This window comes from Dendropsophus ebraccatus, chromosome 8 (genome assembly GCF_027789765.1).
Source record: "Dendropsophus ebraccatus isolate aDenEbr1 chromosome 8, aDenEbr1.pat, whole genome shotgun sequence".
Classification (NCBI taxonomy): Eukaryota; Metazoa; Chordata; class Amphibia; order Anura; family Hylidae; genus Dendropsophus; species Dendropsophus ebraccatus.
Window position 1 is genome coordinate 15156656 of NC_091461.1, and position 72089 is coordinate 15228744.

General features: G+C 44.0%; 4 protein-coding genes across 9 annotated transcripts in view; 2 read left to right on the forward strand and 2 right to left on the reverse strand.

The window, feature by feature from the left end:
• The window catches only part of FOXJ2 (forkhead box J2), a 17869-nt gene extending 1072 nt beyond the window's left edge, over positions 1-16797 (forward strand). The window contains exons 2-12 of one of the 5 annotated variants that reach the window (XM_069979861.1): positions 8262-8580; positions 8690-8764; positions 8944-9024; positions 9267-9410; positions 9547-9685; positions 11157-11369; positions 11458-11559; positions 11892-12116; positions 13930-14043; positions 14411-14521; positions 14832-16797. In XM_069979861.1, the coding sequence (XP_069835962.1) occupies positions 8269-8580; positions 8690-8764; positions 8944-9024; positions 9267-9410; positions 9547-9685; positions 11157-11369; positions 11458-11559; positions 11892-12116; positions 13930-14043; positions 14411-14521; positions 14832-14938 (1623 nt within the window). In that variant the 5' untranslated portion in view covers positions 8262-8268 and the 3' untranslated portion in view covers positions 14939-16797. Of the gene's footprint in view, positions 1-8261; positions 8581-8689; positions 8765-8943; positions 9025-9266; positions 9411-9546; positions 9686-11156; positions 11370-11457; positions 11560-11891; positions 12117-13929; positions 14044-14410; positions 14522-14831 lie in introns of those variants that run through there. The other 4 variants (XM_069979862.1, XM_069979863.1, XM_069979865.1 and 1 more) reach the window with 4 other exon arrangements.
• Positions 16798-20417: 3620 nt separating this feature from the next.
• Positions 20418-40732, reverse strand: LOC138799093 (centrosome-associated protein CEP250-like). Its single transcript, XM_069979867.1, has 19 exons — positions 40648-40732; positions 39248-39323; positions 38698-38844; positions 37086-37142; positions 36564-36622; positions 36317-36482; positions 36093-36199; positions 34044-35459; positions 33669-33813; positions 33351-33497; positions 32693-32923; positions 30840-30982; positions 30611-30738; positions 30421-30524; positions 24747-29738; positions 23247-23396; positions 23079-23165; positions 21056-21109; positions 20418-20855 (listed from the first exon to the last, which is right to left on the reverse strand). The coding sequence occupies exons 3-19, from the start codon at positions 38809-38811 to the stop codon at positions 20637-20639; spliced, it is 8319 nt and encodes a 2772-aa protein (XP_069835968.1). The 5' UTR covers positions 38812-38844; positions 39248-39323; positions 40648-40732; the 3' UTR covers positions 20418-20636.
• A 1333-nt stretch (positions 40733-42065) lies between these two features.
• On the reverse strand, positions 42066-47442 carry C3AR1 (complement C3a receptor 1). The gene is made up of 2 exons (XM_069978842.1): positions 47402-47442; positions 42066-44234 (listed from the first exon to the last, which is right to left on the reverse strand). The coding sequence occupies exon 2, from the start codon at positions 44226-44228 to the stop codon at positions 43143-43145; it is 1086 nt and encodes a 361-aa protein (XP_069834943.1). The 5' UTR covers positions 44229-44234; positions 47402-47442; the 3' UTR covers positions 42066-43142.
• A 16648-nt stretch (positions 47443-64090) lies between these two features.
• The window catches only part of NECAP1 (NECAP endocytosis associated 1), an 11058-nt gene continuing 3059 nt past the window's right edge, over positions 64091-72089 (forward strand). Inside the window, exons 1-6 of one of the 2 annotated variants that reach the window (XM_069978845.1) lie at positions 64091-64242; positions 64329-64429; positions 66106-66210; positions 67738-67819; positions 70488-70596; positions 72078-72089. The exon at positions 72078-72089 is cut by the window's right edge and continues 157 nt beyond it. In XM_069978845.1, the coding sequence (XP_069834946.1) occupies positions 64148-64242; positions 64329-64429; positions 66106-66210; positions 67738-67819; positions 70488-70596; positions 72078-72089 (504 nt within the window). In that variant the 5' untranslated portion in view covers positions 64091-64147. The remainder of the gene's footprint in view (positions 64243-64328; positions 64430-66105; positions 66211-67737; positions 67820-70487; positions 70597-72077) is intronic. The other variant, XM_069978844.1, reaches the window with a different exon arrangement.

Below are 72089 nucleotides of genomic sequence, written 5' to 3' on the forward strand. Positions count from 1 at the left end.
ACACACACACACCCGCCTCTGTCAACATGTGGGCACTGACAGCCGCACTCAGTGACAGCACTCATGTCTCCTACAGCCACAAACAGGTAGAAGGACGAGTGACAGAGGGGGTGGGGGGCATCTGATGTGTCTGCCACTGACGGGTATACGGGCAGACGGTAGAAAGGCGGCCAGACAAGTGTACGCAGACGTATAGAGTCTGTCACCGGCAGACACTGGCAGACTGAGATGGCGGGCACAGACAGGGTGGCACTGCCAGACAATGAGAAGGCAGGTGCGTAAGGACTGCTGACAGGCATATGGGCATTGATGGCATAGACTGGCATTGTGATGGATTTGATGCTTGTGGCATGGGCAGTGTGGTGTAGGGCAGGCAAGCGGTTGCAGGGGAGTTGCTGCATGTAGAGCGGGGCAGCTAGGCAGGTCCTGGTGAGGCGGAAAGTGCTGGTATTGTGGGGTAGGCATGGGAGCAGGTGCATGGCAGGCAGGCGACCATGTAACGCAGGCAGGCAGGGGAGTAACTGTATGTGTAGAGGGACATGTAGGCAAGCAGGTGCTGGGAGGCAGGATGACGGGCTACTGGGTCTGGGTTAATGAGGAAAGCAAGTCTTAGTATTGTGGAATAAGCAAACAGTTGTTAATATGGTGGCAACATTTGGCCTTGGTTTAATTGGACAGACAGACAAGTGACTGACGGTAATGCGGGGGAGGCAGTGGAGCAGGAGCTGGTATAGAAAGGCAGGTAAGCAAGCACTGGCTATGGTGCTGGTAAGGAAGGGCAGGAAAGCAGGCGGTTGCTGTGACAAGCAAGAGACTTATTGTGTGCGGTAGGCAAAAAGATAATAGAAAGACGGGAGGCCAGGTGGTCTGGGTGTACTGGGGCAGGTGGGCAAGTGTGTGCTGGTAATGTGGGAGCAGGAGAGGAGAATGGGATCAGTGTGATCATGTGCAGGGAGGCAGGCAACTACGGCTGTAACACAGAAGCCAGAAAGCAGGCACACAGACAGACAGACAGACAGACAGACAGACAGAAGACTAGATACAACAGGACAACAGAGAGAGAGAGAGAAGACTAGATACACCAGGACAACACACAGACAGAGAGAAGACTAGACACACCAGGACAACACAGAGAGAGAAGACTAGACACAACAGGACAACACACAGACAGAGAGAAGACTAGACACACCAGGACAACACAGAGAGAGAGAGACTAGATACAACAGGACAACACACAGACAGAGAGAAGACTAGACACACCAGGACAACACAGAGAGAGAAGACTAGATACAAAAGGACAACACACAGACAGAGAGAAGACTAGACACACCAGGACAACACAGAGAGAGAGAGACTAGATACAACAGGACAACACACAGACAGAGAGAAGACTAGACACACCAGGACAACACAGAGAGAGAAGACTAGACACACCAGGACAACACAGAGAGAGAAGACTAGATACAAAAGGACAACACACAGACAGAAAGACGACTAGATACAACAGGACAACACACAGACAGACAGAAGACTAGATACAACAGGACAACACACAGACAGAGAGAAGACTAAACACACCAGGACAACACACAGACAGGGAGAGAGGACTAGATACAAAAGGACAACACACTGACAGAAAGAAGACTAGATACAACAGGACAACACACAGACAGAGAGAAGACTAAACACACCAGGACAACACACAGACAGGGAGAGAGGACTAGATACAAAAGGACAACACACAGACAGAAAGAAGACTAGACACAACAGGACAACACACAGACAGACAGAAGACTAGATACAACAGGACAACACACAGACAGACAGAAGACTAGATACAACATGACAACACACAGACAGAGAGAAGACTAGACACACCAGGACAACTCGCAGACAGAGAGAGAAGACTAGATACAAAAGGACAACACACTGACAGAAAGAAGACTAGACACAACAGGACAACACACTGACAGAAAGAAGACTAGACACAACAGGACAACACACAGACAGGGAGAAGACTAGACACAACAGGAAAACACACAGAGAGACTAGATAAAACAGGACAACACACAGATAGAAGACTAAATACAACAGAACAACACACGGAGAGAAGACTAGATACAACAGGACAACACACAGACAGACAGAAGACTAGAAACAACAAGACAGCACACAAATAGATGCATAGATACATTGTGACAAGATACCTGTAGATACAATGTGACAATACACCTAGATGCAATGGGACTACACACAGATGGACAGATACTTAAATACTATATGACTATACAGAGACTCCGGGACACAGTGTGACAACACACAGACATACAAATGCTTAGATACAATAAGACAACACATTGACTGCTAAATACAGTGCAGTGTGACAACATACAGACTGGTAGATGTAATTATACAATGTGACAACACACAGGCGGGCAGACAACAAGATACAACAGGACAACACACAGACAGACACATCTATACACTGTGATAGCACACAGACAGACACATCTATACACTGTGATAGCACACAGACAGACACATCTATACACTGTGATAGCACACAGGCAGGCACATCTATACACTGTGATATCACACAGACACACATCTATACACTGTGATAGCACACAGGCAGGCACATCTATACACTGTGATATCACACAGACAGACACATCTATACACTGTGATAGCACACAGGCAGGCACATCTATACACTGTGATTTCACACAGACAGACACATCTATACATTGTGATAGCACACAGCCAGGCACATCTATACACTGTGATAGCACACAGGCAGGCACATCTATACACTGTGATAGCACACAGACAGACACATCTATACACTGTGATATCACACAGACACATCTATACACTGTGATAGCACACAGGCAGGCATATCTATACACTGTGATATCACACAGACACATCTATACACTGTGATAGCACACAGGCAGGCACATCTATACACTGTGATATCACACAGACAGACACATCTATACACTGTGATATCACACAGACACATCTATACACTGTGATATCACACAGACAGACACATCTATACACTGTGATATCACACAGACACATCTATACACTGTGATAGCACACAGGCAGGCACATCTATACACTGTGATATCACACAGACAGACACATCTATACACTGTGATATCACACAGACAGACACATCTATACACTGTGATATCACACAGAAAGACACATCTATACACTGTGATATCACACAGACAGACACATCTATACACTATGATATCACACAGACAGACACATCTATACACTGTGATAGCACACAGGCAGGCAAACACCTAGATACAGTATAACAAAAGACAGACCTAGAGACTTTCCGATACAAAGTCACAACACACAAATGGGCAGACTGACATACAGTGTCGCAGTAATGACTGGCAGTGACTGACAGGAATCGGCCATGTTCACACACTGGCTTTTGAACAGTTTTTTCGAACTGTAAACAACTTTAAAATTGAAAATTGTGACCAAAAGCAAAAAAAATGCAGAGAAAGACGCTATTTTCTGCTTCAGGTACTTCAGCGAAAAATGACCAAAAATACAATGTGTGAACATAGTCATAGACTGAACGTGACATTGTATTTATTGTGCTGTTTTATTATTACTAATATACACTGTTATGCGGTGTATTTGTATTTTTTTTACTTCTGTTTTTTTCATTGTTATTGTAGCTTTATGGGAATCTCCACCGTCTACCATTAGGCTGTTGTCAGGGCCGATATTCTGGTCTTTATTATCTTTATAATGCTCCATTTGATACAGATCTGCAGGACATAGACGTTACATGATAAAGTTATGGCTACAGAAAGCCGCCTATAGAGGGAGCTATGGGGCTTACTGCATACTGTTTAAAGGCCCTATTCCACGGAACGATTATCGTCCGTATTCGGCCGATATCGGCCGCTACGAACGATAATCGTCCCGTGGAATAAAGTGCAACGATCAGCCGACATCGTTCATGTCGGCTGATCGTTGCAGTCGCTTGTTTTTCAACATGTTGAAAAACAAGCGACTGATATAGCAGCGATCTGCTGCCGTCGCTCCGTTGAATAGGAGCATCGGCAGCAGACGCTGCTGTATCCTATGGGCTGCCCGGACGATCAGCGATCCCCCGGGCAGCCCCCCCGCAGCTCCTCGCCGCCCCTCCCGCACTCACCCGCTCGCTGCAGCCGCGTTGAATAGCGGCGGCAGTGAGCAGGGAACGAGGAGCAAACGAGCGCTGAGAGCGCCCGTTTGCTCCTCTGACGACCCGTGGAATAGGGCTTTAAGATGGTATGCTGTAATGTAATGCTATGTCTAAACAGATGATAGGAAGCTGTATACCAGGAATAGTGAGTGTTAACCTTTATAACAATATAGAACAAATCTAAATGGCTTCATACTGTTGATTTTCTAATTATTAATCATAGGTCGCCTGTTATCAGAGATGTCTGCTGTTTGCTGCCCAAATATCTATAATATAATTCAAATAATTGCCATTGTACCTAAAAGGCAGTATTATAGTAGTTATATTCTTGTATATAGAACAGTATTATAGCAGTTATATTCTTGTATATAGGAGCAGTATTATAGTAGTTATATTCTTGTATATAGAAGGCAGTATTATAGTAGTTATATTCTTGTATATAGCAGTATTATAGTAGTTATATCCTTGTATATAGCAGTATTAAAGTAGTTATATCCTTGTATATAGGAGCAGCACTATAGTAGTTATATTCTTGTATATAAGAGCAGTATTATAGTAGCTATATTCTTGTGTATAGGAGCAGTATTATAGTAGTTATATTCCTGTATATAGGAGGCAGTATTATAGTAGTTATAATCTTGTATATAGGAGCAGTATTATAGTAGTTATATTCCTGTATATAGGGGCAGTATTATAGTAGTTGTATTCTTGTATATAGGAGCAGTATTATAGTAGTTATATTCTTGTATATAGGGGCAGTATTATAGTAGTTATATTCCTGTATATAGGAGCAGTATTATAGTAGTTATATTCTTGTATATACAGTAGGAGCAGTATTATAGTAGTTATATTCCTGTATATAGGAGCAGTATTATAGTAGTTATATTCTTGAATATAGCAGTATTATAGTAGTTATATTCTTGTATATAAGAGCAGTATTATAGTAGTTATCCACTCCGGTAGTGTGAGTGGAGGAGTACTCCAGACGTATCTCTTGCACCTGGGCTCTAGGGTGAGTGGATCGTGGTACATGCAATAAAACTTGACATATGCTGGTGCTAAAGGTGGTGCTCCATTAAGAGAAATAGATGCAACAAAGTAGATAAAAAGAACGGGCACTCACCATTCAGTAGCTCTGTCGCTTTAATCAAAATGCATATTCATAAGTTGCAGGGAGGGGAGGTAAGAGAGCAGGCACGCTCTCACTGATCGACTACGCACGTGGTAGGAGTAATAACATGACCTCATCATCTATGGTTTCCAGTTCAGCCCAGGTATCTGTGCAGGGTTCTCAGCCATAGGTGATTGTAGTATAAGCTTAACCTTACATACAGCAACTGTCAGTTCGCATAGACAGGGTTTTTATGCTGCTTTTCCAGATTTCTAAGCTACAAATCAGTATATTGGAGAAGGCATCAGAAGCTGTTACTGAAATCATGTTGGTTGTAACTATTTTTGGTTATATGTTTAACCTGAACCATGTGACCTGCCCTAATATTGTATGACAGTGTTACTTGTGCATAGCATCGTATAGCGGTATTTACTTTTGTGGAGACACTATGGCACTCCGGTGCGCCGTTTTTGCAAATATGCTATTTAGCGTTTTCAGCGCACTGGGGATCATTATAGAGGTTTAAGTCCTAAGTTGGGTTTCTTAGAACCATAGAGGGTCCGGGCCTTGTTTTTGATAAAGCTATCAGAATTCATGCATTATACTTCATCTGATGTGATCACACATAGTCAATATATACTGATATATACTCTATATCAGTGCTGCTCAATTCCAGTCCTCAGACCTCACCAACAGGTCATGTTTTGAGGATATCCCATACAAAGGACACCTGTGATAATACCTGATGCATTGAGTATAATTATATCACCTGTGATATACTAAGGAAATCCTCAAAACATCACCTGTTGGTGAGGCCTGAGGACTGGAACTGAGAAGCACTGCTCTATATAGAGAAGAATATGCCCCCTGTCTAATCATTGGGCTCCAGCAACACCACTGATTGCAGGTGACGGTAAACCAACAGCAGTATGAATGGTAATAAACAAAGAGACTGACTATCAATGCTCTCTCTCATATATCACCCTCTAATGGTCCTTTTACACGGAACGATTATCGTTCGAAATTTGCATGATAACGATCAAAATCGAATGATAATCGTTTTGTGTAAACGCAGCGAACGATCAAACTACGAGCGAGAAATCGTTCATTTTGATCTTTCAACATGTTCTCAAATCGCCGTTGATCGTTCGCAAAAAATTCGCAGATCGTTCCGTGTAAACAGTCTTTCAACGATTTCCCCTATGTGTGAGATAGGTTTAAGGGATCGCAAAACGATTTTTCCGTACGATGTATCGTTCCGTCTAAACGCTGATCGTTATAAAAAACACATAGTTCATTCAAAATCGGTAATCGTGCGATCGGCCGAATTATCGTTCCGTCTAAAAAGACCATAAGGCTATGCCCATCGTCACAGGCATTTTTTTTTATATACTGAGGCATCTTTGTATATAATCTACATAATGTTGTATTTTTTTTTCTTTCTCTGCAGACCTGTGTTTCCATGGTAACAGACTACAAACAAACCTAGTGTAGTCTGATGCTGTAATACATACATGTCAATAAGAGGTAGAAAACAGATGGCATTATGGCTGTAGGGTTTGTCTGTAGCCTGTTCCATGAAAACATTGAACTCTGCATATAATCTTTGAGATTTTTTTTTTTTTTTTTTATTAGTTGCACTGACGAAAAAGCTCGTGTTGGTGGACATAGCCATTGATGGCTGTTATTGTATGGCAGAATCATCTGAGAACAATAGCAAAAAGTCGTGACCACACAAACTCGAATTACTAGACTGCCGAGTCCTGAAGTGGTCAGCATGTGAAATCATGCTTGTAGGTTGTAAAACGTCCTAACACTAAACCTGTTCATCAGGAGATTCACAGACTGGAGATCCATAGACTAAACACAAGCCTGAGATCTGTATGCACAATGCCAAGAGTCTGCTGGATCTGGGTAAAGCCACCATCATTGGATGGAGAGGCAGAAAGGACGTCCTCAGATGGTGGGATTGTAGTTTGGGAGAGGTCTGGAGAACAATTCTCACTTGACTACAGTATAGAGTACCCCCTGTAGCTGCTGGAGGACATGTGATGATGGTTGGGGCTAATTTCCATAGTTGGGATCAGTGGATATAAGTTGCTTTGCCAAGACTGGGGAGGAAGGACTTGACTGTAGAGAGTCCTGATCTTAGCTCCATCAAACATGAACCTACTGTAAGTGCCATGTGTGAGCGAACCTCCAAACCCAACATCAGTCTGTCCTCACCTGTATATGTATGTGAATACTGTGTGACATTGTTCTAAGACCTACTAATGTCTTACAAGAGAGAGTAGACCATTACAGAGGCAGAAAGCAAGTATATAGTAGGTGCATATACTTCTGCTGTTTGGGGGTTGGGAACCTCGGCTCTCCAGCGGTTGAAAAACTACAACTTCCATCATGCCCAGATAGCCAAAGCTTTAGCTTTGGCTGTCTGGGCACGATGGGAGTTGTAGTTTTGCAACGCCCAAGGTTCCCTACTCCTGATATACATGATCAGACAATACATAAAACCATTCACAGGTGAAGAGAACAGTATTATTTTCTGGTGACAATGGCGCTTCTCAATGGATGGAATGTAATGAGCATCAAGTGAATGGTCAGTTCTTGAAGTTGGTCTTATGAGAAGGGCCAAATAGTCATGTGTTGGGTCAGAGCAGCCGGATTTAACAGGTGTTTCCGGTATGTATTGGTTAGTAGCTACCAAAAGTGCTCGAAGAAAGGATAACCGGAAGGTTCATGGGCGACCAAGGATTACTGATATGTATGGAGAGCCAAGAATTGTCTGGCTGGTCCTGTGGCACAGAGGAGCTACTGTAGCATAAAAACTTTACAAAGTTAGAGGGGTTAACCAGCAGAAAGACTGAGTACCCCTTTAACGTTTGAGTCTCCGAATCACTTACCTGCTCTTCTCTTCCTCAGCCTCAAGATGGCGTCAGACCTGGGCAGCAGCCTGACCTCTATAGACTGGCTCCCGCAGCTGACCATCCAGGCTGCTATGAAGGGGTCTCAGCAAGGCAGTGGAGGAAGAAAAGGCCCCGGATCTCCCACCGACCCTAACGCCATGTTAACTAAGGAGGAGGCGGCTGCACATCGTGATGGGAAACCGCCATATAGTTATGCCAATCTCATCCAGTATGCAATAAACTCTGCCCCTGCCAGACGCATGACCCTGAGCGAGATCTACCGCTGGATCTGTGACAACTTCCCATATTACCGCAATGCCGGTGTGGGGTGGAAGGTAACCACATGTATAGGGCTCTCTAACACTATATGAGTGTATTCATGTCTGAGCTACAAGTCATGGATATACTTTATCTCCTTACATTATTACTTTTGTTTTTCTGCAGAATTCAATCCGCCATAACCTGTCACTAAATAAGTGTTTCAGGAAAGTGCCGCGTCCTAGAGATGACCCAGGAAAGGTGAGCTATGATGACTATATATATATATATATATATATATATATATATATATATATATATATATATACATATATATATATATATATATATATATATATATATATATATATATATATATATATATATATATAAAACCTTGGGTGGAATAGTGGATTTAAATTTCAGAATCTATTTTAAAGGGATCGTACTGGATGATTGACAGCTGTCCCAAAGAAGATGTATCCCTACCCCGCCGAAAACGCCCACACCCTGACGATGAGGTATCTGGACACTTGTCATACATAATATAATCATTTCATAATATAATGCAATGTCCGCCTGATGGGAAGAGTCATCCCTGGCTCTACCCTACACATGTCCTTGGCATTTATGGCAGCCTGTACAGCCTAAGCAGAGATAGAAGAGTGTTCCATTGTTAATGATTTACATTGTGTCTATGGTCAGTGATACGCAGAATATCTCAGCCACTCACTTATATTATGTAATGATTTCTATTCTGCAGCTGTCCCAGGACTCCCCCGAACTGGAGGTCAATAAAAGTCCCCTGAGTACAACCAGTGATGTGTCCTTACCTACGGAAAGTACACAGGGTCATCACATGGAGAACAATGCAGCTCTCCCCAGCTACAGCCAGGTAACAGGACATGTAAGAGACATTGTATTCAGCAGGGAGCACACAATTAACCAATAGAACATAACTACTATAATACTGCTCTTATATATGATATAAATATCCCCACCTGGTGTCACAGTAATAACTGCCCCCCTTGTGTGTCTTGCAGGCTGCCTCAGCTCATATGCCAACAGACTCAAGGACTTCATCTTACAACAACAGCGACTGCTACAAATTTTCATTCTCGGAGATCCCGGACCTCAGCTGTTCCTTCCGCAGCCTATACCGTACTTTGCAGGGTAAACAGGGTGAGAATGGAGGTGGGGTACTGTAGGAACATGGAAGGTAATAGGAGAATAGGATATGGAGGGGGTTAATATACTATGTTTGGTAGCACACCGCTGTATTTGCTGTAGGCATTAGGGACCCTAGTGGGCGAATTGCTAAGGGAAGGACTAGGTGACAGGGGCAATAAATGATCAGCCCTCCTCCTGCCCCCCCAACACCATACTTGGTAGCAAAACTGACATTTCTTTGAGGTGTAAAGGTCCTTTTACACAGGCCGATTATTGGTAACGATAATCAGGCCGTGTAAAAGTCACAGTGATCAGCCAAGGAGCGGGAAAACATTGCATCGTATGTGAAGCACTATAAATCATTGTTTGCCAGCCGCACATCTCCCTGTGTAAATCGGGGAGTGCGGCCAGTAGCAATGTTTGTTTGCAGTCACGGACAGCTGAAGATCGGGTCATGTAAAAGGACCCTAAGTTGTTTCCGATAGTCAGCACAGGCAGAGAAAAGAAAGGAAAGGAGGCAGAAGATGTCTGTGCTAGGTCTAATACACAAGTAATTTATAGCTCCTTGGTGGTCGGAGATAAATAAGAGGTCACACTTATCTATTATGCAAAGTAAGTGATGACTCTTCCTGTGCTCCGCCCTCTGGACTATTCATTCTTTATGTATAGGAATATCCCACATACAAACTCTCAGGGGGAAAAATACCATCATCCGAGCATTACCCCCCAATAACACAAGTCACACGACAGACAAAAGCTATACAGTTATGGGCTCAGGTGCTCTGCTAACACAATGACTGTGAGCGCTCATCACTGTCATTTATAAAAACATACGTTTTGATCGGTAGCCACAGACCGTCACCGATCTCTGGAACGGCGTGCGCTTCACTACATACATTACTGGAGATGAGTTGGGGCTTCAGAACCAGAGACCTCAAGAAATCTAAATTTCTGAAATGTCTGCATAACGTCAAAAGTTTTTTTTTAACAATATCAGTAACTTTTTCCTCAAAAAAATTTTGAAAAAGTTTTTTTTTCCCATCCCACCTAACTAAAAAACAGAACAAATGTGATGAAGTGATACGGATTCCAAAATAATACCGATAAAAATTATAGCTTTTTCGGCAAAAAAAACAAGCCTTCACTCAGCTCCATGGAAAAAAAAAAAAAAAAGTTATGGCTTTCAGATACTACTTTTCTATATATATAAAAAAAAAAAAGTAAAAAAAATTGTGTGTAGTTGGTCTCTAATGAGCTTTTTGCCAAGAGCTGAAGTGTATGGACAACTTTAACTTGACTCACCAGTAGGGGGCACAGCATGAATTCAGAATAAGGCCCTGCTTTTGCTGTATGCTAGGAGTGCCACAACTAGGGGAGGTAAGAAAAAAAGGTTGCACACCTCTGGTTTACACAATCCCCAGCTAGATTGGGTCTGTGGAACAATGTATGCATTTTTCTAATGATTCTCCATTTCTCTGTCCAGGGCTCTCGCCTCTCCCCACTGATGTACAGCCACCGCCATCATCAAGCTGCTGCATGTACCAACAGAGTTCAGGGGAGTCTTCCTCGCTGCACCCCCACAACGTCCCCAACATGAACACTCCCTCCTCTTCTCACCATCAAAGCCAGCACCAGCAGCCGTCCTATCTACCCTCCCAGCCAATGCCTCGACCCCCTGCCCCCGGGATGTCTATGGGTACGTTCTATCTGTGAGATCTGCTTCTATTAGATCCACTGTCTTGGTAGAAGAGCTTACAATCACTTGTCTTTACTCACTCTCCCAGGCCTCCCTAGTGACTGGTGCTCCAACATAGACTCCTTAAAGGAGAGCTTCAAGATGGTCAGCAATCTGGACTGGTCAACCGTGGATCTGTCCCAGTTTTCAGGTAAATCTGCATGTACCAAGCAGGCGAGTTGGGGGAATATTTAGGAATGGGGTTGTAAGGATGCCAGTGGCTCCACCTACTGGAGAAAGCACGCAAGACCTATTTTGCTTTCTAAACCTGCGTATCATGTCGATACATTTTGCCTTATACTCCAGTAACACTTCCAGCAGAATTTTAAATGCAGCTCTGGATGTGACTGGAGTATAAAATATGATGTAACTAAAGATTATGGAAAATCCACATTATATATAAAGGTAAAATGCAAAACAATTTCCAAAAGTGGATATATGCTTTAAAGGGGCACTCTGTAGTTTGACGTCTCTTCTCGCCAGACCTCATGGAGAGTCTACGTCAGGCCGAACTGAAGAACTGGAGCCTGGATCAACATCACATCGCCAGCTTGTGTGATTCCTTAAGTCATCTGCTAAGTCACACCGGACTCGTGCCTCCCGGGTCCTCACACGGACAAGCAGCGTCCTGCCAGGCCCAGTGTATGCCCCCCACCACCAGCAGTGCCTGTGCACTCCAGGGAGCAAAGCCAGGTCATACCATGGCAGGTAGGAACGGGGGGAGAGTAATAAGCCACTGTATGAAGAGGATACCAACAAGGAACCTTAAAGGGGTATTAATGTGCCCCCCCTATTCTCATGATGGGGGTCCAACCACTGGGACACCAAGAAAGCAGTAAAATTGTAACCCATAAATGAACAAAGGGGGATGCGTGTGTACGGCTGGTGTACCATTGTCTATGAGGCCTGCGCGGACTCTGATTCAACCGATTCGCTTTGTTGCCCGTGGCAACCAATCACAGCTCAGCTTTCATGTCTCACACTGCTCTGGTAAAATGAAAGCTGAGCTGTGATTGGTTGCTAAGGGAGCTGTGATTGGTTGCTATGGGCAACAAAGTTAATCTTACTATAAAAGACAGTGCCATCAATCTCTTCTGTGATGTGTCAGCATCCTCCTGTAACTATATCAGGTGGTTGTCAGCATAACACTGTAGAGGCCCTAACAGCGGCTAAGTAAACAGACAGCCCCGGGGTCCTTTCTAGGCCCCCCCCAAAGCTAAATGAGCATAACTCCCCCAGTCCCTGAGGTGCCGCTGGGTAACTCCATAAACAAACTCCATATCAGTGTCGATACAAAGGGTTAGTTTAGGGGGTGTCAAACCGGCAGCCCTCCTGCTGCTGACGAACTACAACTCCCATCATGCAAAGCTTTGGCCGCGTGTTTGACACCTGTGGGTTAGGTTATCATTAGGTATCGTTGAACCCACTATAGGACACCCATAGTAACATAAGACTGGAGAATAAGGCTCCTTAACAGCAGATTGGTGGCCGTTTAAGGGTATCTACCACTGTGCGCCTTTCCATAGTTCAGCGAGGAGACACAGCTGATGCTGGAAGAGGCAACGTCCCCTGCCCAGCGAGGTCCGAGCATGAGCCCCACTCTATGCAACAATAAACAGTAAATTATGGGAGCGCAGTATACTGCAGATAATGACAGGTATATAGAGGTATCCAGAGGCAATATTATATACTAGTCCACTGCAATGGAACGCTACAGTATATGGCAGGGTAAAGTAAAACCGTGCTGTTTCATTACCTGTCTCACCATCCGGAGGCTGCATGCCGTTCCGAAGATGATACTTTGCTGTGGCAGTGTTATTTGCAAGGTCCGTGGGTAAGTATAGCAGTTTAAAACCCCTGAAAGAGTTTGTGTAAAATTAAGTCCTTCTCCTTGCTGCAGGCAGGAGTCAGCCCCGGCCAGCAGTGTCTCACCGCTACTGGTACAAGTGTAGGCCAAACTTACTCCAACGCGTTTCAGAGACCTGTCTTCTTCATCAGCGAATGATCAAACTTTTGTAAGGAATCCACATCAGTAGAGCGTTGGAGAACACTCAGAATAATTCACTGCACTGGCTGCTTGAAGCGGCAAGACACCACCGGCCAGGGCCTGTGGTGCCTGCAGCAAAGAGAAGGACTTACTTTTACACAGGGTCTGGAGAAGATCTAAACTGCTATACTTACCTAAAGACCCTAGAAATAACACTGCCACAGCACAACCACAAGAGTATCATCTTTGGAACAGCAGGCAGCCTCCCGGATGGCGAGACAGGTGATGAAATACGGTCTTACATTCCATCCTGCCATATACCGTAGCGTTCCTATTTGAATTGTGGCTATTAATGGCAGTGGTGTTTTCTGATTCTATTGAAGGATATACAGAATAACGATACTCTGAGAGAGTCCTTGGTAGTGGATTAGTATATGATATCGCCTCCGGACACATCTATATATTTGTGGTTATTTGTAGTATACTGCGCTCCCATAATTTACTGTTTATTGTTGTATCTTTTTATTTCTGCAGTGAACAGGGTGCCGCAGAAGAGTGAGCAGCAGTATCAAGCGGTGTTTGCGCTGGTGAAGCACTTAGGCCCTTTTAATAGATGGTTGCCTCAGCAACCCGATTATCCAGCATCAGGTGCGTCTCAGTGACGTATTGTGGGGAGACGCATTTTGACAGATACCCTTTAAGGCTGGGATGGGGAACCTTAGCTCCCCCCCCCCTCTCAAACTGAAGCAAAACTACAACTCTGACTATCCAGGCATGATGGGAATTGTGGTTTTGCAACAGCTGGGACGGACAAAAGTTCCCCATCCCACCTTTAAGCAGTAATGGAGCAAAACAACATGACCTTATAAGACCCATTATAGCAGGGTGAAGATTTCCCGGGATATTTGTATAACACCATATATGTTACTTCTACTGTACCTATTTGTTTCTTATGTATTAAAGAACTTACTATCTACAGTCGCTATAACCTTTATTATTATTTTTTTACTTCCAGTTACCTCCTATGGGCAGAACCAGCAGCCTCCAGTATCCTGTGGTCACACTTTCACTGCACCCCCTGGATATCCCATCCAAACCCAGGCCCCCCCAACATACAGCCAGCCAGGTGATGCTTAGTAACACTACCTGGATCCAGATAATGTTCCATGCAATCATCCAGAAAATTAAAGAGGACATCTAGTTATATATAGTTCGTTCACAGGCGATCAGTATTGGTTGAAAAGTGCAAACGAATGGTCGTGTCCCGGCACTGTCCATTGGGAGTCAGCAAGATGGCAGCCAGGAAGCTTGGTTGAAGTTATAACTAAATTGGGGAAATGAGAATCACTATAATGATGAGGGTTAGGTTAGATGGTGAGGTTGTGTTGTGCTACAGGTTTACTTTAAGCGTTAACTGATCCTTTTTATACCCGCAGGTCGCCATTCTCAACGTCCTATGTATCCACCTACTCGCCAGGTACTCCGTTATCCGCCCAGTAGTGAAGATATACAAGACGACTTTGACTGGGACTCTATCGCTTAAAGACTCTGCACAGCAAATCCCCAGGCGGAGTGCAAAAGAAATATAGGAGAGGATTAAATCCTCCCTCCACGTGTATAGATATATATAAATATATAAATGTATATCTTCGCCCGACAATCAGGGCCAATGGGCCCCTCTCACTGGATATGGAGACAATTCATGAAGAAAAGACCCTTCCCACACAAACCCACAAACTTTTCAATCTCTCCCTCCACGACACCGCTGAATAAAAGAAACCACGAGGATGGCAAATCTCTCCACCCGCCTCATATTTCCTAGTGCCAAGGCGTTCCGGTGTTATGGTGGGTAGAGGCCATTCACAGTGTCTCTGGGGAGCGGAAGGCTTGGTTGCCAGTCTACCCAAGGCCAACTTGATTTATTTATAAAGCGTACACCTATTGCACAGCACAAAGTGTTAACAAGGAGTCTGCAGCCATCTTGGACTTGAGATGTTGGTGAGATTTCCTACAGACTTTCCCAGCTTCTGGACAGACACCCCCCCAATCATCCCTCTCCATCCCAAATCCCAGAAACAACTGTTTGCAAACCAGCGCAATTGTCCGTCCTCTTTGTATTGCTACAATTTCACGTTGGATGTCTCTTGATGCTTTACCAGTTTTGTTGTGAAGTTCATTACTGTAGTGGTATGTGGCACATAGATCGAGCGGACTCTACGATGCCATGTGTGGCTTTATGGTTTGCACACCACAAAAATAAGGCTTTTTTTGTATAATAACTCCTTCCAGCACTTCTTGTTTTTGGAGTGGATTCCAGGGTTGAGTTCCATCATGCAGGACTGGTAATGGCGGCTCCCAGGCATGCAAGTCATGGTACACTTGAATATGGATCTTATACCTACATAGAAAAAATTGCAAGACCAAAGCAGGAATTTCGGGTGTTAGAAATGTGGAATATTGGAGATTCTATGGGCTCTTGATGGGCACAGTCCACTGGTCAATGATTATCCTGGTCATCTGGGGATACAGTTTACTAGTCAAAGAGTATCCTGGTCATCTGTGGATACAGTCTACTAGTTGAGAAGTATCCTGCTCATCTGTTGGTACAGTCTACTAGTCAAAGAGTATCCTGCTCATATGTGGATACAGTCTACTAGTTGAGGAGTATCCAGCTCATCTGTTGGTACAGTTTGCTAGTTGAAGAGTATCCTGGTCATCTGTAGGTACAGTCTGCTAGTCGAAGAATATCTTGCTCAGACATGGGCACAGCCTACTAGTCAATGAGTATCCTGGTCATTTGTAGGTACAGACTGCTAGTTGAAAAGTATCCTAGTCATCTGTAGGTACAGTCTACTAGTCGAAGAGTATCCTGGTCATCTGTTGGTACAGTTTGCTAGTTGAAGAGTATCCTGGTTATGTGTGGGCACAGTCTACTAGTCAATGAGTATCCTGGTCACAGGCACCAGCCAGATCAAATATTAATGGTCATAGAACACCTAATGGTCACCATGCTGGTGTAAGAGATACCTTGCTGCTGAATGGCTGTTGACCACCAGACAGACAATATCCTAGAGATGAAGTAGGTTGTATACAGGGTTACTTTAAGGCAGACATCATTGAGTTATAAGAGTGCTTCTGTATTCTGTTATTGTTGCATTATATAAGTTAGTAATTTTACTTCTCCAGTCAGTGGTTTGGTTTCATGGTCAGCAGGTGCTCTGATGTTCTTCACATGGGCAGATTGGTCAGTGATTTGTTGTTATGGTATATAATCTGGGCACCATCATGATGGAGTGGAAGGCCACCAGATATTTTTGGGATATGATTTGGTATTGTGTGGATCGGTGTGTAAAGTATCCGGCGATTACTGTATGAAATTTAATAGTAAATATATATAATCAATTTGTCCTTCAAATTATCATTATTATTTAGCCACTTGTTAGGCTTGTTCACACCATATTATGACTCCAACAGTCAGGTTCTCCGTGGTTATAGAGACAGAACATAGAATCTTGCACAAATAGCCAGATGCATGTGGCCTTAGTTTCAGTGAAAACCAGTATGGCAGCCATTATTGTTCCAACAGGGTGCACCAGCCTGTTCTAAATGACGAATCTAATCAGCTGTTCCAGGATACTGCGGTGGGTCTATCTAGAGTCTTAACAAATTGAGTGACAAAAGACATGGGAGCCATTTCCTTTAAACCATGAACAGCCCTTTATAACCAAGGAACAGCTGAATGGAATATTTAGCCTCTTGACGAAGACGACCTATTGACTGTCCTTGTTCTGCTGAGAGTTGTTTGCACTACAGGGGGTGTCCTGGTGACCACATTGTGATAAAAGTTGTGTTAATGACCTGTCCATCACCGCTTTGTGAATAGGAGCGTCCAAGATTGATCTTCATGATGTCATTGGTTTTGCTAGGAATTTGTTTGGTGTTCTTCAGTCTACCTATATACTGTGCAATCAGTTCATCATCAGGGTCACAATCAACCCACATTGGGGCACTTTCCTCCATTTTGGTCACTACTTGTGGGTCCAACCCTGAGGCATAACTACTGCTGGACGATAAACATTCACCCGACAACTTCACGTCCATCGCTGAATCAAAGGCTCTCCTTTACACCAGTGTAGGCTGCTGCTTGATGGGGAAATGAAATGTGCCAACAAGCTACCCTGGAATCACTTAAAGCCACCATACTCCCCAACAGAAGCCATGTTTGTGACTCCCAAATATTTTTCTGTTCAGAATAAGGCTCAATGGACGCTTATTAAACATATCAGCAGAAAGTGGCTTTGCTTGATGTTATTGCTAGTGCCGTGCCCTTGAGACATACAACTTGCATACATATGGGTATAAACAGATATATTCCATCATACAAAATAGATTTTTTTATAAATATATTTACAGAGTTTCATATATAGTGAAATAATACTGCAGCCTCTCTGGACAGGAGGCCATCATGCTGCCTGTGTCATTGTGTTAAATACAATATAAACCTATGTACATAAAATTACTTTTATTAAAATATATAAATATAAATAACTGTATAAAAAATGCATCCAAAATACCGGACAACAGCTTCATCGGACACACAAGAAAGAGCAATTCCATCCAGTAGGGATTTAAATATGGACGCGATGGGTATCCATTTGTTAAAGGGGTTGTCTTGAAGTTCGAAACTAGGGATGAGCGAATTTACAGTGCTTTGCTAGGCTTGGCGGTCTGCTCATCAGCGGGCTGACATTGAACTCTGTGCCACTGCACTCTGGTGCCTAGAAAAGTTGGATCCAATCCTGGGAAACTTTTCCCAGTATCCCAGGACTCAATACAGCTCTTCCAGGCACCCGGAGCACATCAGCACAGAGTTCACAGTCAGTCAGCTGATAAGACGACCATCGAGCCTAGCGAATTGCTTCCCTAGTACGGTAAATTTGTCCCCACTCAAAACTTAGGTAGGACCATCAAGGTGCCCCACCGCATTCAACCACCTCTAACCCACTTCATTCATGGCCTATGAGAAGGGAGTGATAACTATTATGAGTGCTAGAAAATGTTTCTTGGAATGGTTGTCACTAGAGAAAAGCGAACTTACAGTAAGTTCAGGTTTACGTGAACTTACTATAAGTTCACTCGTGTCTAGTTGTCACTTTTTTGCATTTCCCAACCCAAATGCTCAGTAGGAGTGTTTAACGTGAATCTACAGACTGGATGGAATTACCTTTTTTGTGCTTACAAAAGTTTGACTCTTTCTTAAGAACAGGTTCAGTTCACTGCTTTCTCATACATCCTTACAACAATCAAACACATAACCATGTATTACAAATTTGTCGCCATAACAATCACTCAATGGTCACAGCTGCATTACCCTGTATTACACTCATCACTCGGTCACCCTGATACGCGGAATGATTGTCATCGCGATCATAGACGTGTCACAGATCTGACACAGATTGCACGTTTACTGAACCACACAACTTGCAGTCATCCCAAATAGAAAAGTAAATTAGAGAATTGCTATATATGAATTTTCCCAATATACAAGTATAGGTTAATATTTTAAGCTACCAAAATGACTAATAAAATTTTTTACCCTGATGTAAATATCGGTTACGAATGCTAGGGCAAAGTGGCTCCTCCACCACTGCTATGTAACCATCAGACCAAAAACTTGACAAAATTGTCTAGATTATCTACCAGTCACGCCAACGATGAACTCATGCAACATCTGAGCATTACAACGGAAGATAACATACATACATCTGAGATCACAAGCTTGGTTCTCTACTCGCAGTCCCGAACTTGGGGAACCTAAGAGAACTGATATTACAACTAGACTGACAAAATATTGCAATGCTACAGCTTGCTTCGGTGTTAGATGCAATTATCTAGAAATATGACCATGTGTACCACATACTGACCCTATTCATACAAGGTGATATAAAATGATCCTCTTGGATGCACGAATATACAGTGCCATTTTTTCCTTAAGTGATAATCAGAGTTAAATTGAGTCATGTATGGTGAAACAGCAAATGCTTCTGGTGACCGGGAAGCCTACATTTCAAGTAAGGGGTAAGGTTGGACCCCATTGCGGTACATACACTGCACACTATAATAGTGTATCAGTAGAAAAGTAAACTGGACATTATAATCTGGTTTTGTAATACACTATAGAAACAATGAGCAAACTTTACAAGGTGTACACCCTCCTCCCAAATGGTGGCTAAACACTTTTAATGACTGCGGCAAAACATTCTAGTGTTCAACTGGTTTTCTCGAAGGGGTAGCATGAAACCCTTTTGCAGCAGCTAAGTGTTTGAGGTGTGTAAACTTCACGTGTGGTTAATTTAACACTACAAACTAATGGTGCGTTTACACAGGCAGATTTATCTGACAGATTTTGGAAGCCAAAGCCAGGAATGGATTTGAAAAGAGGAGAAATCTCAGTCTTTCCTTTATGACCTGTTCCCTGTTTATAGTCTGTTCCTGGTTTTAGCTTCAAAGATCTGTCAGATAAATCTGCCTGTGTAAACGCACCATAAGACTCCACAACACCGACTCTGTGCACCCTATCAGAATAACTGGTAGTGTGACATTACAATCCTTGGGTAGAAATATCAAAGATTGTCAAATAATATTCCCCCACAATGATAATTGTGCACTTTCGAATATACAAAAGTTACTACAATGTGGAAAATGCTGTTAAAGAAATTTTAAATTTTCATTGAGAACTAATTTTCCCATAGGGGTATAATTAGACCCCTTTGCAGTACCTTAATGTATGAAAAATGGAAACTTCATTTATAGTTCAAGCAAAGTCAACTTATCATCACAGCCTGGACCTATGCATGCTCATGATCACTAAAGGACCTTGATGCGCACACACAGAGCTCCAACATACTAAAATCCTATCCTATGCAATGTTAACCTTGTAGTAATAACACTTTACAATTAAACAATATAGGCCAATCCTGTAACAGACAATTTCTACCCTTTTGCCCCGCTGACACCACACACACACACACACACACAATTAATATTTGTAAACAGGTTCTGTAAAATGGTCACTGCTCAGTCTCCAACATTGGGACCTTTGCTCTTCTAGTTCACGGAATTCTGTAAGACAGGCAGAGGGGCAGAGGATGTTTTTTCTTGTTTTTTCACTGTAGTCTGTTTCAATTAGTCTCTTTTTCCAAGACTTGCCTGCTCCCAGCCCTGCACATTTATAGACACATTCAGGTTGTCGGTAGGCCAAGACTGCGGTTTAACGTGTCATCTAGTCGAATAGTCTCCCTCTGAAGTACCTGAGGTCTAGTATCAGAGGTCACTGCAGCCAGTGAGCGAGTAAGATTGTGTCTAAGGTTCATAAGATCGTCAGTGGTTCGGGAACATTTCTGTATGTAGCGGGAACGTTGTCCACGTTCTGTCTCCAGTTGGGACGTTAAAAGGGAGATCTGTGAGAGGAGACAGAAGATCACTGTATCTGTTAACTCTCCAAACATTTAAAGCAGCCCAGCGTGATGGTTCTGTTCTGTATAACTAACATTCTACAAGTATTTCAATATTTTTAGTAGATACTCCAGCCCCTTCCACTCCATCATTTCATATTGTGAGTATACAATGTAAGATCTATTAAGCCAATAGAGTCACTTACCTGTAGTTGTAGCTCTGTAACACTTGGCTGGGATATAGAAGAATCAACAATATCCTAGAGGTAGCAAGAGACAATTAGAGACATTGCAGCTTAGCTACTTCTTTGGATACAGTAAAATACCAAGAATAAGGTAACTAGAGAATAAAACTGTGCTATACGCCCACAATAACATCACCAACAACATAGAAAGTCATGAATCTTATGTAGAAATGTGGCTTAAAGGGGAACTATGAGAAGGTTAGATGAATCTAACCTGTTGACAGCCCCCTATAGCACAGGGGGCGCCGAGAATGAAGGTACGTCTCTTACCTTTATCCCTGTCGCCGTTCCCGTGCTTACCAGATCGGCACTATGGGGGCAGCGCAGTGCTCCTAACTGGACCGAGGAGTAAACGACTAACTGAGCGGAAACAGTGCCAAGGATAAAGGTAAGAGACTTACCTTCATCTACGGCGCCTCCTGCACTATTGGGGGCTATCAGCATGTGAGGTTCATCTAACATGATCGTTCCCCTTTAACTCCTTAAGGACCGGCTAATTTTCGTTTTTGCGCTTTCGTTTTTTCCTCCTTGTACACCTACGGACCCACATGAGCCCTTATTTTTTGCGTCACTAATTGTACTTTGCAATGACAGGCTGAATTTTTGCATAAAATATGCTGCGAAACCAGAACAAAATTATATGCGCAGTGAGATTGAAAAAAAAACGACCTGCAATTCTTTTTCTTTGGGGGGCTTCGTTTTTACGCCGTGTGTCCTATGGAAAAACTGACATGTTATATATGTTTCTCAAGTCGGTACGATTAAAACGATATGTAACATGTATAACTTTTATATTAATTGATGGCTCAGAAAAAAAAATACGTTTTACAGAAAATAAACGTTCCTTAAAATCGCTCTATTCCCAGGCTTATAGCGCTTTTATCCTTTGGTCTATAGGGCTGTGTGAGGTGTCATTTTTTGTGCCATGATCTGTACTTTCTATCGGTACAAATGCATAATTTTGCACTTTGGAATTGTTTTGCGCTTATGCCGTTTACCGTGAGGGATCATGAATTAAATAAATATTTCGGGCGATTACGCACGCGGCCATACCAAACATGTTTGTTTATTTATTTATTTTTATTTATAAAATGGGAAAAGGGGGTTGATTTGGACTTTTATTAGGGGAGGGGATTATTTATTAATAAAAACACTTTATTTTATTTTCACATACAGTAATTAAAAGCCCTCAGGGGGACTCCTATATGCACAGCATTGATCCCCCTGGGGGACTTCTATATACACAGCACTGATCCCCCTGGGGGACGTCTATATACACAGCACTGATCCCCTTGGGGGACTTCTATATAAGCAGCACTGATCTCCCATTGAGATCAATGCTGTGTATATAACAGAGCACCGATCCATCAGATCAGTGCTCTATTATAATGGTCTGCTGCAGACCTACTACATAGATTGCCGAGCCGGGATCAGTGTCATTCCGAGGCTGAGCCCTGGCCGGCTTATTACAACGGATCTCCCCGCCGCGATCGCATCACAGGGGGTGGAAAACCCCATAAGACACCAGGGACAGGGGGCACATACACTATTCAAATGCAGCTGTCAACTTTAACAGCTGCATTTGAATAGTTAATTAGCCGGCCGCGGTGGCTAAGACCTGCGGTCCCTGACTGCACATAGCGACCGAGGACCGCGGGCTGCAGAGAGCTCTCACGCCGGGAGCCCTCTCTGATCCCCCTTAACGTGCGCATGACCGGTATAGCCGTCATGCGTCGTTAAGGGGTTTAGGGAGTTGTCCAGGCTTAGAAAAACATAGCTGCTTTTTTCCAGAAAAAGCACCACTCTTGTCCTCCGTTTTGGTGTGGTTCTACAGCTCAGTTATATCGACATGAATAAAGCTGATTAGCAATGCCACACTCACAACCTGAGGACTAGGGTGACGCTGTCTTTGCAAGAACATAGCTTTTCTAACAAAAGATAACCCCTTTAAGAGCATCTGACTTATTCCCCTGCAAAAACTAACCTCTTGTGTTTTGTCCTTTGATTGCTGCAATATGGAGACATTGAGCTTCCGCAGTTCCCTACGCAGGTTCCTCCGCTCACTTTCCACCTGTGTAAGAACATAATACTGAATGTAAGAAATATCTGGCTTAGTTTATCATCTACATCACTTGCTTGCAGTGGCTCTTACTTCTTGTAAGGTCTCACTCAAGCGTAGGGTTTGGTTTTCCAATGAAGATTTCTCATTTTCCAACCTTGCCACAGCTTCATGGAGGACCTCGAGCCTCCTCTGCATAGAGTCCCCATCCATTGTGCTAGTCTTGTCAGTAGGTGTGGAATCCTGTTTAGGACAGCAATGAAGGCAGGTTATCTCCTGACTACGACTACGCTACTCGTTGACATAAACATTTTAAATGCCATATATATTTTATACAGGTTCATATCTCTAACACATATGATTTTGTCAGACGTTAACACCTGTTTGTTTACTATACTCCCATTCCGAATTCTTTGAGTTTGCATCACACTCTCATCTAGCCAGAACTAGATCTGACAGTACATATCACTAGAAGTAATGTAGCCCAAATACTCCATCTCCAGGCACCATCTTCATATTCCCAGTTCTACTTGTTCAGTGACTGGACCAAAGTGAGGGTATTTTGTGGGCTGATCAGTAGAGTTGAGCAAACCAGCAGTTGATTAGTGGTGGCAGCTGAACTTGGATGCAGCCCTAGGCAATCCTGGAAAACATGGATATAGCCATAGGCTGGTCCAGATGAACTTTAGACATTACTTGGGTACATTTAGTAATGTACCTAAGAATAGGAATGACAGAAGAAAGCTGCTGTATAAGGACCCACGGAGAATATATACCATATTCTCCCAAAGCACCAGGACTGTTTGTTTGGTGATCAAAAATCCTAGCTAGTCGTGTCTTCCAAACTGCGCCTGGTGTCGTGTTTTTTGCAAAAATGATCTTTTATTCTTTACCATCAATGTCAATTAGGCGTGCTCTAGGCCTGCGCGCCAACACCCCCCCTCCCCCCCCTGCGCTTCAGTTACACCCCCTCACGTGCTAATGTGGCGAAGCTACTAGTTCTAGGCTACAGTGTGCCTGTGTGGTCTTCATAAGTGTTCAGAAGCTGTCATTTATGCGGCGCAAGCGATGTGAGATGTACAAGCTCTACTTTGTATCAGTGAATCTACGTCACTACAGATCTTATCTGGCGCACATGCACTATTTCTATTAGGACTGAATGAAAGTCGGCCAGGGGGCGTAGAAGAACACAAGAGAACCGTTACAGGCCTAGAGCACGGACATCATAGGCCACGCCTGATTGACACTGATGGTGAAGAATAAAAGATCATTTTTACAAAAACCATGGCACCAGGAGCATTTTAGAAGACATGACCATCAAGGATTTCCGATCACCAAATGAACAGTACCAGTGATTTGGGAGGGTAAGTATATGGATATAGCTTGTGCCCACGATCTGCTTGGCATGAAACAACTGGTTGCATTTAGACTCTGTTTTACAAGATCCATTATGATCAATGATTGGATCTATGAGGTTTTCAACAACAGACTACACTATTCGGACAATGGAACCCAACTGAAAAGAATCAATACAAGTGTGAACAGAGACATCTTGGCACAGGACAGGTCGCCTCCACTGTAAATCTATCTTACTTTTTTAAGTCTCTTTTCAGATTCCAGAGATTTCTGCCTCAGTGTAATCTCCTCGGCCTCCATTCGTCTCAGTGCAGTTTCGGCTCTCTTCAACTTCCGTATAAGATCAACTTCTCTCCTCTTCGCTTCATCTCTTTCATTGTAAAGTGCTTTAATTTCTATTAACATCTCCTGTATTTTCTCTGTATATTTTTGTGAGTCTTGTAAATTATCTTCCAGACGTCTCCTTTCTTCTGCGCCTATCTTGTCAGGTAAACGATTCATTTCACCTTCGTGTACATCCTGCAAATCTAAATCATTAGTCTTAGTTTCCCTAAAACTCTTGTTTTTCGTCTCCAGGCTATGTCTAAAAGACGTTTCACTTTCTTCATTGTGTCTTTTATTCTTCATTACATCTTGGTCTTTACGCAGGATGGCTTGTCTAAGTTCTCCAATCTTCATATTCTGGGCATTCATCTCAATAACCAGTCTGTCTACTTCTTTCTCCTTCTCTTCTCTAGTGTGAACTAGGTCTAAAACTTTGTTCTTTAAGACCTTTTTTTCTTCTTCATGCTTCTTGTTCTCTTGCTCCTTATCTACCAAATTGCGTCTTAGCTGTTCTATCTGTTCCCTTAGAAGTGTCATCTCCCAGGTCATCCCTTCTGCTTTTTCCTCCTTTTGTAGCAAAGCTTGTGAGAGTTCGACTACCTTATTTTGCATGGTGGTCTTCTCTTCCTCGTGTGATATTTTTTCATGTACTGCCTGCTTTTCTTTCTCCTTCAGAGCCTGTCCAGCCTCTTCTATCTTTTCTCTTAAGGATTCCATATTTCCTATAACAACTTCTAACTGTCTTTCTTTATTTCCTAAAGTTATAGTAAGATCTGCCACTTGCTCCCGTAAAGTTTCCTTCTCGGATTTACTCAGCATTTCCTTTTCCTGAATTTCTTCTTCCTTACGAGCCAGAACATTCCTAAACTCCCCTATATTATTTCTAAGTAACACTAACTCAGCTTTTAGAGCATCAGCTTCTCTTTCTTTCACCTTTAGATTTTGTGAGAGTTCTTCTACTCTTCGTCTCACCACTGTGTTTTGTTCTTTTTCCTCGTGAACAGTGGTTTCCTTGGCCTTTAGGACTAAACTAAGTTTTTCTATATTCTCTTTAAGGGAGTTCGTCTCCATCTTGCTCCTTTCTGTTTCATGCTCCTTCTCAACCAAAGACACGGATATGGTCTTAATTTTTTCTGCCATAACTTTCTTCTCTTCCTCATTTTGCTTTCTTTCCTCCTTGATCTCTTTCTCCTTAGTTTCCAAAACCTGCCTAGCTTCTTCTAGTCTATCTGTTAGAAGTTTACTTTCTAATGTTCTCTCAGCAGCCTCTTGCTCCTTCTCTACTAAAACTTCGGACAATTCTCTTACTCTTTGCTTCAAGGATGTCTTTTCTTCTTCCCGTACTGTAGTTTCCTCCTGAATTTCTTCATCTTTCTCTAATATGAATTGTCTTAGCTCCTCTACCTTCTTTTTTAAAGTTAGCACTTCAAGTTTTGCCACCTCAGATTCTTGCTCTTTCTCAACCAAAACCTTTGATATATCCCATAGCCTCTGCTGTAGAGTCTTCTTCTCTTCATCACTTTCTCTTTTCTCAGACATTCTGTCTTGCTCCTTATCTGCAAGTCTTTGCTCCAGTCCTTGTATTGTTTCTTTCATACTGTTTACCTCCTCTGCTTCCCTCTCTTTTTGTGTTAGCAATAAAGTAAGATCAGTGACTTTTTTCCTCTGATTTTTCATCTCCTCCTCGTGTTGCTGTTCTTTAGTCTTAGTTTCTTGTTCCTTTTCATGTACACGTTTCCTCAGTTCTTCAATCTTCTCTTTCAGATGCTTCATCTGCATCTCCTTAGCATCTATTTCTCTGCTCTTTTCTATTACAGACTGGGTACATTCCATAAATCTCTGTCGCTCAGATTCTTTATCTTCTATACTCTGTCTTTCTCTTTCTTCTATTTCTTTTTCTTTCTCTACCAACTGCTCTTCAAGTTCCTCTATCTTGGTTTTCAATAATTTTATTTCTGTACTTGTATAATTTGCATCCTGACTTCTTTCTACCAAACGCTGTGAAAGTTCTGTAACTTTATGACTTAGGGCTTTATTCTCGTGTTCACTACGTGCTCTCTCTTCTTTGAGCTCATTTTCCTGACTTATTAAAACTTGTCTAAGCTCCGCCATCTTATCTCTTAGAGATATAATTTTTAACTCTTTATTATCTGATTCCCTTTCCTTTTCTGTTAATGCTTCAGAAAGTTCTAATAATCTTTTGTTCTGAGACCTTTTCTCCAGCTCAATGATTCTGTCCTTCTTTTGTATTTCTTGATCTTTTTCCATCACAATTTGTCTAAATTCTTCAATCTTATCTTTTAGAAACTTAATTTCAACTTCTTTCTCTTCTATATCTATCTTCTTCTCAGAAAGATTACGAGACAGCTGAAATACTTTCTGTCTCAGTAATGACTTCTCTGCTTCTTGCCTTAGCTCCTCATTCCTGACCTCATCTTCTTTCTTTATGAGAACTCCTCCTAGCTCTTTTATCTTCTCATTCATGGACTTCATCTTTTCTTCCAAATCTTCTAATTCATGTTCCTTTTTTATAAGACTTTGAGAAAGTTTCTCTATTCTTTCTTTCAAACTGTTTTTCTCTATCTTTTCTTCTTCACATTGTTGTTCCCTGTCTTTCAAAGCTTTACTAAGTAATTTTAGTCTATCGATTAAAGTATTATCTCCTTCTTGATCCATAGACATCTCCCCTATAAGGGCCTGCGAAAGTTCAGTCACCCATCTTTGTAGTTCCATCCTTTCCTCTTCTCCTCGTGTAGTTTCAATAGCTTTATCCATCAAATCTTGTCCCATTTGATCTATTCTAATCTTCAAAGCTTTCAAGTGCCCTTCTCTCTCCTCATCCTGGACCTCTTGGTCCACAAGAGCTTGAGATAGTTGTGCATTGTGCTGTTTAAGAGTCATTATCTCTCGATCACTTTGGATTTTGGAGTCTTCAGCCTTTCTTTGGGTCTCGACCAAAAATTGTTGTACTTGTTCCAGTTCTACCTTCAGTTCTTGGATTTTTGCTATGTTCTCTTGTTCTCTAATGTCTTTTTCTTTTAAGACATGCAAAAAATCTTTGACTTGAACATTCAAATCATTGTTAACCCTGCTTAACTGCATTCTCTCTCTATCGGCCTCAGCCTCTTTCTCTAGCAAAGTCTGGGAAAGATCTTGTAACTTTTCTTTAAAATACTTATTGTCCCTTTCCCTCTGTTCCTCAACAAAATGTCTCTCATTCACTACCTCAGAAAGTTTCCTCTCCAGATCTTTATTCTCTTTCTCAAGTCTCGTCCATTCCTCTAATTCTTTTTTGTTGTCTTGTAAAGACAATGAAAGAGTCTCTAGTCTTGTATTTAACATTTCCCGCTCTCTCTGATACTTCTTTTCCAAAATATCAATCTCTAGTTCTTTTTCCTTTAAGGCCTGAGAATATTCTATCACTTTTTCTCTTAGCAGTGCTTCCTCCTTTTTTGCTTGGTTCTCTGTGGAGTTCTTCTGAGAGGCCAGATGCTCCATTCTGGCTACTACTATAGATTTGTCATGCTGACACTTCTGTAACCTCTCTTCCAAGCCCATAATCTCCCTCTTTTGCTGTTCTATAGTCAGTCTTTGATGTTCCTTCTCTTCCTGGCAGTCTTGCAGAGTTTGCTGTAGTTTCTCATAAACTTCATCTTTCTCTTTCAAAGTTTTGTTGTAAAACTCTAAATCATTAGAGATCCTATCTTTTTCTTTTCGAAGATTATACACAGTCTCCTTTAACAAATGTATTTCACTTTCTCTTTCTTTAATCCCCTCAGTGTGAGACTGCAACAAACTAGACAATTTTTCTTTTTCTTCCATATATTCTTGAATAGTCTCTTTTAATGTTTCTACATTTTCTCCACACTCTCTATAATTCGCAGTAAGATGGTCGTTCTCTAACTTGCTCTCCACAACTCTAGCTCGTAAAGATTCGATCAGAGAGTCCCTCTCTTTTACCATGGTGGTTTGATGGGCTACTTCTTTAAGTGCGCTCTCTTTCTCTGCTTGCTGATCCTTTAGGTTTTCTCTTAATTCCTCTAGCTCCTTTTTCATCTGTTTAACATTTTGCAGCAATGCATTAACCTTGGTTTCTCGGTCTTCTTCACACTGTCTGAGATTCTCTCTTAGAGCTGATAGCTGCTGCTCCGCCTCAGTAGTTTTACTAAACAGCTGCTCAAAGACCGTCTTCTTCTCTTCTTCGAGGATAAGCAATTTTCCATTCAAAATATCAATTTCCTGCTCCTTCTCTTCTATAACAAGTCGACTGTGCTTTTCTGCTTTCAGTGCAAGCTCTTTCTGTGCTTCACACTCTTCAAAACGCTTAGCAAAGAGTGTCATTTGCTGCTCACTCTCCTTTATACTCTGTATATGTTGCTGTAACTGAGCGACCACAGACTCTTTATCCTGTTGGAGCTGCATGGTGTTCTCCTTATAAATATTGATTTCACGTTCTCTTTCTTGTACAGTAAACTGGAGTTGAGCTGCTGAGGTTAATGCAGTCTCCTTCTCTCCGTTGCACTCCTGGATATTCTCTCTCAGTTCTGTAATCTGCTTCTCTATCTCTTCTAAGCTATCTGCTTGGTTTGTCAGTGTAGCGATGGCCCTCTCTTTTTCTTCCTGACATTCTTTCAGAGTCACTTTAATAAATTCCAGTTCACGATCCTGTTCACTTTTCACTAGTGCCTGGCGTTCTAAGCTTTCCAAAGCGGCTTCCTTTTCTAAAAGACACTTTTTCAGGTTGGTCCTGAGCTCGGAAACTTCTTTTTCCACTTGATTCTGTATGGCAGTCACTATATCCAGCTCAGTCTGCTTCCCTCTTTCCAGTTCATCTACCCGCTCTTCAGCAACCTGTCTGAGACTCTTTTCTTGCTCCAGCCTCTCTCTCAGGGTGTTCAATTCTTCCTAAAATAAATCAAAGTCCAGTTTTATTAAATGCTCATCCTCTTCGCTCTGAGCCTAACTCACACAACCACGTAACTGCAGCTAGCTTTACTGTCTACAATAATGTATCCATTCTCCGCCGTATTTACATACACCCTCAATGTTCATTGGCTGATACCTCTTTTGGTCATGCTCCTTATGCACATGCATGCTCGGTTCAGTTGGACGTACAAGTGTTTTTAATAGATTCGTATATCCAGCAGTTGCACCCAACTGATCAGCCAGTTATAGGATAAAGCGATAACTAGTCATATGGGAATACCCCTTTAATTTTACGAATGTCTTTTTTATGGATGTAATATTAATTCACAGGTCCTTTTTTCAGCCATATCTTGACATAAAATGAGGGGCGTATTTTGGATTGTAAAAGGCCCAAAATGCACCATAACTAAAAACTTTTTTTGGTCAGGGGGCTTCCATGCTCATAGAGTCATTAGTCAATCTCACAAAAATGGGCTTGTATCTCGTGTGTATAGCCATGCTGTGATCTTCACATTTAGCCTATACTAAACCCTTGAATGCAGATACTTATTCTTTTGTATTACTCCTCCTTGTTAATAAACATTGCAACAATTATATAGCCTTCGGAGCAACGCACCTTTTATCTGCTGTTACTAGAGTATTGCTTAACTAGCATCCTTACCAAGTGTATCCCCAGCTGCGCTTTTTCTGCCTCGCCTTCTTCTTCCAAGTCAGACACTCTCTTCTGTAAGGCGTTCTGCTCAGCATATAAAATGGAAAGTTCATCTGTAAAATAAAAAAAAGGAGTATAGCCATAAGTATTCGTGTCTTACTACCCATTATGTGACAGAATTTATTACAATGTCTCTTACCTTGGACGGTTTCCTTGGACTGAGTGATTGTCTGAACTTCCAGTTCTAGTTGGCTACATCTAATGTCCAGCTGAGACGCTCTTTCCTGAGATGCAAAAAGTGAACTCTCGAGAGACTGCTTCATGACCCTAGGGAATGACAAGGTAACATGAACATGATGCAAGAAGATCTAAAAAAACACCATGGACAGAAATGCATGGAAGCATGATGTGTCTACTGTATGTCTTACTGGAGGTCTTTTAACTTTTCCGTCAGTTCGAGGCGCTCCCTCTCACTGATTTCGAGTTGTACAAGGAGTGTGGACTTTTCTCGGCTCAAAGCTTCTTCGTCTTGCAATAACTTTCCCTGCTCCTTCTGCAGGTTCTCTCTTTCCTATACGAAAAAAAGAATTAAGATTTGAGCTCAAACCAGAGAAAGGAAGAGGAAGAGGTATACTAAAGTTACAGAACGTCGTTTACAATCAGATATATTTGGATGCCTACCTGTCGTGTATTAGCATGTAAACAAACCAAAAATAGGCTCTAGCACTTTCACTTTAAAACTTTTGACATAAAGTGTACAAACATGCCTAAAGTTTTGATTGATCACTTTCAAGGTGTTCAGACCCCAACTGATGGCTCAGCGGCACTGTGTGCACTAAGCATGTTCTTTCCCCAACTCTGTGCATGTGACCGATACGGAGTCCTAGTGTAATGGTCTGCGCGACCATCTTATATAAGATATACACCTACAAAGAAAAAGAAATTTTTATTGATCACAAACAAAAATAAATATAAAATGAAATAAAATCGCAAAATGAATCAGAACAGATGATTACAGAAAACACATGGGTAAAGTGCATGTACTAAAGTGCCGGCATATAACAAGAATGTGCAAAAATGCAAGTGTTACAAATAAAGTGCCTGGCACAATGAAAAAATAGTCTACATATTCAGCAGGGGTTCATTGCAGTAAACAACATATACCAAGTAACCATGAAACAATGTAATAGGGGCCCTCGAGAAAGGCGTGTTGCCGAAACGCGCGTCGGGGCGCACCTCATGGGTATTGTGTGAACCAGCACCTTAGGTAATGTCTCAGTAACGGGGTTCTCTATGACATTGTTTCATGGTTACTTGGTATATGTTGTTTACTGCAATGAACCCCTGCTGAATATGTAGACTATTTTTTCATTGTGCCAGGCACTTTATTTGTAACACTTGCATTTTTGCACATTCTTGTTATATGCCGGCACTTTAGTACATGCACTTTACCCATGTGTTTTCTGTAATCATCTGTTCTGATTCATTTTGCGATTTTATTGCATTTTATATTCATTTTTGTTTGTGATCAATAAAAATTATTCTGTGATCATATTATATCTGGGTACAGTATTTCTTTGTAGGTGTATATGTATTGTTTTGCTGTTGTAGCACCCAGTAGGATACCCCCACATATACTATATTTGCACTTGCTTTATGCACTCGGGGTAGAATATCGGCTAGTACATTTTTTGTTTGATCTTATATAAGATGTCCAGAGAGCTGGGAGAGAAGCACTCAACTGCAGGACTCTTCCTGCTCTCTCTAGTCATTGGTTAGGGTCTGAATACCCAGACGCCCCACTGATCAAACATTTTGACAGGTCTCTACAACGCGTCGAAAGTTTTCTTTTAAGTATACAGGTATAATTTTAGATCCTAGTACACATTAGTAAAAAAAAAAAGTCAACCAAATCCACTGATTTTGGGACCTGCTGTCTAATGTGTACAGGAACCTCCCAATTTATCTGTCAGGGAAGAGAAGGATCAAGTATGTTGGATTTTCTTTACTAGTAAATGGGGGTCTGAAAAGGGATTTCTACACAAGACAATCTGGCTGACAATCTTGTGTGTATCTGGGGCCTCCTGACTGTTCCGGGAACAGATATTACTGGAGGAAACCGCCACCGTGCATGTCAGATTGTAGATGTCAAACCCTTCAGGAGATAAGCCGCTATCAGACACATCTTGCATCCTCTGCTCCACATTAATTAAAACACGCAGAGAAAAACCAATATGTCTGCATCTATAATTCTGGATCTAGTAAAGAGACTTCCATTCACCTGTTTAAGCTCAGCCTGCAGCCTCTCTCTCTCCTCCCGGATGTAGAATACCTCCGTTTCCAGACTCTCTCTTGCCACTTCACAGTCTTGCAGGAGGAGCTGTCTCTTCTTCATCCCTGCTCTCTGGTGTGACCACTCCTCATCTAATTGCTGTACATGTTGCTGGGCCGTCATCAGCTCCTTTTCTGACTCCTTGAGGATTTCTCGAGTCGACTCCAACTCCTCTTCCCTCTGCAGAACCAAAACAAAACGTCAGTCTTCCCTGTAAACAGACTACTAACACATTTATCCGCCAGTATCTATGGTCTTGGCCTCAGGGTAACGAGAGTGACCTGAGAACATTCACTACTGTCCCATAGTGTGTACAGCTGTGCCAGGTGCTGCTGTACAGACCTGGGCTGTCTCTAAGCTGCATTACAGGTCACAACCACATAAACAAGTGGCACTGTATTGTTTATCCCTGAAGATGGCATAATTTGAGGTGTTAGGCAGATGCAGAGGGTTTAATCTGGTGCTGGAATTGCCATCCACCATCTCTGAATGGCATCAAACATTTTAGTGCTCCTGCCCGAAGCAGGAGGTAACAGGAAACTGAGATGGCAAAATAAGCTGCAATGCAGAATGTGTGTCTATATCTAAACATGTATATTAAGTTCACCTGCTGCAGGAGACTATTCAGCTCCACCTTATCTAAAGACAAGGCTCGATTCAAGTCTCCCATCTTGACTACTGCATCATGGAGGTTGTCCACCTCAGCCTTGTGCCGGCTCTGCTCCACCAGCAGCTCTGCAATCTGCTTTTCGGCCTGTGAAAACAGCAACCATGACCCAAAGATTAGAAGGTTACCTTAGTTCCCTTACCAGAAGCCCTTCCAGCTGTTGCAAAACCACCATTTCCATCGTGCCTAAACAGTCAATCTTTAGTTTTGCAACAGCTAGAGAGCTACAGGATCCCCATCCCTGTACAGAGAAGCTACCTTGTGGAGAGTGCCCTGCAAGCCGCTCCTTTCATCTCGAGACAATTCAGCTTCAAGACGACAGCGTAGCAGCTCTTCCCGTAACACCAATAAATCATGGAGTAGATTGGAGCGATCGGATTCTACAGCATCAAGAGACCGACGACTAAAGAAGTGAAGAACAGACAAATTAATAGCAGGTGGTCCGGAGACTGGCACTATGGTATGATTTCACCGTTACATGAAAAATCCAAGTACCAGGTACCAAGTGCCTGTCTGCAGTTTGTTGAAGATCACCTGGACAAGCCTAAAGGCTATTGGGACAATATTTTGTGGAAAGCTGAGAGATATATTAATTAAATAAGCACCGTCATTTTCCATTAATATCATACTCACTGAATGTCTCTTAGCTCTTGCTCCACACTATGAAGTCGAGACTCCTCTTCCATTTCATGCGTCATCAGACTTGACCTCAGAGTCTCCGCCTCTCGGGATCGCTCTTGCAGCTCTGACCTTAAAGACTGTACTTCCTGCTCCAATTCTCCAACACGTCCTCTGTAGGATTCCACTTCCTGCACCTTCAGCTCCAGGGAACGCACTTCCTGCCGTGACGCCTCCAGCCGCCCCATCAACGAGTCTATTTCTTGTTCACATTCTTGAACCTTTGACGTCAGTGACTTTACCTTTGATGACTCCAGCTCTGACCCCAGTAAATCATCTTTTGATGCTACAAAGTGTGATCTTGATTGATGGTCGCCACCTAATGTATGCGGATACGAAATCTCTGTTAAATCTATATCATGTCCAGCTCTTTCCATGCTGGCACCATGAGGTGTCTCCATCAGTGACATCAGCATGCTGGTTTCAAGAGGCAGTGATGTCATCAGCTGTGTTGATTCAAGAAGTGGTGACAGAGTGCTTTGAAGGGTGGTCCCTAGTAGTGATGTCATCATGCTAGCCTCCTGTGGTGCTAAACGCAACCTTAGCCTGCTTGCTTCCAGCTCTGCTTCCTCCAGCCGTGACCTCATGGTGCTTGCTTCCTGTTCGCCTTCCTCCAGCCGTGACCTCATGTTGCTTGTTTCCTGTTCGCCTTCCTCCAGCCGTAACCTCATGTTGCTTGCTTCCTGTTCTGCTTCCTCCAGCCGTGACCTCATGTTGCTTGCTTCCTGTTCTGCTTCCTCAAGACGTGACCTCATGTTGCTTGCTTCCTGCTCTGCTTCCTCCAGCCGTGACCTCATGGTGCTTGCTTCCTGTTCGCCTTCCTCCAGCCGTGACCTCATGTTGCTTGCTTCCTGTTCTGCTTCCTCCAATTGTGAAGTCATATTGCTTGTTTCCTCTTGTACTTCCTCCAGCCTTGTCCTCATGTTGCTTGTTTCCTCTTGTGTTTCCTCCAGCCTTGTCCTCATTGTATTTGCATCTTGTTCTGCCGTCTCCAGCTGTAACTTTAACAATTTGGCTTCTTGCTCTGCTGCCACATACTGAGACCTCAGTGATTTCAGCTCCTCCTCTAGTGTCTGCTCATATGAGGTTTTACTTTCTACTTCCAGCTGCAGGGCCTCAATCTGTGACTTCAATGATTCCTCCCTATGTCCACTGGTATCCAGGACAGAACGCTCCATCTTCCCTGCTTCTCCTTCCTTCTGTCCTGCCATCTCCACTGACTCGATCCCATGGTCCCAGGTGACCAGAAGATACTTCGGAGGATCAGTCACTTTTCCTGGATCCTTTGGCCTCCAAGAGATAATGGAGGAGCATGAAGTTTGGAGAAGGCGGATGCATCGAGTCCATTCAGCACGCAACGCAGATAAATCTCTAAGAAAAAGAAGACAACATCTGTAGTAAGAAACCAAATCTACAACTAACCAATAACCTATTTGACTATGGAGCATCTGTCAACTCTCCTGTGTTTTACAATAGAGGAGGTGTCCTGTGTTATGTAGCATAGAGGACATGTCCTGTGGTGTAGTATATAGAGGATGTGCCCTGTGTGGTGTAGTATAGAGGAGGTGTCCTGTGTGGTGTAGTATAGAGGTGGTGTCCTGTGGTGTAGTATATAGAGGATGTGTCCTGTGGTGTAGTATATAGAGGATGTGTCCTGTAGTGTAGTATATAGAGGATGTGCCCTGTGTGGTGTAGTATAGAGGAGGTGTCCTGTGTTATGTAGTATATAGAGGTGCTGTCCTGTGGGGTGTAGTATAGAGGATGTGTCCTGTGTGGTGTAGTATAGAGGAGGCGTTCTGTGGGGTGTAGTATAGAGGAGGCGTCCTGTGGGGTGTAGTATAGAGGAGGCGTCCTGTGGGGTGTAGTATAGAGGATCTGTCCTGTGTGGTGTAGTATAGAGGAGGTGTCCTGTGGGGTGTAGTATAGAGGAGGTGTCCTGTGGGGTGTAGTATAGAGGATCTGTCAGCTCTGCTGTGCGGTGTAGTAACCATCATCACCCTGTACCTTTCTGTTGCAGTCTTTAGTTCCTTGAAATGTCGATGAAATGTCACAACTTCCGTCCATAATCGCAGGAGGCGGGATCTCTCGCCTTGTATGTGACCCTTGTAAACCTGAATAATGAAATAAACAATCATACAATCATATTACTGGAGAGCGGATCATACACCTCTGTACAGATACAGCAGAGGCTTCTGGGTACCCAGCACAGACGCTCCCATGTTACTCACCTCTCTCTCAGCTTGCCACTCCTCCTCCTTCCTCTCCAGCTCCTGTAAGGCTCCGGACCAGTCGGCGGTCAGCTTGTGAATATCTTCCCCCAGCAGCTTATTAGACTCCTGTGTCTGGACCAGCTCCTCCCGGAGAAGAGAGTTTACTGCCGCCAGACTGGCGCATCTTACACCAAAGGAACAACATTAATAGAGAAGTACAACCCCCATCATCACAGCTAGGAGTCCTTCCCGATCCACTACTCACCTCTGCTGTTCTTCTTCCAACCTCCTCAGGGCTTTCTCCAGCTCCAGTTCTCCGCGGCTCTGAGGCAGAAACATTATACAATTGTCTATAGGCATCAAAAAGAAGGTGCAATAACAGCATAGATAACAGTCTTAGTCTTAGCACTTCGTTTTAGCTCCAGCGGTGAGAATGAAAACTGCAAGATGTTAGGATTATTTTATAATATACATTGAAAAATGAAAAATTTGAAAAAATGTCACCTAAAATTCTTAAAAAATATTTTTAACATATAAACATTTAAACAATGAGTCACTTTCTGATGACACATTCCCTTTGAAGGGGTGGTCCAGGATTGGAAAACCATGACAGCTTTCTTTTAACACCACCACACATGTCCACAGGTTGTGTGTGGTATTGCTGCTCAGTGGAGCTGAATTGCAGTACCAGGCACAGCCTGAAGACAGGTGTGGTGCTGTTTCACAAAGTAATCAGCCATGTAGTTTTTTAACCTGTACAAGCCCTTTATGATAACACTGTCCTTACCAGACTGAATTCCTGGCTCTGCTGCAGGTCCTGGTAGCGATTTCTATACTGCACAACCTGAGAATAGAGGAACAAGTATAACAACCACTAAAATCAATCTTATATATAGAGCAACAAATCAGATATCCTGATATACTAGGACACTGCAGAAAGGTAGAAGTGATGTCACTACAGAAATCAGTTGTGTCTGGTATTGTAAGACCCAATGTCTGCAACACAGAAGCTGTGGGTGATGCTATTCCCCAGCACTATTATTCTACCACTGCTGGTGAAGGTAAGGCTATGCTGTGTATAGGCAGGCTGCTTTAAAGGGGCTGTCCATAGGGTAGCAGTGTGTGTACAATCATGGGGATACTTAGGACCCTGTTATCAAGATCTTAGGGGGTCCCAGCCACTGGATCCCTGCAATGATACACATGCTGGGAATACGGGATAAGTGTTCATATTCGGACAATCCCTTTAAAGGAGAAGTCCGGCGAAAATTTTTATTAAAGTAAAAAGTTATACAAATCCCTAATATACACTTATTACAGAAAATGCTTATAAAGTGCTCTTTTTCCTGCACTTACTACTGCATCAAGGCTTCACTTCCTGGATAACATAGTGATGTCACTTCCTGGATAACATGGTGATGTCACTTCCTGGATAACATGGTGATGTCACTTCCTGGATAACATTGATGTCACAAACCGACTCCCAGAGCTGTGCAGGCTGTGGCTGCTGGAGAGGATGATGGCAGAGGGATGCTCAGTGTCCCTCCAGTGCCCTGTGTCCCTCGGTGTCCCCCTGCCATCATCCTCTCCAGCAGCCACAGCCCACACAGCTCTGGGAGTCGGGTTGTGACATCACCATTTTATCCAGGAAGTGACATCACTATGTTATCCAGGAAGTGACATCACCATGTTATCCAGGAAGTGACATCACCATGTTATCCAGGAAGTGACATCACCATGTTATCCAGGAAGTGACATCACCATGTTATCCAGCAAAGGAAGCCTTGATGCAGTAGTAAGTGCAGGGAAAAAAGCACTTTATAAGCATTTCCTGTAATAAGTTTATATTGGTAATTTATATAACTTTTGGGGGGCAATACAATACTTCAATAAAAATTTTCGCTGGACTTCTCCTTTAAGTATATAGAATGGAAAGAATCCAGATCCGACCCCTCTGTGCAGTTGCTTTAGAGTCCTTCAGTGGTCGGCTAGTAACACAGGGAACCAGACACTGATGTGTGGACCTGGTTTAGAATAGTCCGCACCTGGTGGATATAATATGGATATGGAGAAGGCAGCTCATCCAGGTTTTAGCCTAAAACACTTCATGACACAGAAGTTGTTCATCCAGGTGTTGTGTAACTACAACTCCCAGCATGCCCTGACAGCTGTAGGCTGCAGACCACTCCCTTAGACCAATCTTAGCATAGAGTAGCCAAACTTCTGATAGATTAGTTGTAGGACGCTCCCCAGAATGCATTGACCAAGGCAAGTGCTCTTCAGACACTGAACAAGCAAGGAATGCTGGGAGAATTCAGCTCTGAAATCTGCACAATAGTAAATTCATCACTTTCAGGTTCATCTTTGGTTAGTGATGATTTTTGATGGACATGCTTCACCTTTGCCTGTAGCTTCTCCACCAGGACCGCCTGCCTCTTCTGAGCTTCTAGAGAGTTCTGTAGCTCCCTCTGCAGCGCCAGCCAGTCCCGGCTGAGCTCCGCCCCCTGCGTCATTGCTGTGACGGCGTCAAGTGCCTCCCTCTAATACTGGACAAACACACAAGCAGAATACAATGTCAGCTCAAGTCGTAATACCGCACACAACCAGAGGGCAGGGGTGGCGCTGTTTTCGGAAGAATTATTTCCTTACCCCTTTAATCGGGGCTGTATGATCTACAGCACAGGTGTCAAACTCAGGCTCTCCAGCGGTTACAAAACTACAATTCCCATCATGCCTGGAAAGCCAAAGCTTTAGTTCTCCAGGCATGATGGGAATTGTAGTTTTGCACCAGGTGGAGGGCCTGAGTATGACAACCCTGATCTACAGCGTCATGTCACATCTTTAGATATTGTAAAAACACATTTAAAAAACACGCTGGATCCATTGTTACATTTCCACCATGTTTTTGCAGCTTTTTTTTTTATACAGAAAACCCAGCGACGTCCATACCCTGATGGCACATCGTGCTCCTCAGTCTCAAATGGGATCTCTCGGACTTGTCTGATTACTCCAAACCCCAAGGAACCTGTAACAGAAGGAGAAAGCATCAAGACCTACTCAGGCCCTGTTCACACAACACAGCAGGTTTTTTTTTTTTTTCTTGCAGTTTTGGGTGTCATGTTAGTTGTCACCCAGCTTTCTGGACGGATATGGTCCAATCTTTTTTTTTTTATGTCTAAGTCAGGGGTAGGGAACCTTGGCTCTCCAGCTGTTGCGAAACTACAACTCCCATCATGCCTGGACAGCCAAAGCTTTAGCTGTCCAGGCATGATGGGAGTTGTAGTTTTGCAACAGCTGGAGAGCCAAGGTTCCCTACCCCTGGTCTAAGTAGTAAAAAGACTGGACAAGAGCAAATCTAGTGTAAGGTCTAACTACAGATCTAGTCTCTCTCTGGTCACACCAGACATCTCTAGACAATCAGGACACTAGGAAAGCAGAATGACTCCAATAAGACTAGATAAGTCACTTCAAGACTAGATAAGTCACTGGCTGATTCATTGGACTCGGGTTCGGTGATTCTTTTCCTTTGACTGATTCTCAGCTGTCTCCTGTCTGGTCACTCACACAATACACTGAGACTTATCCTCCTCATGTCGCGTTATCGGTCCCTGGGAAAGCTGGGTGACAAACAACACTCCGGCCCCCACTGGGGTGACCCAGAGACCTAAATGGTTTCTCTTCTCGTCCTGTACATCCCATCGCCCAGCTTTATAGGTCTCTGACCAGCACCCTGAGTGAGTCATCATCCCTTATTATACAGTCACACCCAGCTTTCCCAGAATCCTGAAGGACAAACCAGTTTCATTATACAATTTACAACAGCGCCATGTAGGTGACATATGACATCAGTTCTAGCAATGTATCCAACTGTATCCAAACTCTTTATTGGGGTATTCCCTGATCTGTGGCGGTATCACAGCTGTCCCCCAGAATGATGGTATATGTGACTGCTGAATGTTAGTATATCCGCTGTATTAGCCTCTGCCCCATCACCCATCAACCTGAATGGTAGCATATGTGACTGCTGAATGTTAGTATGTTGGTATATCAGCTGTATTAGCCTCTGTCCCATCACCCATCAACCTAAATGGGAAATCCTGTCTAATTATACAATGATACATCCCCATCCTGTCAGTTATTTCCAACCTGTGGTTATCCAGCTGTTACAAAACTACATCTCCCAGCATGCCTACACATTGGTAGAATGAGCGGGCATGCCGGGAGATGTAGTTTTGTAGCAGCTGGAGAGCCCCCGGTTAGAGAGCTCTGTCCTCCACCATCACCCGTCTCTCCCGTATCCCTCCCATCTTCGCTCTCCCCTCCATGTCCGCCCCTTCCCTCTTTCTCACCCCCATTTTGAATCTCCCTCCAGTTTCCTCCCGTTTTGGAGCAGCGCGACCCCTGACCTCTGATACGCGCGGCCACCGACCAACCCACTTCCTGCGTCTACACCACGTGACCGGGTTGAGCCTTCCCTTCTTATCGCCATTGGTCGACGGGACCGAGGATGACGCAGAACACGGCTGGGCTGCCCAGGCTCCGCCCCAATCTTTCGCATTGCAGTGTGGGAATTGTAGTTCGATTTTAATTAAGGTTATTTGCAAGGAATTTGGGGAATTTTTTTATGTATCAGCGATTTCATAGTGTTCGCTGTTATCATTGTACTTGTCCATGTGATGTTCATGCAGAGCACTATAGGGTGAGGATTGCAATGTGAAATTGAAATACAAAGGACGTTATAAAAAAAAGCTTTCTACTATATTTGACTGAGATTTTATTAAGTTGGCGCAGAAATTAATGTTTTTTTATGCTTTACAGCAGTGCTCCCCAACCAATGGCACTACAACTCCCAGCATGCCCTAGCTCCCCTGAGGACCCACCGCACCCAGCCGCTGCAGTGTTTCAGAGTCTAGTGTACCCCATTGTAATAAGTGAGCTCGTCCCCGTATTATACTCCTCGTAGTTTCGGGCAGCATGATAGCTTCCTTTTAATACCACAATACACTCTGTCCTTAAAGGGTTGTTCAATGGTTTATTTATTTTTTTTACTAATTAGTCCTTAAATTAGCCTCTTCTCCACATCACGTGACCTGTGACATCACACCCTCCCAGCTCCAGTGAGCCCCATATACCCGGTGTAGCGGCCAGGGGTATACGGGTCCTTCCTATCAGGGTATATGGGACCAGCATAGTGGGTGACGTAACGTCCTATATGAAGGGCAGATAGGGATATGATGTAACTTGTCCACCGATAATGGCAGGAGGGTGTACAGGAAAGAAACGAGAAGTGATTGCAGCATAGTCAGCATATTTCTTACATTACATTATACAAAAGAGGAAGCCGCCCCCCTGTTCCTACACCCCCCCCCCTGTTCCTGCACCCTCCATGTGAGACTCTCTGTCCTCAGAGGGCAAATATCACTGCTAAATAGGGAACCACGTGCACCGAATGATGACTATAATGAGAACCCGGCTGATGGACACCCCGCTCATCCAATCAGTGACGGGAGCAGTGTCCTACCCCAGTCACTGTCTGGCTGAGCGGCCAGTCTATCAGCCGGGTCATGACGTGATCCCAGTGACGGAGATCCCAGTGCCCCACGGAGGTCCTGGAGCAGCGATCGGGGTTGAAGTGGTGCGGGGCGAGGTAAGTTAATACCCTCTGTTACTTTCCCACGTGCCCCTGCCTTTTTTAAACCACCCGGAGGTCGGACTCCTTTAAATTAACAATATCCATTCACTTGTATCCATCAATTGTATGTGGATCTGTTTATTCACGCAATCTTAGAATCCACTTTAACAAACATTCTGTTGGTGTAAAAGAAATTGAGGTTTTCCTCATAACAAAGTAAATAAATAATACTGTTTTTGCCTTTGGTAATCATGTTGGCCACATCACACTCTCACAAAAAAAGTTGAAACCATCCTCTGGCAACCGATATATTGCAGAAGAAGATAAAGACTCATAATCTGTAAGTCACTGACATGACAGTCCATCGGATAGAAGTTATCCTGAAGCCTTAGCCTAAGGGCTGGGTTAGGGCCCTGTTAAACCAAATGATTCACTGACAGGTTTTTTTAAGCCAAAACCAGGAATAGATATGAAAAGAGGAGAAATCTCAGTATTTCCTTAATTACCTGTTCTGTGTTTATAGTCCATTCCTGGCTTTGGCTCCAAAAAAATCTGCCAGATAATCCGTTGGTGTAATAGGGCCCTTAGATGGCGCCCGAATCTGTTGCAAATACCACCCCCATAGACAAGTCACAGGAAATCTGCAGTCCGCACAAGGTTATGGTGTGTTGAAGTAATGGGGCTCAACTTATAATGGGGACTTGTTGCCTTGCCGAGGGATGCTACTTATTGCAAGGAAATGTGGGACATATGGGTCCATCACCTTTAGTAGGACCAGTGGGCACATCCTAACTCTATATGAAAGTGTTCGCTAACCTGTGGCTCTCCAGCTGTTGTAAAACTAAGGGCTGTGATGGTGTAAAACATGAGCCAGTCCCACAACAACTCCAGGTGGGACACCTCCCAAAGTCATAGAGCTATAAAGCTGCCAAGGCAACCAGTGTGCGTCCCTGTGACATGTTGGTTTAGCTCAGATTAGTCACATTCCCTTTCTTTAGGTGATGTGAACCAACAACTCTCTTAAAAAGAACATCAAAGAATATGGGAGGAACTGTCCTAAAAGTCACACGACCCATGGTCTCCTACAAGAATGAAAAGCAAGTACGGGGTCCTCCTATCCCTTGATGGTGCATATCATGCATGAACCGATATCAGCAGGAGACCTCTACGACTCAACTCTCCCTAGGAACATCACAATGTATTCTGATCTCCTTAGACATCCACACTGTTTTGTATAGAGCCTTTCGACCTGCTCCGCTCAGTGGTTTTAGTCACTTCTTCGCTGAAGGCGCTTTCCATGAGCTGCCGTAAAGACTGACTCATCTTAGTCTTGAAGTCTTTCCCCATGAAGACATAAAGTACAGGGTTGATGCAACTATTGAAGAAAGCCAAGGCCAGAGAGATGCTGTCCAGTTTACTCACTATTCGGTTCTGGACATACAAGTGGATTATTCCAATGATATGGTAGGGCGCCCAAGTCAGGCAGAAGGCCATGATGATGCCATATACCACCTTGGTGGTTTTTCTTCCCACCTTGAGGAACTTGCTTTTTTGTACTTTAAGAGTCAGACGAATGTAACAGGCAACAATGATCACAAGGGGGAACAAGAACCCAAAAAACATTCGTGAAAATGTGACGGTGACTTCAGCATCGGAGACTTGGTTGTGCAGACCCAAGTCATGGAGGTTGAGAACAACGGTCGGCGAAACATCTGATTCATTTTGACTAGAGAAATCATCAAAAGAAGAGTCATAGATACTGTCATCATAAATGAAGTCATCATGGCCACCGAACTGGTACTTGCAACTGGTGGTGTTGTGATGTGTGGAGAACTGTCTGTAGAGAAAGGCGGGTAAAGACATAATGAAGGATAGTATCCATATAACCAGGCAGATAGACCAAGCCAACCGTAGGCTGCGGTGATTCTGAGCCCACACCGGCACCACTACCTGAACGCAACGGTCAATGCTGATGGCCACCAAGGTGAAGACGCTGGCAAACATGTTCAGGATGACAATGGCCGGGATTACCTTACACAACGCGGCACCATACAACCATTCGTTGTAATATAACTGGACAAGTGAGAATGGAACAGACAGACAGCACATGATGTCAGCCACAGCGAGGTTCCAGAACCAAATGGTGTTCACCGTCTTCTTCATCTTCACACCAGTGACCCACAACACCAGAATATTGCCAGGCACTCCGACCAAAAAGGTGATGGCAAAAACCAGCGTTGTAAATCCTGTCTCTTGGTGATGACTGGAGAGATCCTCATCACTCCCATTCAACATCATGGTTACCTGCAAAAACATAGGGGTTCAGTAGGTATATACATAGATATTTAGACATGATGGTTCCTGTTGAGAGAAGCTATGGGATTTATTCACCATCAAGAGAGAGTAACTTTAAAAAACTTAAAAAGGGGACTCATCGCAGCAGCTGTAAATCAAGATCGTTCAAGGTTTCTTAGACAAAGTTGGTAAAATCAGATGTGTATCAGGGTGCAAATGTGCAGTTTTTTTTAGTAAAGTAACCTACATCCCTATACTGTTTTTCTACCCCATAGTTTAATCACTTCCTGGTCTCCTCTCTGAACTGTAACCCTGCTGTTGCCATGCAACAGTGCACATACCTTTCCACAATCTCCCTTGCGTTCAGGCTCAGTGGAGGCCAACTGCCAGTACTTCCTGGAGATTACAGTGGAACTGAGCATTGCTGGCCCACTTTAGTGGGCCATAACCTAGGGCAACAGGTTAAGAAAGCAGAAGATGGGCAGCTTTACACGTACCGGATCCGCAGTGTATGGGACCCGGCCCCTTTAACCCCCCCCCCCCCCCCCACATTACTTGCTCGGCGCCGCAGCTGTGTGTGATGCTCCCAGCTTCCCTTGCTCCCCATCAGCCAATCAGGCAGCACTGATTGGATGATGGGGAGCGAGGGGAGCCTCACACATAGCCGCGGCTACCAAGCAGGTAATGTATGCTCAGGGCCGGGGCTGTAGGCGGCGGGGGGGGGGGTATGGGGTGTTAAAGGGGCCGGTACCCATACACGCAGCGGTTCCGCTGCATGTATGGGGCACATTCAGCTTCACAGTACAGGATGCGCAGCGGATTTCACTACAAACTCACAGCGTGAAATCCGATGTGAATCCGGTACGTGTGAAGGTACCCGATGTTTGTTTTTTGTCATGTGATGATGTCAATGTGCTTATGTGTGCTATATAAGTATGTTTGTCACAATGCTTTGATGTAAGACACTTGAGAAAGAGATCGGTGCGATCCCGAAACGCGTTGTGTTATTTTTTTAAATACATTTTCAGTACTTTATTTTGCCTTGCTTTTTTACTTGGACCTGAGCCCGTTGGACCCAGTTGTGGAGGATTTTTGTTGCTGTTAAGAAAGGAGATGAGGGATTGGTAAGGCAAATTCTTGTACAAAATTTTTCAGGCAAATTGATACATCTAGACCTATGTGTTAGTTATATGGCAGGGATATTTAATTCTCACTTAGTTCTAGTAGCGACCACTTCCTTCCTCATCTATAGGAAACAATAGTGTGTTGGCGTCGTCAGCTGCATAAGTCATATGCCCTAATACTGAGAAACCAAATTATCAGCTCCAAAGATACCCACTACCACTGTGCATGTCCCCTCCCCGGCCTGTTACTTCAGTCATTAGAAGGAGCTCAGGCCAAGATCTGCAGCCGTATGATGCTATTAGCTCAGTGCATTATGTAGGGATTTGTGGTGGGATCACGCACGTAGGAATGCACCATAATACAGTCATGTGATCCCGGCCCGAGATTCATTGTTCCGTACGACTTCTGGTGCATTGCTATAAAAAAAGTCTCCTCCATCTTCTATGAGAACCATGGTTTAAAAATAATTATGAATGAAAACACATTACAACCCAACTTAACAGCTGCGTCACATACACCTTAAAGAGAATCTGTCGCTAGGTGTATGGCGCCTTAAATGAAGGCAGCATAAACTAGTGAAAGAAATGCTGAACAGATCGGTGTATTACTTCCATCATTCTGTTCAGCCGTTCTCCTAATATGCAGGAAAATAAGATTCTCGCCACACCCCTCCCCCACCTGCTGATTGACAGTTGACAAAGCATGGATACATAACTGCCAATCAGCAGCTGGTGGGCGGAGTTTTCTGATGCTCATGAATATCCAGGACTACTGAGCTCATGCACATCATGGAGAGGACTACTTATTGTCCATGTTATTTAGGAGGAGATCTCTGGATCAGCTGCACAGACCAATGTAAGTGATACATCATTCTGTTCAGCTTCTCTGTCACTAGTATATGCTACTCTAAGATAGGACAGCATAAACCTGCTGATGGAAGATGAACCCACTTCACATGCAGGCTGGGATCTGAGATCACTCCACTCTCTACTGTTTATCCTCCCCTAGATACCACAGTCAATCATCATCAAGGTGGTCAAATTCTGCGTGGTGTCTCTTCTCACCTCCGATCTAAACATGGACACATGGCCAAACTACATGCCTTGTGTGGTACTTGTGTGTGATATAGGCCGCGTTGTAAGCTTCAGTGCGCTTGTATTGGGGGGTCCACCACACCTGTAATTCAGTCTCCTGAGTCAGACCACTAGGCCAGAAGGGACAACTAGCAAGCAGCACCACTAGTCAAAGAGTGAGTCAATGAGACTGTCCCCACCATGCATACATTTAATTCGGCATGTTAGGGGTTGTAATCCATTTTTGTGGCCCATAGATCATGTAATAAATATCCAAATGACCCATGGCAGAAAGAAAGGTTCCCCGACCCCTGTCCTAGGGGGACCAAAGGGAAAAATAAAAGTACAAAAAACAAAGAAAAAATCTATATATTTGGTATCACTGTAATTGTACTGACCTGCAAAATAAAGTGAACATGTAGTAAAAATGAAATCCCAGAATAGCAGAATTGTACTTTTTTTTTCCCCCCACCCATTTTTTCCCCCTTCGTTTTGCAATGCATTACACGGTACGTTAAAGGGGTTATCCAGAAATAGGAGAACGCGCATGTGTGGGTTGTGTGTGGCGTTACAGCTTGGCTCCATTCACTCCATAAGAACTGAGTTGTAATACCACACACAAACTCAGGACAAGAGTGGCGCTGTGTCTGGGGGGAAAAAAAGCAGCCATGTATTCTAGATAATCCCTTTTAATTAGTGACAAGAAAAAAAATAGTCCGTATTTAGATCCACGGAAGGAAAAAGTATAAAAAGATAAAAATCAATACAAAAATTGTGCAGGAAATAGGCAGAAAAAAGTAGAAAAAAATCATGGTGATAAAAACTGGAAAAAAAATAATAATAATATTAATAATAGTAATAATAGAAATGTGCATTTAGAATAAAGAGAACTGATATAGTATGGGATATAGTATAGTATACATTATGGGATGACAGTATATGCATATATATATATATATACACACAGCTGTACTGTACCTGCAGTAATATACGCTCCCGCCAGGCTTGTGGATGCAGCAGTGCTCTCACCACTGGAGACTATGAGAAGTAGTCGCAGTCTTCTGTTTCCACCTCTATATTCTATGTCTCATAACTTCCTTCCTCTAAGAAATCTTGACCACGATCATTTGCATTGATATAAGTCTGGATCCAGATGAAGGGTGGACGGGTGGAGGGGGGGTGGATGGGGGTGGGGGGGGGTATGTAAAATATCCCCCACCCATCCACCCGACATCAGGATCCAGACTTGTATCAATGCAAATGATCGTATTGAGTTTTGATTTATTCTGTTACGTGATTATAGATACGGAGGAGGCAGTATCACAGCCACACACCAGAAGGGGCTGTTTTATGTTGTCCTGTTCTGTATGTCCGTGCTTACCATCCAGACACCCCCTGTCTGTGTCCGAACCACTTCCAGGGGCTTGGGCTAGGTTCACACTGCGTTTTTTTATCCGTTTTTTTTTTTATCCGTTTTTTGCAAAAAATGGATTTGTGTGCATCCGTTTTGATCTGTTTTTCCATTGACTTCCATTGTAAAAAAAAAACGGATCAAAACGGATCAGTTTTTTTTAATGGACACAAAAGTAGTGTCAGTTACGTTTTTGTGTCCGTCAAAAAAATTGATCCGTTTTGATCCGTTTTTTTTTTTTTTTTTTTTTTACATCGGAAGTCAGTGGAAGAACGGATCAAAATGGATGCACACAAATGCATCCGTTTTTTGCAAAATACGGATAAAAAAAACAGATTGCAAAAACGCAGTGTCAACCTAGCCTTAGCAAGATGGAAATTTATTGTTACAGCGCCCATTATGTGTCCAGCCATTGTCGCCTTTGTCTGTCGTGGTGACATGAGTGACAAACCTGGACTGCTAGGGACTAAAGCCATAATGTCTAAAAGTGTACCTGATGCGAAAATTCTTTTTTTAGGGTTGGTTCACACGTAACTGATCTGCAGCGGATTTTACTATGCAAGTTCCCAGCGAAATCCACTATGGATCCTTCACTGTCACTTTCAATAGGATTAAATTTCATCCCGCTGAGAGTATGTAAACACAGCCCCGTTAACCGTCCCCGCGTCCTGATACATACATTACCGGATCTGCGCTCAGGGGCTCCCAGCGTCTGGACGTCCCACTCAGCCAATCAGTGTGCTGCCTGCTGTAACCACTGATTGGCTGAGCAGGACGTCCAGATGCCGGGAGCCTCCGAAGCAAGCCGGAGCACGGATCTGATAATGAACAGTATGCACGAGGCAGCGTGAGATCCGCTGCGGATCCGTGAACCCACCCTTAAACTTGCCAAACTGTTCGGTTTCGGCAACATTCTCCAAAACCCAAACGCTATATTGTGTCGTCATATCATTGTGTGCCACCATATCATTGTGTGCCACCATAATATTGTGTATCGCCATATCATTGTGTGCCGCCATAATATTTTGTGTCGCCATATCATTGTGTGCCGCCATAATATTGTGTGCCGCCATAATATTTTGTGTCGCCATATCATTGTGTGCCGCCATAATATTGTGTGCCGCCATATCATTGTGTGCCGCCATAATATTGTGTGCCGCTATAATATTGTGTGCCGCCATAATATAGTGTGTCGCCATAATATAGTGTGTCGCCATATCATTGTGTGCTACCATATTATTGTGTGTCTCCATATCATTGTGTGTCGCCATAATATTGTGTGCCGCCATATCATTTTGTGCCATATAGATATATATAGATTGTAAGCCCTCGCAGGCAGGGTCCTCTTCCCCCATGTACCAGTCTGCCATTTGCCTTCATGTAGGGTACAGACACACACGGCATATACGCTGCGTATTTACTGCTGCGATACGCAGGAAATACGCAGCAGATACGCAGCAGATTAGATCTAAATAACTGAACACAACATCAAATCTGCTGCGTATCTGCTGTGTGTGTATGTACCCGTAATGTGTTTTGATCTTGTATGGTTCCTGCTTGTTACCCCCTATCTATTGTATAGCGCTCTGGAATCAAGGGCGCTCTATAAATAATAATAATAATAATAATAATATTGTGTGCCGCCATATGATGAGCCATAACTTGCACTAAACTTCTGCATTTCTTCGAGTGTTACTTAGAGTGAAACCTATAACTATAACAGGACCATAACATGAAGACACAGAACCTGCTGATTCAGATCGACATCTGGGGGAAGTTCCAAAAATAAACGGCTCCTCTTTACCCTGAAACTTGTAAGAAAAGGAAGTTTGGTAAATCTGTATATTTTTTTCGAGTGAAGATGTAAAGGGAAGCGGCCATCACAAAGACCCCTTTATTATAGAGGACCTACAAGATGCTGACAGTAAGGCATGTCCTTATGGCAACACTTCCTGTCACTACTCAGGAAAGTCAGAGATAGCCGCACACTGGGGCACACACACACACCAACTAAAACCCAGGAGATTATGGAGAGTGGTGCCCCCTGCCCAGGGGTTTACTTACACAGCCATTGTAGTGCAGACCCCAGATCAGACCCTACTGTTACATGTTCAGCTACTCACAATATATTGATGCAGTGTCCTAGTACCTGTCTCCAGAGGAATCTCTCCAAAATATTGCTCTTTACTGCCACCGCTGGTGAGCTTCATGTGTAACGGATATACGGAACCTTGATCTTTCCAGTTTTAGGTCATGTTCACACACTGTATTTTTTGTGAAACAACGGCCTTTGTTTAAGAATATTAACGGCCGTTGTTTTTACATCATGTCAACGGCCTAATCCAGAAAGAGTGGGGGAGTGTCTGCTAACTTTTCAGCATAATAGACTCTATCAGAGTCCTGGCAGGACCACAGAAGGAGTAGGAGGGGTAGATCTAATCCAGCTTGGCCACACAATGAGAAAAGGTATGTGAGCTTCCAGCCCGGAGTTATTGCCGTGTGACGTACACATCAGGACAGGTTTCTGCTTTTGTCTTGTGTTACTAAAGTCAGACAGTTCCTGACATGGACAGAGGTGGCAGCAGAGAGCACTGTGTCACACTGGAAAAAATACACCACTTCCCGCAGGACATACAGCAGCTGATAAGTACTGGAAGTCTGAAGATTTTTAAATAGAAGTAAATTACAAATCTGTATAACTTTCTGAGACCTGTTGATCTGAAAGAAAAAAGAAAAGAGTGAGTACCCCCGTGCTCCCTGGATAAATTAACCTTTTCAACTTTTTTTTACATTTTACCTGACAAAAGTGTCTGAAGACTTACCATCAGTTCAGTGTCAGACTTTATCACTTTTGATTACACTGGTCAACAGCCAAAAAGGTTTCGACATGAAAACAGTTGAACCTAACTAATTTTGGGGGCTGAGATCGAAAATGATGTTCAAATTTAGAATTTGGCTCTAATTTTCAAGATATAGAGGTACTTTCTATACTTCTCACAGCCTGTGATACAATACTAGGAAAATGCGGTTCAGGGAAGAAACAGAGTGCTGCACCTCACACCTATGGCTGATACTAGTGCCGCTTGGCTAAATAAAAAACACATCAGAATTTTGTGTATGAATTGATCAAGCCACACTGCCCCATGTACCTCGTGCCGGTATCTGATACACATGGGTCCCTACACCAAGTCCACACCGTGCCAGTCAGTGGCCACCAACCTCGCAGGCGTGCACAGCCAGGGAACGGGGGCCATGGGACGGCCCTGCGACCCCCATGCCACAGGACCAGACCCAAGAACACCACACCAGAACCCGGCCAGCACCGCCGGCGGAGAAGGTCGCCCCCAAGCAGCACAAGTCTGGATAAGATATTACACTCACCATAGCTGCAGCAAACAGAATGGGAAAAAACAGGAGGGATTAAAACCATGTGCACTCAGGTGTCTCCTGCTAATTGCGGTCATGTGGGTCTCACCAGGAGGAGTGCAATACACGGAGAAAAGAGAGAAACAAAATGCGGTTCAGGGAAGAAACAGAGTGCTGCACCTCACACCTATGGCTGATACTAGTGCCGCTTGGCTAAATAAAAAACACATCAGAATTTTGTGTATTTTTTTTCCCATTCTGTTTGCTGCAGCTATGGTGAGCGCAATACCTTATCCAGACTTGTGCTGCTTGGGGGCGACCTTCTCCGCCGGCGGTGCTGGCCGGGTTCTGGTGTGGTGTTTTTGGGTCTGGTCCTGTGGCATGGGGGTCGCAGGGCCGTCCCATGGCCCCCGTTCCCTGGCTGTGCACGCCTGCGGGGTTGGTGGCCACTGACTGGCACGGTGTGGACTTAGTGTAGGGACCCATGTGTATCAGATACCGGCACGAGGTACATGGGGCAGTATGGCTTGATCAATTCATACACAAAATTCTGATGTGTTTTTTATTTAGCCTAGCGGCACTAGTATCAGCCATAGGTGTGAGGTGCAGCACTCTGTTTCTTCCCTGAGCCACAATACTAGGAAAAGTTTGCATCATCAGAATTGCATCAACTGGTATATTGCATCATCTTATGCTGGGTTTACACGAAACGATAATTGGCCCGATCATACGATTAACGATGTCAGAGTAACGATTTTCTTTTCATAACGATCAGCGTTTAGACGGTACGATATATCGTACGGAAAAATCGTTTTGTGATCGTTTGGCGATCGCGTGCCTGCAGCCCGGCCCCCCCGCTCAACCGCAGCACCCTGCGCCGCCCTGATCGCCACCCCCGCTGCTCCGATCGCCACCCCCGCCCCGGGCTGCGGATGAACGGGGGGCCGGGCTGCGAGCGGCCGGACTTTCGCGCGACGACTGTTCACACGAAACGATGGGCGAATTTTTTGCGAACGACGATTTAAGAACAAGATAAAACATCAAAATAAATGTTTTCTCGCTCGTCGTTCGATCGTTTGCTGCGTTTACACGTACGATTATCGTTCGAATTCGATCGTTATCGTGCAAATTCGAACGATAATCGTTCCGTGTAAACCCAGCATTAGAATGACCAATAGTTATAGAATAAGGCTAGGTTCACACTGCGTTTTTGCTATTCGTGTTTTTGATCCGTTTTTTGCTAGAAACGGATGAAAAAAAAGATGCATTTGTGTGCATCCGCTTTGATCTGCTTTTCCATTAACTTCCATTATAAAAAAAAAAAAAGGATCCTTTTTTTTTTAACGGACACAAAAGTGGTGTCAACATTACTTTCGTGTCCGTTAAAAAAACGGATCTTTTTCGATCCATTTTTTTTTTTATAATGGAAGTCAATGGAAAAACGGATCAAAACAGATGCACACAAATGCGGATTGCAAAAACCCAGTGTGAACCTAGCCTAAGGTATCGGGGTAAGTGGAACACAACAATGCTTGCAGATTAGTGTTGGACAGTTATCAGATACATCCCATGTGTGGAGTTTAGAGGACATTTTGTCTCTGTTCCTCCATTCTATAGTCTTAAAATGTGTATAATGCTGTGTATAAATGCTGTGTATGCAACTATTGGGAAAGAGGCCCCCAGTCTATCTATTCACCATGTTTATTACAAGGAGAACTTGTTTATTTACTGTCTATGGCTAGTGGAATCTGTCCTTTACTTTAGGGTCTGAGGATCGTTGACTATAAGATTAGAGCGAGGACAGCTGGGGACACATGGCCGCTCTTGCAAGATATGTAAACACCCAGGGTTCAGATCCCTTGAAAATAAGAAGTTGTTTAATTAATCTTCGCCCCTCACATGCTGAGTAATAGATACATAACTGACACTCACTCCAATCAGAACAAGAATTACTATGTATGTAACATCTAACCAATCGGAGCTTGGTCACTGCCCATGTCCTTCTTGGTTGGACGCCAACTTTCTTTGTATGTATAAATATGTGTTTTTGTCCAATAAATGATGAGCTTGATTCACAGAATCCTGTGTCTGTGTCATGTCTCCCAAGCTTGTAAAAATACCCTACTGATAATTTAGAGTCCCGCTAAGACTGGGGGTGGGTGTTTCCCCCACAGATAATGGCACCCCAGATGAGACTGGCATCATATCTGCATTGACGACACCCAAACCTGGGAGAATTATGGTTCAGAGACCCACAGACCAGACCAGCTGCAGTATAAGGCAGCACCCAGGTATAGCGGGGAGACTTTATTCTAAGTCTCACCCTAACATTTTCTGGCGCCCAACGTGGGGCGTGGCCTTTACACCTCAACAGAATGCTGCACTTCTGGACCACGAAGGCGACCCGAGAAGGAACGCACAGACCTGTGAAAACAGCTGTAAATGGTAAGAAAGCTTATTCCTTACAGTGCTCTGTGTGTTCCTGTCCTTGGGCGTCAGGTCTGGTGAGTAGCATGTTATAGACTGAGTAAAAGTGCATGCCACGCCATTTGTTTAGGAAGAACCCTGCAGTATAGTTATACCTGGGCTAGCTGATGGAATGAGTGACTCCTTCTCCCTACTGAGAGAACTCTGCACCGCCCTTTTAGTCGTGTTCGCCCTCTGGATCTGTTCCAGTAGGAGGGAAAGGGTTCCTAGAGTATCCTTGATCCCTAGAGGAAAGTCCCGACAGCACTGACCTTGGAGAGGCAGAGGAAGCTAGAGGACTACTAGGACGGGAGGAAAAATAGAGGAACCAGGCTTAGATGGGTAAGGTGCAGAGTAGACTGGGGAGTGATGCAACAGAGGGAGGCAAAGTGCAGTGAAAACATGAGGACGCTCATGAAAGGTCTTGGCTTACTACCAGGAGGTAGATTGGTTGAAGAAAATTAGTTTAGACAAACAAGCACAACTGTGTAAAATGCAACTGTTAGTAAAAGTGTAACTTCCAGCCATAAATGAAGGCTTGTATTTGTTATGTGTTGTAATGGTTTGTATTGTCATGACATGTAAGAGTTTTAATGACGTTGCATGTGTTTTTGCACTGCAGAAAAATGTTGTTTGTTGCTTATTTGTATTCTGGAAAGCAGGGCGAGTCTTGAGCAGTTAATAGTTTCTGTTCAACTTATGAGACTGATGTGTTGTTTATATCTCTAATATAGAGTTGGTGAAGAGTCTCACTTTGTGTAAGTGTGAGGTTTTTAAGTCTAAGTTACTAGATATTTATGTTTTAAACTAATGAAGGAAATGGTCATGGGTGTGATTTGTTAGTTACTTTAGAAAGGTATCAATGCAAGTTGTATTTTGAATCTCCAGAATATAGGACTTGGTTTGTATTTTGAGTAGTAAGCACGATACAGACAGATACTTCTGCTCAGTAATAGCTCAAAGTCTGAGATAGGAATTGTAACAATTGTTGGGAGAAATGAAGTTGGGAATTGAGTTGTGTTGACTTTTTAGCAAGTTTTTTTGTGTTATCTCTGTTGAATAAGAGTGGTTTGGTGCTGTGTGTTTGTCATTTGATGAAAGCGTATGGCTATTTTGTCTTTGAGAACAATAAACTTAATCTCTATGTAAACATAGGGTTATGGTTGTACTTTGTCCGTTGTTTTAGTGTTTGTATTGTCTGTTTGTGGACCAGTCAGACTGAGGATAATCTGATGGTAAATGATGACTTCATAGGATTGTTTATCTTATGATATAACTAATATGTCTGTGTTTTCTCTAACAGGTTCTTGGAGGAGTACTGCTTTATATGTATTATGTGTATAACCTGCTGTAATGGATCCATTTAAATTGGCAAATTGGGGTATAGGAAAAAGGAAAATCCATATGGTGATGATATTGATTGAACCTTATTAGATTTGAAAAATAACAATTTTGTTTTGTTTGTTTCCACAGCTGTAGGAGATTTTTGCCCTAATTAAAAGTTTTTTGTTTATTCCACAGTTGTGAAGGATGGAGACCAAGGACTTCAACTGTGTGAAAATGTCATTAATTGTTCATTTATATTTTAGGATTATGAAAAGATTCGCACATGAAAGAGACATTTTTGATTTGGTTAACCACATTTTTAAGGCATTTTATGATGCTTCTTAAAATTTTTGAAAGGAGCTCCATTTTATTTTTATCATTTCTTTTGTGTCAATTGTATGTTATGAATGGATGGGCCCATGTGTGTTTTATGTTTGTACATGTATTTATTGTTATATGTGTTGTCTGTCTTGTGATTGGGAATATGACCCTGAAGATGGGAAAGGAAAAAGCATGTAGCATATTAGAAAGAAACCATGAAAGTAAGATGTGTCCTCACGCCAGGGCCGGATTAAAGGGAGGGCACAAGGGGCATGTGCCCAGGGGCCTCCACCACTAGGGGGCCCCCACCAGCCCAAACCCAGAAGTGGTGTCTGGGAGCCAGTCCCACGCGCAAAAAGCATGTGGAAACCCTACCTGGACACAGCACTGGCCACACTGCATGCTGTCCAGGAAGGGAGGGAGGTTTAGGGTTAATCCTGTGTAAGCATCTCCCTCCCGGCAGGCTCAGACTCCCCCCTGATGGGTCTTTGAATGGATTCTTCCTGTCAAGCTTCCGGGTGCCTGTCTCCTGCCGAGGTCCTCACTCCCCCTTGCCCCTCCCCCTTACTGAGGAGAGGACTGCATGGGACCTTAGCAAGGAAACCTGATCTCTCCAGCAGGGATGTGACATCATGGAGCATCTGTCACAGTGGCTGATAGGCTGAAGGAACAGAGAAGAGCCAGAAGAAAGAAGACCTGTCATCTGCCTAGATCAGGTGAGTATGAGGTTTTGTTTTGTATTGGCACAACAAAGCAGGGGTATATACTATAGAGGCATATATCAGAGCAGGGATATATACTATAGGGGCATATATCAGAGCAGGGGTATATACTATAGGGGCTTATATCAGAGCAGGGGTATATACTATAGGGGCCGATATCAGAGCAGGGGGCATATACTATGGGGGCATATATTAGAGCCGAGGGCATATACTATGGGGGCATATATCAGAGCAGGGGTATATACTATAGGGGCATATATCAGAGCAGAGGTATATATATATATATATATATATATATATATATATATAGCCTGTGCGGCATATGACATGTAGCCTGTGTGCAGTGTATGATATGTAGCCTGTGTGCAGCCTATGATATATAGCCTGTGTGAAGTGTATGGATACATAGCCTGTGTGCAGTGTATGGTATATAGCCTGTGTGCAGCCTATAATATATTGCCTGTGTGCAGTGTATGGTATATAGCCTGTGTGCAGCCTATGATATATAGCTTGTGTGCAGTAAATGACATATAGTCTGTGTGCAGTGTATGGTATATAGCCTGTGTGCAGCCTATGATATATTGCCTGTGTGCAGTGTATGGTATATAGCCTGTGTGCAGCCTATAATATATAGCCTGTGTGCAGTGTATGGTATATAGCCTGTGTGCAGTGTATGGTATATAGCCTGTGTGCAGTATATGACATGTAACCTGTGTGCAGTGTATGATATATATAGCCTGTGTGCAGCCTATGATATATAGCCTGTGTGCCGCATATGGTGTATATATAGCCTGTGTGCAGCATAAGGTATATATAGCCTGCGTGCAGCATAAGGTATATATAGCCTGTGTGCAGCATATGACATGTAGCCTGTGTGCAGATATATATGCCATAAACCTTAGGGTATATTCACATGTACCATATCCGCTATAGATTATACACAGCCTTTAAGTACTTTCTGCTCTTTACTGCTTTAGGTAGTTTATATGGTTGGGAACTGAAGATGGGACCTAGACTTGCAAGTCCAGGTTCTGCCTGCGATTCACAACTGCATATGCTAGCTGTGGTGGCTAACACAGTGGGCAAGAGCGCACAGAAAGTGCTAAAGTGCTCTGTTCTCGCATTGAATTAAGTGGGAACACACCGCAATGCTCACCCCTCCCCCATCCTGTCTCTAGGGACCATCACATGCAGAACAGAGGAGGATGCTGAGCCATACAGCCAGGAGTGAGGAGGGGTAGGTGCTAAGTCCCCTACAGTAATCAGCCACCTGTATAGATTGCTGTATGGTTTGTGGGGGAAGAAAATGGGGGGGGCCCTAACAAAATTGGTGCCCAGGGCCTCCACCAACCTTAATCCGGCCCTGCCTCACGCAGATGGGAGCTGCCAAAACAGCTTGGGAAAATAAAGGAGAGAATTAGTGAGAGACCTGCATCAGGGTGGTGGAACAGAAAGTTTTATATGAATGTCATTAGAAAAGTGATAATTGGAAAAGGTCGAACCTAGAATTTTGTGCACTTATTAAGAACCCTATGAGAGCTTGGAGTAACTCATTGTTACTGTGTCTGATATATTTCTATGTAATATTGTTTAACAAGTCTCTGTTGATATGTATGTGTATATATGTATATATATGTATATATGTATATATATATGTGTGTGTGTGTATATATGTATATATATGTATATATGTATATATATATGTGTGTGTGTGTATGTATGTGTATATATGTATATATATGTACATATATGTATGTATATATGTATATATATATATATATATATATATATATATATATATATTCTAGGCTAATAGTTTTTCCTACTGAGGTATAATTGTGTGTCACTATCAGGTATTTTTCTAAGAAGCGTTTGCTCTTATAATCTGTGATTTAACTAATTCAAAGTTACCCGAGAGATGAGACGGTGGGGGGCTTAGTGATTGGCCATTTTGCCAGCGCTTACTCCTAAAAAAAAAAAAAAATTTGATTGATGATTTTGGTGAAGTCTTATTTTTGTAGTACTTGTAGTACGCCCTCTTTTATTACAGGGATAAATAATATTAGAGTAAACAGAGAGAAGTGTATCTATATGTGCATATATGTCTATTGTGTATCTATACGAGTATGCTTTCATGAGGCTGCTGACTCTTATAACGAATTATTCTATATATGTTTCACATTTCATTTTCTATGTGTCCTTTATTTTGATTTATAGCAAGAGAAAGTTAATCTGAGACTAGCAGGGGATACGATGTTGTATTACTTTTCTTTTTGGTGATAACAATTTTGTAAAGATTATAACAAACTATTATAATATAGTAAGCCCATGGGGGAAAGAAACAACACTTGTAAACAAGATTATTGATCAGGAAACATTTTTAATATTAGTAACTGGGAAATTTATAGAGGAGTCTGGAACCTTTAACTGCAACATATAGAAAGGTGATCTAGGAGAAGATCTACACACCTCTGAGACAATCTACACTATATAGTTCCAAAGATAACCCCCATAAGTGAGGTAAGATGAGGGTCAAAACATCTGACTTTCCTATGCACAAGTCCACTAGTTGGGGGGTCATTCACTAGGAATGATTCGTCAAGTAACTGGTGAAGAGGAATCGGTGCATTGGGACAGATGGGTGAGGTTCTTTTATAGGGACAGAATAGACTTTATGGGGGGGGGGATTGTTGTGGAAATAAAGAAAATTCTGTATATTCCATTGTTAAAGATGGCCCCCATATCCTGGCCAACGCCTAGAGGTGTAAAGTGTTATACTTGGCTATGTTATTATATCCCTATATACAGGTGTGTAGTGTTATACTTGGCTATGTTATTATATATTTTGTGGGAATTTTTTGGGCAGTTGGGGGGGCTGCTTTTAATTATTTTCATGTCTATGGTGGGTCTGTATCTTGCTGTTGCGGTGAGCTGTTGCATTTTTCTGTGTTTTTGTGTGTTTGCAATTTCAGCTATGGCAACGTGCTCCTGCCTAGTGTGAACAGTGTTCTAGGACAGCTGACCAATTTTTTCCTTTTTTTTTTTTTCTGTGTTCCAGTTGGGGGAGTGGCTGCCTCTATTTGGTCGTGCAGTCCACCTGTCTCACCCAGGTGGTGCAATTATTTTTGCAGATATTAGACGGATCTTGCATGCCCAGAGCATAGGCGTATTATACGCCATGGAGAGCCCATAGTGTACATACAGTGTAGGGTCTGCCTCGATATGAGTCCACCTTATCGTGGTGAGGCAGTTTACGCTGTTTGCAAATAGTAACCAAGAGACTCATTATTTTTGTGGGAATTTTTTGGGCAGTTGGGGGGGCTGCTTTTAATTATTTTCATGTCTATGGTGGGTCTGTATCTTGCTGTTGCGGTGAGCTGTTGCATTTTTCTGTGTTTTTGTATGTTATTATATCCCTATAGGCCAAGTATAAAAGGGGGGAGAGAAAGGAATTAATAGGAGTTTAAGCACCTCACAAACTGTTAATTATTTATTTGTTGACTACAGATGTTTATTGAGATGTTTATTGTGTTTTTGTTACTTATTGTTTGAAATTTTTAATCTGAAAGGTAAAAATGTAACTGAAAACTTCATTAATATTTGGGCTTAAGTTATCATTGTAGATAATCCCAGACTTTACAAAGGTGGACGACACAAGACACAAGGATATACGGTGACCTCCATGCAGAATGACATACCACTAACAGTAACCACCCTATCCGAGGTGTGAGGACAGTCACTGGGACATATAGGATGGTTACAGGTAACTTTACAGATGTCTATGTGAACTCCAGGTACACTTTTTGATCACCCACCATAATGGGTCAATTGGCGAGTTTGAGATTTGTTGAGTCCCTGGGCAAATCAATGTGTAAAAACTGTTCAAAGAAGAAGAGCGGCTGACACGCAGACAAACCCTTAGGCCAAAAAGGGTGACAGATGAACGAAGCTGCCGATGCTGCGGTTTCCGGTCTCTTCCTGAGGTAACCGTACAAAGCGTACAGGTGGATGGGGAGATGTTTCCGGTCTCTTCCTGAGGTAACCGTACATAGTGTACAGGTGGAGGGGGAGATGTGGATCTGCTTGTTTTTAAGTCTTTTCCGCAGACGAGCAGTGACAGGCCGTGAGAACAGCGGATGGAGAGGAGGTACAGGGTAAAGATGGCATCCAATAACTATTTGCCGACAGCCTTGTATCTCACTGTAAGTTGTCTGACAAAACCAGCAGAAGGAAGCCATGTGTAATGTGGTGTAGTATCCTCACATTGGGCGGCCCAGGGGTCAACAAATATAGCAAAGAGGGTTGTGTACGGCTGTATTATCTACACCTGTCATAACCCACTGTAGGTAACCCAATAAAGGTGCCTGTCTGCATAGTCTGTCATCTTCCTGCCTGTTTCAGGGAATGTAAGTGGATGTCATCCACCTGCCACAGGTGGCCTATATAGGTATGTCCTTGTCTGTATTGATGTCATCCTTACAGGTTAGCTGAATGTCAACCACAGCTATGTGAGAGAACAAAGCCAAGAGGCAATGTCTGAGGTGATAATAGTGGCCTCATAGCAGGAAAAGAGGCCCGGAGTCCGAGCGGCTTTATCAGTCAAAAGACAGGTTTAAGGATCCATAGCAATGCCGCTAACTGTGATAAAAAGGATCATGTGATATGTGATTTCCATGAAAAGGCTTTGAAACCTTAGGAGATGTATAGTTTACACCTTGTTTTTCTTTCTATGGTAGTTATTTTATGTGTATATATATGTGATGATCTCAGTGACACGAGAGACAATTCAGTAAGATCCAAACACGTCAGTAATAATTGAACGGTTAATGTATGTTAGTATAGTATAGTATATACAGGAAGAGATGGGACCAGTCATTAGACCTGTGTGATCTGATCATAAAGATGTTTTCTAGATACAAAATGAGGTAGAAACATGGAAGATTGTTGGAAGAGAGAGACCACCCTAGTTTGCCATATTAGTATTTTCTTCCAGTTATTGCAGGTCTACCTACCACATCTGCTGATAGTTTGTTCAAGCATCTACTACTCTCAATAAAATAATATTCCCTTGTGCTGTTTCTGGCCTTTCTCCCAACTAACCTCAGACTGTGTCCCCTTGTTCTTGTATTCAGTTTCTTATTACTACCACCCTCTTCCTCTTGCTGATATAAGATGGAGGATTCCTCCTCACCATGCGCATTATTTTACATTTGGAAACACTGAACTAGAGTCCCTGGCAGATGTGACCCACATGCGTATAATGATACCTTAGGGGTGTCAAATGGGGGTGGGTGCCTGATGATATTAAGGCCGGGACCAGGGAAAAGCTGGATTTAAAGCACTGATCCCTATAATAACGGTAACAAGAATATAGATTGGGATAAACTACACCCGAGAGGCAACTACGAAGCTGATAATAGGGAGAGCGGGTGGGGAGACACTTCTCATTTCTGAATCCTATAAACATATGTGTAGAGGGGGGCGGCTTATGAGTATGTGTGCTTATATGTGTACTTTAAGCTCTTTTTCCATTCGCCTTATGTCTATTTATATTATATGTAATCGTGAGACTAAAATGTGTTTCATTTTATGTGCATTAAAACTGTGACGAAACCGTGGATATCATACACTATGGAGGTCCAGGACAAGGATATCATACACTATGGAGGTCTAGGACAAGGATATCATACACTATGGAGGTCCAGGACAAGGATATCATACACTATGGAGGTCCAGGACAAGGATATCATACACTATGGAGGTCCAGGACGAGGATATCATACACTATGGAGGTCCAGGACGAGGATATCATACACTATGGAGGTCCAGGACAAGGACTCTCTCAACAGTACAAAGGACTGATTGAACCCTTGCACCTCCTTCAACCGTTGTGCCTTGCGGAGTCCGGCAAAGAACCATAAAGAATGGACAATGGGGGTGAAGGGGAGGTGGATGGGGGTTCAAATGGGGGAAAATGTGGAGTTGAGAGGACATTTTGTCTCTGTTCCTCCATTCTATAGTCTTAAAATGTGTATAATGCTGTGTATAAATGCTGTGTATGCAACTATTGGGAAAGAGGCCCCCAGTCTATCTATTCACCATCTGTATTACAAGGAAAACTTGTTTATTTACTGTCTATGGCTAGTGGAATCTGTCCTTTACTTTAGGGTCTGAGGATCGTTGACTATAAGATTAGAGCGAGGACAGCTGGGGACACATGGCCGCTCTTGCAAGATATGTAAACACCCAGGGTTCAGATCCCTTGAAAATAAGAAGTTGTTTAATTAATCTTCGCCCCTCACATGCTGAGTAATAGATACATAACTGACACTCACTCCAATCAGAACAAGAATTACTATGTATGTAACATCTAACCAATAGGAGCTTGGTCACTGCCCATGTCCTTCTTGGTTGGACGCCAACTTTCTTTGTATGTATAAATATGTGTTTTTGTCCAATAAATGATGAGCTTGATTCACAGAATCCTGTGTCTGTGTCATGTCTCCCAAGCTTGTAAAAATACCCTACTGATAATTTAGAGTCCCGCTAAGACTGGGGGTGGGTGTTTCCCCCACAGATAATGGCACCCCAGATGAGACTGGCATCATATCTGCATTGACGACACCCAAACCTGGGAGAATTATGGTTCAGAGACCCACAGACCAGACCAGCTGCAGTATAAGGCAGCACCCAGGTATAGCGGGGAGACTTTATTCTAAGTCTCACCCTAACACCATGTATGAATACAAAAGACGTGTAAATGCACCGAGTAGCCATTGAATAAGGACCTACATCCCAGAGTTCAATAAACATAATTAGTTTGTAAATATTCTTAGATCTGCCTGTAAATTGTAGTTGATTTCAGATAGAACTAAGTTTCCTATGAATATATATAAAAAGTTTATGAACAGTAAACTTGCTTCCTTATGATTGCAGAAGTAATAGATATGTCGGCTATTATACTGTATTCTATACAATTCACAAAACAGTAATGAGAACTCTTCCATATCATAGAAACTAGAGACAATTCACATTTTTCATTGTGATATTTGAATTCAGCACATTAAAATCATTAAGAAATGGATCATTTTATATCTGAACCAAACAACTTTTGAAAATTTGTTGACCAGTGTTATCGCTAGCCGCCATGACAGCGTTCTTAGGGTATATGAACCCCCTCCGTACTGGCTGAGGTGGCAATTGGTCAGTGCCCGATCCCTCTGGAGGACGTTCTGCTTCTTTTGGCCAATCCTAGGATATGTTATCACCTGATGATTGGGAATCCACTGATCATGAAGTGAAGGAGCAACATCACCAACCGGCCTCATCCCCTTCGCAGCCTTTTCCTGATGGAGTTGCCCCATGTTGCAGAACTCACATTTGCACACTTTTGCACGTCTTTCATAACAGTTTCACCTTTTCAAAATAAACTTTAGCACAGTGGCCTGTAACCTTCAATGACCACAGCTTACACTGTATACCAGTGTGAATAATGGCACAAGGCTGGGGTAGATTGGCTGTTCTGGTGGAGGACCCCACAGGCGAGATCGCCACCTATAGGACATCTCTATATGAATGTTTATGGCTTTCTTATAATATTCAATGCCTGTTGGCTTTCAGTATCTCTGCTTGCTGTCAGTGGATGGAAGCACTCCCCTCAGTGAGGACCCTTGTGCTTCACAACCTTTTTTGTAAGGTGGAGTTACACTGTATTAGGAGAGAAGGGATACCAAGTTACTGCCACACCGTGTCTCTCATGTTGTCTCCAGGAGGTCATGGCCTATTGGGCATCCTGGGAGTTGTAGTGATTGCAGGATAAATGGGAATACAACCACTGCAGTACCAGCTTCCGCCAGTGAGTGTCGCTGCAGCATGAACGTGCATATACTGTCGGGAAGGCAACACCTAATGTAGTAATCGCCTCAGCATTGGCCATAAGTGTTACAGCGACATCCACAGGTCACGTGCTGGTACTGCACATGACGTAATCTGCAGAGCTGGAATGCGGCGTTTGGCGTCACATGATCCACGTGATGGTCAAGATGGCGGCCGGATGCTGTCTCCATGGTGACGAACGGAAGTCAGGCTGTCAGCTGGTAGGGTTTGGTAAAGATGGCGGCGGAGGCTGAGTACGAGTCCGTGCTGTGTGTGAAGCCCGAGATCAGCGTCTACCGGATCCCGCCGAGGGCATCCAACCGGGGCTACAGGTGAGGGGGCGGCGCCCCGATATAGAGCTGCACCGCGATGTGTCACCATAATCCTGCTGCCCGTTACCTGTCATGTCTCCTGTCAGGGCCTCGGACTGGAAGCTGGATCAGCCGGACTGGACCGGGAGGATGAGGCTGACGTCCAAGGGCAAGGTGGCGTTCATCAAACTGGAGGACAAGGTGTCAGGTAGCGACCCCCACCCCTCCTGCTACACCTCCTGTCATGTGACCCCCACCCCTCCTGCTACACCTCCTGTCATGTGACCCCCCCTCCCCACTACACCTCCTGTCATGTGACCCCCCCCTCCCCACTACACCTCCTGTCATGTGACCCCCCCACCTCCTGTCATGTGACCCCCCCCTCCTGCTACACCTCCTGTCATGTGACCCCCCCACCTCCCCACTACACCTCCTGTCATGTGACCCCCACTACACCTCCTGTCATGTGACCCCCCCCCTCCTGCTACACCTCCTGTCACGTGACCCCCCCCCTCCTGCTACACCTCCTGTCACCTCCCCCACTACACCTCCTGTCATGTGACCCCCCCTCCTGCTACACCTCCTGTCATGTGACCCCCCCCCCCACTACACCTCCTGTCATGTGACCCCCCCCTCCCCACTACACCTCCTGTCATGTGACCCCCCCACCTCCCCACTACACCTCCTGTCATGTGACCCCCACTACACCTCCTGTCATGTGACCCCCCCCCCCCTCCTGCTACACCTCCTGTCACGTGACTCCCCCCTCCTGCTACACCTCCTGTCACCTCCCCCTCCCCCACTACACCTCCTGTCATGTGACCCCCCCTCCTGCTACACCTCCTGTCATGTGACCCCCTCCCCGCTACACCTCCTGTCATGTGACCCCCCCCTCCCCACTACACCTCCTGTCATGTGACCCCCCCACCTCCCCACTACACCTCCTGTCATGTGACCCCCACTACACCTCCTGTCATGTGACCCCCCCCCTCCTGCTACACCTCCTGTCACGTGACCCCCCCCCCCCTCCTGCTACACCTCCTGTCACCTCCCCCTCCCCCACTACACCTCCTGTCATGTGACCCCCCCTCCTGCTACACCTCCTGTCATGTGACCCCCTCCTGCTACACCTCCTGTCATGTGACCCCCCCCTCCTGCTACACCTCCTGTCATGTGACCCCCTCCCCCTGCTACACCTTCTGTCATGTGACCCCCTCCCCCACTACACCTTCTGTCATGTGACCCCCCTCCCCCACTACACCTCCTGTCACCTCCCCCTCCCCCACTACACCTCCTGTCATGTGACCCCCCCTCCTGCTACACCTCCTGTCATGTGACCCCCCTCCCGCTACACCTCCTGTCATGTGACCCCCCTCCCCCACTACACCTCCTGTCACCTCCCCCTCCCCCACTACACCTCCTGTCATGTGACTCCCCCTCCCCCACTACACCTCCTGTCATGTGACCCCCCCCCCTCCTGCTACACCTCCTGTCATGTGACCCCCCCCTCCTGCTACACCTCCTGTCATGTGACCCCCCCCTCCTGCTACACCTCCTGTCATGTGACCCCCCTCCCCACTACACCTCCTGTCACCTCCCCCTCCCCCACTACACCTCCTGTCACGTGACCCTCCCCCACTACACCTCCTGTCATGTGACCCCCCCTCCCCCACTACACCTTCTGTCATGTGACCCCCCCCCTCCCCCACTACACCTACTGTCACCTGCCCCCCCCTCCCCCACTACATCTCCTGTCACGTGACCCTCCCCCATTACTTGGACTCACAGTGACATCTGCCCCATCAGCACTGGTTTCCTGAGCTGGGATTGTGTGACTAGAGGCTATACCTGCCCCTCACACCCCTCCTCCTCCCTCTCACACAGGCGAGCTCTTCGCTCAGGCTCCGGTCGATCAGTTTCCCGGGATCGCGGTGGAGACGGTGACAGATTCCAGCCGGTACTTTGTGATCAGGATTCAGGACGGAAACGGTAAGTGACATATGGCGTCACAGGGGAGTCCATGCTGATCGGCGATCAGTAACATCCTCTGCCCCCCCTCCTGATCCATGGGCCACACAGGTACAGACCATGTCTGCTCACAGGGGAGTCCATGCTGATCGGTGATCAGTAACATCCTCTGCCCCCCCCCCTCCTGATCCATGTGCCACACAGGTACAGATGATGTCTGCTCACAGGGGGTCCATGCTGATCAGTGATCAGTAACATCCTCTGCCCCCCCCCCCTCCTGATCCATGGGCCACACAGGTACAGATGATGTCTGCTCACAGGGGGTCCATGCTGATCAGTGATCAGTAACATCCTCTGCCCCCCCCCCCTCATAATCCATGGGCCACACAGGTACAGATGATGTCTGCCCCCTCGGCTACCATCAGCCTTCAGGACAATCCCAAACCAGTAACCTCACAGCAGTCTGGGCTCTTGTTTTGTTGCAGGACTAGTTGTGTGTCCCTATAACTGGTTCCAGCCTGTCAGCATAGCGATGGCAGCTTCAGTGATCACAGCTATAGCGCCACCATCCAGGATCTGAGTTTCCTCTGATCCCAGCTGCTGCAGTGTGTGCCCCTGTGTATGACGGCCGTCCTCCTGGCAGTGACATCACACAGCGCCTCCACTATTATAGGGCACGGTGGGTGTCGGAGTACACATTGTCCCATCATACACCAGGACCGTATACAGATACATTCACAATGAATTCTTTTCAGTGAAGTAAAAAGTTAGTGACAGACTCGCATGGAGCATGGATGATAAACTGGCCGTATCAACAACGTCTAGTGGCCAAATCCAGAAACTACACAACTTTTTTTAAGGGGTAATTCACCAAAAAGAAATTTTATTTCAAATCAACTAGTGACAGTGCCAGAAATTTGTAATTTATTTCTATTATTTCCAGTACTTATCAGCTGCTGTATATTCTGCAGGAAGTAATATTCTTCCCAGTCTGGAGAGCAGGAGAGGTTTTCTATGGGGATTTGCCGCTGCTCTGTACAGTCCCTGACATGGACAGAGGTGGCAGCAGAGAGCACTGTATCAGACTGAAGAGATTACATCACTTCCTGCAGAACATACAGCAGCTGATAAGTACTGGAATATTTGAGATTTATTTTTTTTATAGAGGTAATTACAAATCTCTGGCACTTTCCGGCGCCAGTTGGTTTGAAAGAAAAAAGGATTTTGGTGAACAACCCCTTTAAATCCAGTGGTTTGCATGCTGCGGCTCTCCAGCTGTTACACCACATCTCCCATGCTGTCATTGTGCACTAGCTCCAGGGTGACAGGTCGGGATCAGGGATATAAAGCAGCACAGTCGAGAGGGGGGGGAGCCTTTCTGTGGTTTCCACTAATTTTTGGTTAAAGCTTCTGTTCAGACACTCAACCTCCTTATTTCTACCATACCTTATTGGCTCCACTGTATTATAATCAGTACGTCCGTTGTATCCGTATCTCTGCAGTGTACGTCCTATCACCTGTAACCACTCACTTTCTTCTCTTCCTTAGGGAGAAGCGCTTTCATCGGCATCGGCTTTGCAGACAGGGGGGATGCCTTTGATTTCAATGTATCCTTACAGGATCACTTCAAGTGAGTGGGAAACAAAGTCCTGTCTTGTTGCCAATATGGGTTTTGGCAGATTAAATTTCTTTTAGGGTCCATTCACACTTACAGGATCTGCAGCAGATCAGATGTCTCAGAATCGAAGCTGCAGATATCTATATAACTAAATGATGGAGCATGGTATGAAATCTGCAGCAGATCCTGTGTGTGTGAATTGACACCTAAAGGGATTGTCCCATCTCCCCTTTTTCAGCTCAATCTTACTGCTTCCTGCTCTCGCTTCCAGGTTCCACGTGGGGAAAGCAAGGACAGGACGCAGCGGTGCTGACCTGTATGAGCTCAGCTCTGCTATGTGTCCCTCTGATATAACACGTCTCCAGGGACAATCCAAGCCCTGGACACAGTTGGGATGTTAGGGCCTTATTCCACCGGACGATTATCGTTCGTATAATCGTTAACGATTAACAATCTCAAACGACCGCTATTGTGAAAGACCTGAAAACGTTCACTCATTCCCATGGAACGATAATTGTTACTTATGATCGTATTTACGATCTTTTTTTCTTCAATATTTCTTCGCTATTGCGTTCGTATCTACTGCGAACGACCAAATGACGTCTTATTCAATGCGAACGATTTGCGAACGTTTTGCGAACGAGCCACGATAAAAATAGGTCCAGGTCTTATAAAGCGATCAACGATTTCTCGTTTGGTCGTTAATCGTTAACTGCATTTCAACCGAACGATTATCGTTTAGATTCGAACGATTTACCGATAATCTGAACGATAATCGTCCGGTGGAATAGGGCCCTAACAGGGAGACATCAGGGTTAGCGCCAATTCACACAGAGTAAGAGTCACGGAGGCTGGTAGGATTTCGCGGCGGACAGTTCCGTCACGGAATTCTGCCTCTTTTACTCTGTGTGAACTCACTCTAATAAAAGCATACTTACCAGCTCCTGGCCACTCGCCCCGTCACTGCACGGCCTGGGCATCCTGGGCAACAACTATCAACATAACAGCCAGACTGAGGGGTAAAATTTCAAATAAAAGCCAAATTGCAATGCTTTATTTCTCATTTCCCATCACCCAACTAACTAAAGTTTACCTGATTGGAATATCCCTTCAAAGGGGATCTGCCATTTCAAATAACAGAAGTCAATAGTACAAGCTAATATAAGTCTCTGATAGGTTTTATTAGGCAGAAGAGATTCTTCCAGTAGTCACATAGCTTTTTCCTACCCCCCCCCCCCCCCCCATCTAATCTGTTCATAATTACGAAAAATCTGTCTACATGACAGAGAAGCAGAGTGAAAACGGATTTACCCAGCCTATTATAGTCTATGGAGGGGGGAGGGGCTGAGGGGGATGAGTGAGCAGGAAGAGGAGAGAAGCAGACTCTGTGACCACAGAAAGCGCTGGATGCACAGGTTAGACTGCTCAGTGCTGCTCTAGGAACTTGTAAAGGTTTGCTACAGTGAGGTAAATGGAGCAGTCAGTGCTCCTATTATCTTCTATGGGGCCACCCTAGAGAATGCATAGTGTGCTGGCTGTGTATGTGAGGTACGCGGCATTAGTTCCAGGGACAACTACGTCCTTATTCTCAGGAATCCCAGAGATTGGTCTCCCAGGGATCAGCTTGGTATCCCTCATTCTGTGGAAATGTGATTATATCATCAGATGGAAACACCTCATTAACCCCTTCATGACCAAAGGTGATTGCTGCTCGGATGTCCAGGTCAGATTGAAGCAATGTTCCTCCTTGTATTTTAAGAACCGTAACGCTCTTATTTTTCCACCTACAGGGCTGGTTGGGGGATTATTTTTTGCGCCATGAGCCACACCTATTCCACGGGCCGACTGACAGGAGCAAACGAGCGCTATTAGTGCTCGTTTGCTCCTCGTTCCCCGCTCGCTGCTGCCGCTATTCCACGCGGCAGCAGCAAGCGGGTGAGTCTGGGGGAGCTACGGGAGGCTGCCCGGGGGATCGCTGATTGTCCAGGCAGCCCATAGGATACAGCAGCGTCTGCTGCCGATGCTCCTATTTCACGGAGCAACTGCAGCAGATCGTTGCTGTATCAGTCGTTTGTTTTTCAACATGTTTGAAAGACAAACGACGCAACAATCAGTTGACATGAACGTTCCGTGGAATAGGGCCTTTGCACCGTTTCACCAAGCAGGAACAATATTTGTTATATTCGAGTAGATTGGACAATTCTGCACACTATAAAATATTTTTATTTTTTATTTTTTTTACATATTTCTGTTTGTATAATTGAAAAGGGAGGATTGAAACCTTTATTAGTGAGAGGTGTGTGTGTTTTTGTGTTTTTTTTTTTTAAATATAAAAAAAAAAATTTTGCACACAATTCATAAGTTCCCCTAGGGACTTACATATACAATTATTAGCTTGTATATACTGATCAATGCTACTATTACTATTACATAGCATTGATCAGTATTATCTGTGATCTGCACATAGAGCCTGGACAGAGGTAAGTATTTTTCCTCCGCCTGTCTGGGTCACAGTCACTGACTTCCTTAAATGATGTGATCACTATAGATTGCAGCATTTAAAGCGTAAATGGCCGTCATTACCTTCAGCTTCTATTTAAAGTAGATCCTGTTTGTTTTAAAGACTCTTTAAGAGGTACAATAATCCAGACGGTGTGACACTTCTTTACTTCTCTCTCAGGTGGGTGAAGCAGGAATCGGATTTCTCCAAAGAACCCCAAGGGCAGGACAATCAACCCAAGCTGGATTTGGGATTCAAAGAAGGGCAGACGATCAAGCTGAACATCGGGGTAGGTTCCGTGTGGTGATGTCCATGTGCGCTCCTTCCGATCCCATGACTTCAAATGTGATTGATGGGAAATGACCCTATCCTCAGGGTAAGGCATCGATATCTGATAGGTAGGGTGTCCCTCAGAGTCTAAGGGGCCTATTCCATGAAGCGATAATCAGCCCGATTCCTCCGTTTATCGCTCCGTGTAATAAATACAATGATCATCAGGCACCAACCGTGCATCGCTACGTGTAATAGCGGTGCGCGGCCGTCGGCTGACGATTTACATTACCTATCTAGGCTGCAGGACTCCTCCTACGGTCTGCTTCTCCCTGGGTCCTGCGCGCTCCAGCTTCATAGCAGCCTGTCTAAGCTGATAGTCCGCTCTGAAGCTGGAGCGCCCGGGACCCAGGGAGAAGCAGACCGCAAGAGGAGGTAATGTATGGATAGGTAATGTATAAAGTTTAAGCAAGGGCTGCAAGGACATTGGTAAGGATGTCCATGCAGCCCTTGTTAAACTATAATCGGGCCATGGAAAAGGCCCAGTAAACGAGCGCCGATCCAGCAGATCGTCGCTTGTCTACAGTTATTGGGCCCCCAACGGCCCGTGTAATAACACCCTTAGGCTATGTTCACACTACGTAAAACTACGGCCGTAGTTTTGAGGGGTGTGATATAGCTTTATTTTTAATGGGATCCCGGCCGGAGCGCACACACATCGTATACGCTCCAGCCGGGGGCCCATGTGGCGCCGGAAAAAACTGACATGTCAGTTTTCTGCTGCCGGAATTCATTGAATAGCGGCCACAGAAAGACCTGTCAGTTCAAACAGTGAAGCGAGCGGCTCCGGCCACTCGCTTCACTGTGTGCTATGGGAAGCTCTGATGCGGGCGCATCAGAGCTCCGCGGCCGGAAAGATCATAAGTACTTAAGCCGGGATGATCCATGCAGAGACTGGCCGTTCCGTGACCCAGCCGGGATCACGGAACGGCCGGTCTCTTACGTTGTGTGAACATAGCCTTAGGGTTTGTTTACACTGACAGATTAATCTGACATCATTGAAGCCAAAGCCAGGAACAGACTATAAATAGGGAACAGGTCATAAAGGTCATGAGATTTCTCCTCTTTTTTCAAATCCATTCCTGGCTTTGGCTTCAATAATCTGTCTGTGTAGACCCACCCTAAAGCACAGCACAGTACAGTAACATGCAGGGGGGTAGGGTTTACATGCTGTATTATGGAGGCCATTTTGTATAAATCTTTATTTCATGGTCTGTAACTCAAAGAGTGAAATCTGCCAAAAGCCGCAACAAAATGGGGAGTACTTTGCTTTCTGTCCTCTAAGCCCCTCCTGTAGTCATAGGGTGAGGGCTCCATTTCGGCCTGCATCCGCAGGTACTGATGGCTTCTTCCCACAACCATGTTTTATAAGTGCACCTCACACACGATTATTCATCCTGTAAACGTTTCTTATCAATCTTCTGTTTTATTCCCAACCAGAACATAAAAAAG

Bases quoted from the DNA above. Each gene is read 5' to 3' on its own strand.
- LOC138799093 (XM_069979867.1), bottom strand. From the start codon at position 38,811: ATGACGCAGGGGGCGGAGCTCAGCCGGGACTGGCTGGCGCTGCAGAGG. The intron at 37,143-38,697 runs GTGAAGCATGTC...CTCTATTCTCAG, and splicing joins TGGAGAAGCTACAGGCAAAG to GTTGTGCAGTATAGAAATCG. The intron at 29,739-30,420 runs GTAAGGATGCTA...GATTTATTTTAG, and splicing joins CGCAGCTGGGGATACACTTG to GAAGAATTGAACACCCTGAG.
- C3AR1 (XM_069978842.1), bottom strand. From the start codon at position 44,228: ATGATGTTGAATGGGAGTGATGAGGATCTCTCCAGTCATCACCAAGAG.